The sequence below is a fragment of the Bufo bufo genome, chromosome 4 (genome assembly GCF_905171765.1).
Source record: "Bufo bufo chromosome 4, aBufBuf1.1, whole genome shotgun sequence".
In the NCBI taxonomy this organism is placed as follows: Eukaryota; Metazoa; Chordata; class Amphibia; order Anura; family Bufonidae; genus Bufo; species Bufo bufo.
The window spans coordinates 613,970,475-614,042,563 of NC_053392.1; the positions used below are offsets into that span (position 1 = coordinate 613,970,475).

Below are 72,089 nucleotides of genomic sequence, written 5' to 3' on the forward strand. Positions count from 1 at the left end.
GTTAGATGATATTGCAGCTGACACATTCTGGCAAAAAAATAAAATTTTGTATATTTCACAGGTAATTAAGGATAGAGAGATTAAGTCATTTATAGAGATATCACATAATATAGAAAATGTTTCATGGTTTAGATATTTTCAACTGCGTTCAGCATTATCCAGTTTGGACGATAAATCGGTGTTGGATATAGATAGTTCATCTTTTTTGAACGATTGGGTAGGGGGGACACCGTATAGAATGAAGATTTCAAATATATATAAGTTATTACTTAAGGCACGATTTAGTGATACACAATCACCAGGACAAAGAGCGTGGGAGATGGATTGTCCGAATATACAAGTAGAAGGGTGGGAGAATATTTTTGGGAATCTAGGTTCACTATCCCAGAACTTTAACCATGTTCTAGTACATTTTAATATTTGTCACAGATTATATGTTACCCCTTTATGGATGAATAAATGTGGATTAAGAGACACGTCTAATTGCCCTAAATGTGACACCTCAGGTGCGGATTATCTTCACATGATCTGGACCTGCCCAGAACTTATAAAATACTGGAATAGTATTAATAACTTTATCCGCTACAAATTAAAAATACGAATTCCTCTCGAACCACAAGTGTTTGTGCTTAATGATCTTTCCAAAATAAATAACCATAAGTATCAAAAGATTTTCCTAGGTAGGATACTGATGTTGGCCAGAGTTTTGGTCAGTCGGACTTGGTTTGCTCGATATACTCCAGAGATAAATACATGGATAAACCTAACTAACAAGGTAAAAAATTATGAGAAAATTATGTACAAACAGAGGGAAGCTGAGGAGAAGTGGACTAAGATATGGGGCGGTTGGAGGATTTGATCAGTTTGGATAATAATTTTTATTTATTTTTTTTGACGCACCACAGGTATGGGGAGGGGGGTGGGTATGGGGATAAGGGGAAAGGAAAAAGGAAAAACTATTTTTGTACTGTAATTTTTTGTTTTTTATATATTTCAAGTAATAAAGATAATTAAAAAAAAAAAAAAAAAATGAATAGAACACCTAACCCAAACCCAAACTTCAAGTGAAGTCTGGGTTCAGGTGTGGGTACCACATTCAGTTTTTTCTCACGTGCGTGCAAAACGCATTGCACTCACGTGAAAAAAACTGAACAACGGCACGCAATCGCAGTCAAAACTGACTGAAATTGTGTGCCTACTCGCACGGGTTTGCCGCAATGCACCCGGATCAAATCCGGAAGGCCCGTGTGAAAGTGGCCTAAGGCTAGGGCTACACGGCGACACCTGTTGCAGCCAGGATCGCTGAGCAGCAGTGATCCCATAGAAATGAATGGGATCGCCGCAGCAGTCGCAAGAAATCCAGCTGACCAGTGTAGCTCTAGCTTAAAGGGTCTAAAGAAGTCACTGTGCTGTTTGGTGTCATGGTGGGTACCATACTGAACATGGACCAAAGAAAGCTAAGCTATAAGACCATCTCCAAACAGCTTGATGTTACTGTTACTCTAGGGAGGTAGATAGGCCTTCTTCCTCCTCAAGTCCGCCACTGAAAATTCTGGGATTCTGTTTTTTCTGCAGAATCTAAATTTGGGTCACATCTAAGTCTCTTTGCAAGCGGAGGAGCCAGTGAACTTACCAAGGGCATGAAAGCGGAGACAAAAGCGTGGACCTCTTTTCTTATCATCAGTCCTATGTCCGTGAGGAGAGCAGGTTGTTTCTCCTTCAGTGGTTTTGAAATACATTACACACAAAGCATTTTCTTTAGAGGAATCCTGTAGCTTTTTACAGCAGATGGGACACTTTAATTTCCTTTTAATACATGCATGTGTCCTATTTGTCACATCCTTTTTAGCCTAAAATGAGAAGAATGGCCATAACACCTCCTGAACTACTGGAGTTTGGTCAAATGATCAAGCAGAGGGTTCCATCAGTGCGCCCAAAGAATGGGAGGAGAACGATGGAGCCCAGAATCCCCTTGGTGCTGTGGAGATCTAGTTCCCCAGAACTGCGTTGTGATCCCTGGTGGAAAACATGAACCATGCGATTGCCATATTCAGGTAAATGGGCTAAGGGCTCCCCTGTGAGAGGCATTAGGCTAAGCTACTAGGAGACCTGAAGGAGAGGCTGACAACCCTGGTCCAGAATCAGCCTACTCTAAAATAAGTCAGAGATCCTCTCTGCTCTCATCCCACGCAGGGACAGGAAGAACACTGGAAGGTGGTGGCGGGAGGGGATTTGTAACCTCTCTGTGCTCCTGTCCCTATTTAAGCTAGAAGGAAAATGAAAAAATTAAAATAAAAAAACAGCATAAATATTTAAAAAGTTATTTTTCAATTTTATATATAAAATTAAAGAGAAACATCTGAACTGTACGGCCTCTTTCACGCGAGCGATACATACGGTAATGTGTCAGGATCTGTTCAGGGAAAACACTGGTGGTTTTGCACGCAATTTTTCAATCAGCTTTGTCTGCAATTGCTTTCATTGTTTCCGTTATTTTCCAATCCAGATTGTATCAGTCTTTTTATGCGCATGAAGAAAAATTGAAGAAAACCAATCTCCGAGCAAACGTCAGTAAATACCGCATTGCACCCCGATGTCTTCAGTTTTTTCACACAAGCTCCATTCACTTCTATGGAGTCAGGGCTGCATGAAAAAACGGAACATGAACATATAGAACAAGCCGCGATGTTTCCTGGATGCAAAGATGATCAGTGAAAGTTTAGGCTCATGTACACAGACCCATTGAAAGGAGTGAGTCAGGATTTAGTCCGGATGCTGTGCGTTCACAACAACGGAAAAATAATTTGTGTGAAAGAGGATTTAAAGTAGAATTTTTTTTTCTGCACAAAGAAGTAATAGAAAAAAAAGTGGCATTAAAAAATACAACTTGTTCTGCAAATAAGCCCTCATAAGCCTGGGTAAACGGAAAAGTAAAAAACTTATAGGACTTGGAAGTCGGCGAGGAAAATATAGAAATGACAAAAAAAAATGTAAGTAAAAAAATTCTGTGTAAGGGGTTCATTCACACGTCCGTGGTGTACTGCGGATCCGCAATACACCCGGCCGGCACCTCGCATAGAACTGCCTACTCTTGTCCGCAATTGCATTATTATTATTATTACTTTGTGCCTATAAAAAAAATGTTTCTAGGAGCAGCTTCTGGAAGGAACTCCATCCGTCATTCCAGCCGTGATCTGTATAGAGAGGAGCGGCCAGGAGCAACTGCAATCCAGACAATACCCGAACTTATCCTAGCAAGTTATAGTATAGTGCCTGCAGGATCTGTGATGATGTCATGGTCATGTGATCAGTCACATGAGGGGAGGAGTAAAGCAGTGGAGGTTTCTCACTGTGCAGCACTTCCTGTCATGTGACCAGTGTGACGTCATCGCAGGTCCTGCAGCCCCAGGAGGTGAGATCTGCAGGTCAGTTATTGGTTTGATTAAACATTATTGTCATTACACATGTGGAGTACAGGGTAATGAAATACAGCTCTACAGCATCTAATCAGAAGTGCAAAGGGCATCAGTGCAATAAAAAAAGTTATATACAGATAAGGATAGTGTAGAAAGTAGGAATAGTTATGGACAGATTATGTACAAATAAGTTATCTATACAGGTGTCTATATTGCGATACAGAGAGTGAATATACAGATGTACTATGGACAGATATACAGATGTGCTGATGTATACATATATACAGATATACTGATGTATACATATATATAGATAAACTGTTCTATTGCTATACAGACAGCGAATACACAGATGTACTATGAACAAGTATACAGATGCGCTACGTGTATACACATTTAGAGATGTAAAGTAAACAGATCTGCAGAAGAGTAGCGCTGGACAGACTATAAGGCCTCTATCACACCAGCGTAACGGATTGGTTCCGGATGCGTTCAGGATGCGTTCAGTGAAACCATTTTGCAAGTTCAGTCAGTTTTGTCTGCAATTGCGATCAGTTGCTCGGTTTTTATCGCGTGGGTGCAATGCGTTTTGATGCATTTTTCACGTGATAAAAAACTGAAGGTTTACAAACAACATCTCTTAGCAACCATCAGTGAAAAACGCATCGCATCCGCACTTGCTTGCGGATGCGATGCGTTTTTCACTGAAGCCCCATTTACTTCTACGGGGCCAGCGTTGCGTGAAAAATGTAGAATATTGAACATGCTGCGATTTTCACGCAGCGCACAAGTGATGCGTGAAAATCAACGCTCATGTACACATTGAAATTAATGGGTCCGGATTTAGTGCGGGCTCAACTGTAAAGTTTGGGTTCGTACCAAACTTTAGGATTTTTGGAACCCGGACCCGAACATTTCAGTAAAAGTTCGGGTTCGGTGATTTCTCTGCGCTTTTTGAAAGGTTGCAGAGCAGCCAATCAACAAGCGTTTAACTCTGTGCCCTTAGAAGCCATCACAGCCATGCCTACTAATGGCATGGCTGTGATTGGCCAGAGCAGCATGTGACCCAGCCTCTATATAAGCTGGAGTCACGTAGCGCTGCACGTCAATCTGCGGTGCTTAGTGTAGGGAGAGGATAGGAGAGAATCTTTGCTCAAAACGTGAATCTAACTCAGCGATCTACATACATTGTGTTGTGTGGGGACAGGGCACCATTTTTTTTATCCTGCCCTGAGCCCAGTTACCGAAAACAAATAACTTTTATAAGTCAGTTAGGTGGGCGGCGGCGGCCATTTTATGAAAGCTCAGTGCACCAACACTGCATCTGAGCTTTTGGGACATAGAAACCAAGCTTTAAAATCAGCACAAATAATCTGTTTTAAAAAAAAAAACACACAATTTTTTGGGCAATTTACAACATCTGGTGCATTTGCAGTCTTGGTCAGTGTGCAATTTAATCTAGAAATACAGCCATAATTTTATGGGTTTTTAAAAACACACTTTTTTTTTTGCCAAAAAACACTATTTTCCAGATCTGCAAGTGTTAAATTCAAGTTTAATATATACAGCTTTCTTATTCTGTATATACAATATCTGAATTAGTCAGTGTTCAATTTAAGCTAGAAATACAACCATCATTTTCTGGGTTTTTAAAAACACACTTTTTTGCCAGATTCCACTATTTTTCAGGCCTTGCAGCATCAAGATGTTTGAAATTCCAGGGTTATATACTGCTGTCAAATTCAGTTATTAAACAAACACCCGTTTGGGCAAGAAAAAATTTAGTTGGCAGCCTTTGCTGCAGATGTCATTGTGAGATACACCCTTTATATATTTGGCTTATATTCAGTTAATTGAAATACCGCCATTTGGTGCACAAATCTTTAATTGAGGCCTAGTGTGGGTCAGGCCGTGTGAGATACACCCTGTATATACAGGGCTTATATTCTTCTATTAATAAAACACCCTTTTTGGGGCAAAATACAAAATTTTTCAGGCCTTGCAGCATTAGCACGTTTGAAATTCCAGGGTTATATACTGCTGTCATATTCAGTTATTAAACTAACACCCGTTTGGGCAAAAAAATGTTTATTTTGCAGCCTTTGCTGCATATGTCATTGTGAGATACAGCCTTTACATAGTGTGGTTCTATTCAGATATTTGAAATACCGCCATTTGGTGCACAAATCTTTAATTGAGGCCTAGTCTGGTTCAGGGCGTGTGAGATACACCCTTTAAATACAGGGGTTTGATTCAGGTATTTGAAATACAGCCATTTTGGGCAAACAAATTTAATTGAGGCCTAGTCTGGTTTAGGCCGTGTGAGATACACCCTTTAAATACAGGGGTTTAATTCAAGTATTTGAAATACAGCCATTTTGGGCAAACAAATTTATTTGAGGCCTAGTCTGGTTCTGGCCGTGTGAGATACACCCTGTACATACTGTTGTTCTATTCTACTATTAATTAAACACCCATTTAGGGCTCTACGAATGGCGAGGCCTGAACAAGTACAGGCGATAGTAGATTGGGTTGCTGACAGTGGATCCAGTTCCTTCACATTGTCTCCCACCCAGTCTCCTGCTGAAAGACCACAGTTGGCACCTGCAGCCGATGTCCATCAGTCTTTCACCTCACCCCCTTGCAAATCAGCCAAGCAGTCTGAGCCCCAAGTCATGCAGCAGTCTCTTCTGCTTTTTGATGATTCTGTTAGCAGGGTTTTCCAGAGCCATCCACCTAGCCCTGCCCCAGAAGTGGAAGAGATTAAATGCACTGATGCCCAACCACTTATCTTTCAAGATGAGTACATGGGAGGACCATCGCAGCATGTCTCGGATGATGACGAAACACAGGTGCCAACTGCTGGGGCTTTCGAAAGTGTGCAGACCGAGAAGGAAGGCAGGGGTGAAGACTGGGTGGAAGATGATGTGGAGGACGATGAGGTCCTTGACCCCACATGGAATCAAGGTCATTTCGAGTGACCTATGTAGTTCGGAGGAAGAGGCGGTGGTCGCACACAGCCACCAGCACAGCAGAAGAGGGAGCAGGGTGCAAAAGCGGAGCGGCCGTCCTCTAGACAGTACGCCTTCTACTGCCCACCGCAGCAAGGGACCGAGCACACCAAAGCCAGCTCCAAGGAGTTTTTCTGGTGTGGCAGTTCTTCCGACAATGTGCTGACGACAAGACACGAGTGGTTTTCACTATGTGTAATCAGAGCCTGAATCGAGGCATAAACGTTCTCAACCTGAGCACAACCTGCATGACCAGGCATTTAAGTGCTAAGCATGAGCTGCAGTGGAGTAGACACCTCAAAAACCAAGAAAGGTCTCTGGCTCCTCCTGCTTCCTCTTCTGCTGCAGCCTCGGCCTCTTCATCCACCTCTGGAGTGACAGTGCCACCTTCCACCCCGCAAACAGAGGATCTTCCAGCAACACCACCACCTGGGTCACCAAGCATCTCCACAATGTCCCACGGAAGCGTTCAGCTCTCCATCTTCCAAACGCTGGAGAGCAAGAGGAAGTACCCCCCTACCCACCCGCGATCCCTAGCCCTGAATGCCAGCATTTCAAAATTACTGGCCTTTGAAATGCTGTCATTCCGTCTGGTGGAGACGGATAGTTTTAAAGGCCTTATGGCGGTGGCTGTCCCACAGTACGTCGTGCCCAGCCGCCACTACTTTTCCAGGCGTGCCATCCCTTCACAACCAAGTGGGGGACAAAATCAGGTGTGCACTGCGCAACGCCATCTGTGGCAAGGTGAACCTCATTACGGATACGTGGACTAGTAAGCACGGTCAGGGACGTTATATCTACATAACAGCACACTGGGTAAATGCAGTGGCGGCTGGGCCTGAGGCGGATAGCAGTTTGGTGCATGTCCTTCCACCACCGAGGATTGCAGGGCACTATAGTTTGCCTCCTGTTGCTTCCTCCTCCTACTCTGCTTCCTCATCCTCTATCGGCTCCTCATCTGGTCAGCGTAACACCTTCACCACCAACTTCAGCACAGCCAGGGGTAAACGACAGCAGGCAGTTTTAAAACGTATCTGTTTGGGGGACAAACCCCACACCGCGCAGGAGCTATGGACGGGCCTTGAACAACAGACCGATGAGTGGTTTGTGCCAGTCAGCCTCAAGCCCGGCCTGGTGGTGTGCGATAATGGGCGAAATCTCGTAGCAGCTCTGGGACTAGCCGGTTTGACGCACATCCCTTGCCTGGCGCATGTGCTGAATTTAATGGTGCAGAGATTCCTTAAAAATTACCCCGATATATCAGAGCTGCTGCATAAAGTGCAGGCCGTCTGTGCGCGCTTTCGGCGTTCTCACCCTGCTGCTGCTCGCCTGTCAGCGCTGCAGCGTAACTTCGGCCTTCCCGCTCCCCGCCTCATATACGACGTGCCCACAAGGTGGAACTCCACCTTGCACATGCTGGCCAGACTGTGCGAGCAGCAGCAGGCGATAGTGGAGTTTTAGCTGTAGCACGCACGGGTGAGTCGCTCGTCGGAACAGCACCACTTCACCACCAATGACTGGGCATCCATGCGAGACCTGTGTTCCTTGTTGCGCTGTTTTGAGTACTCCACCAACATGGCCAGTGCTGAGAACGCTGTTCTCAGTGTTACTATCCCACTTCTATGCCTCCTTGAAAAAACCCTCCTGGCGATGATAGAAGAGGATGTGGCACAGGAGGAGGAGGAAGAGGGATCATTTCGTAGGGTTTCCGGCCAGTCATTCACAAGTGGCTCCGAGGGTGGGTTCCTGCACCCACAAACGCCAGGTACAGAATTGTCCAGCCAGGGCACAGTTCTGGAGGATGAGGAGGAGGAGATGGAGGAGGAGGAACCATGTTCACAGCAGGGTGGTACCCAGACCAGCTCATGGCCATCACTGGTGCGTGGCTGGGGGGATACAGAGGACACAGACGATACACCTCACACAGAGGACAGCTTTTCCTTGCCTCTGGGCAGCCTGGCACACATAAGCAATTACATGCTGCAGGGTCTCCGCAATGACCGCCGAGTTGTCCACATTCTAACTTGTGCTAATTACTGGGTGGCCACGCTGCTAGATCCCCGTTACAAGGACAACGTACCGTCCTTAATTCCCTCACTGGAGCGTGAACGTAAGATGCGCGAGTACAAGCGCACGCTGGTAGACGCGCTGCTGGTGGCATTCCCACCTGACAGCGGGGGCACAGTGAAAGCACAAAGCGAAGGCAGAGGAAGAGGTCGCCAACGCAGCTGGGGCACCGCCAGCACCTCAGAAGGCAGGGTCAGCATGGCCGACATGTGGAAAAGCTTTGTCAGCACGCCACAACAACCAGCACCACCGGCTGATATGGAACTTCTTAGCAGGAGGCAGCATTTCACCAACATGGTGGAGCAGTATGTGTGCACACGCCTACACGTACTGAATGACAGGTCTGCCCCCTTCAACTTCTGGGTCTCCAAATTGGGCACAGAGCCTGAGCTTGCCCTTTACGCCTTGGAGGTGCTGGCCTGCACTGCGGCCAGTGTATTGTCTGAATGTGTGTTTAGCACGGCAGGGGGCGTCATCACAGAGAAGCGCAGCCGCCTGTCCACAGCCAATGTGGACAAGCTCACGTTCATTAAAATGAAACCAGGCATGGATCCCTCAGGACTTGTCCGTACCTTGTGCAGAATAGACATGTATACCGCCACTAACCAGCCATTGTTATACTGCAGCGCAATTGCTCATTCTTGTATTTTGGATATTTCACACTCTTTTAGAGTGTACCCTAATTTAAAAAAATAAAATTAAAACCAAAAACCTGTGTTGGCTACCTCGTCCTGCTCCACCGGCGCTACGTCCACCGCCTCCTCAAACTCTTACTCCATATGGAACTCCACCTCATAAATCAATTTTTTATTTTTTATTTGTACGTTTTTTATTTTATGTCATTTCACTACTTTGTCATTTACATTTCCGGGTGAAATTCACAAATTTTTGGGTGTATAGTACCACTGCTATACCTAGTAGACCGGTAAAAAAAGAAAATTAAAAATTGTCATTTACATTTTTGGGTGAAATTCACCAATTTTTTGGTGTATAGTACCACTGCTATACCTAGTAGACAGGTTAAACAAAAAAAATTATTTGTAGGTTACATATTCTGGTGAAATTCACCAATTTTTGGGTGTATAGTACCACTGCTATACCTAGTAGACAGGTTAAACCAAAAAAAAAAATTGTCATTTACATTTTCAGGTGAAATTCACCAATTTTTGGTTGTGATGTACCCCTGCTATACCTAATAGACCGGTAAAAAAATAAATAAAATTGTCATTTACATTTTCGGGTGAAATTTACCGTTTTTGGGGTTCACCAACTACTACCGTAAATTCATTTTGAACTACTCGTCTGTTGTTAAACCTTTAACAGACATGACTGGGAAGGGTTCGGATGCGTCAACCTGGTCTGATGCGGCATTACAAGCTTTCTCAGTGGTGAAGGAATGTTTTGCTTCTGATCCTATACTGGTGCAACTGGATGTGTCACAGCCATTCATTGTGGAGGTTGACGCATCCGAGATAGGGGTAGGAGCAGTCTTGTCGCAGGGTCCTTCACCTAGTAAATGGCGTCCATGTGCTTTCTTCTCTAAGAAACTTTCGGCCGCAGAAAGAAATTATGACGTGGATAATAGAGTTGCTGGCCATCAAGTTGGCTTTTGAAGAGTGGCGTCATTGGTTGGAAGGAACAATTCATCCTATTACTGTGCTTACTGATCACAAAAATCTGGCTTACCGGGAGTCGTCTAAACCAGTGGTCCCCAACCTTTTTTGCACCAAGGACCGGTTTCATGCAAGATAAATTTCCCAGGGACCGGGTGGGGGGGAAGGGGGCGGGGGTTCTGGGGCGGGGCTTAGGGGGTGGGCGGGGCTGACTGATTCATGCGCATAACAAAACACAAGGTGCATATTAAAATATATAACACTATATAATGACTATATAAACTGACTATGGTCTCTGCTGCACTGGTCTCTGCTGCACTGGTCCGTATTTTTCACCCTATAAGATGCAGCTAGTTTTAGAGGAGAACAATAAGAAAAAAATATTTTTCATTACACCTCAGGTCAGACCAGCAATCAGACCTCAGATCAGACCCCCAATGGCTCAGATCAACCCCCAAACCTTTAGCCATCTATCAGCCCCCAATGTCAGCCATAACCCCCCCAATGTCAGCCATAACCCCCCCAATGTCAGCCATAACCCCCCCAATGTCAGCCATAACCCCCCCAATGTCAGCCATAACCCCCCAATGTCAGCCATAAACCCCCCCAATGTAAGCCATAAACCCCCCCCAATGTCAGCCATAAACCCCCCCAATGTCAGCCATAAGCCCCCCAATGTCAGCCATAAGCCCCCCAATGTCAGCCATAAGCCCCCCAATGTCACCCATAAGCCCATTAGCCCCTCATGTCAGCCATAAGCCCCCATTAGCCCCTCATGTCAGCCATAAGCCCCCCATTAGCCCCTCATGTCAGCCATAAGCCCCCTATTAGCCCCTCGGCCGATAGCCGAGCCGAGGACCAGGAAGTGGTGAGTACAGATCCTTCACCGCTTCCTGGTCCTTCTGTACTAATGAAGCGCTTCCATAATGGAAGCGCTTCATTAGTACAGAGTTAAAGACGGCCCTGATCCCCGCGGCCCGGCTAACAATCCTCCGCGGCCCGGCGGTTGGGGACCGCTGGTCTAAACGACTGAGCCCAAGGCAGGCCAGATAGTCGTTTTTTACCAGATTTAATTTCATCGTCACCTATTGCCCTGGGGTCAAGAATGCCAAGGCTGATGCTTTGTCACATAGCTGATTCGGAAGATCCAGCCAATATTGTCTGAAGGCTCCATTCAAACGTCCGTATGTTTTTTACGGATCCACGAATACATGGATCGGATCCGCAAAACACATACGGACATCTGAATAGAGCCTTATAGGGGGGTGATCAATGACAGGGGGGTGATCACCCCATATAGACTCCCTGATCACCCCCCTGTCATTGATCACCCCCCTGTAAGGCTCCATTCAAACGTCCGTATGTTTTTTACGGATCCACGGATACATGGATCGGATCCGCAAAACACATACGGACATCTGAATGGAGTCTTATAGGGGGGTGATCAATGACAGGGGGGTGATCACCCCATATAGACTCCCTGATCACCCCCCTGTCATTGATCACACCCCTGTAAGGCTCCATTCAAACGTCCGTATGTTTTTTACGGATCCACGGATACATGGATCGGATCCCCAAAACACATACGGACATCTGAATGGAGCCTTATAGGGGGGTGATCAATGACAGTGGGGTGATCAATGACAGGGGGGTGATCACCCCATATAGACTCCCTGATCACCCCCCCTGTCATTGATCACCCCCCTGTAAGGCTCTATTCAAACGTCCGTATGTTTTTTACGGATCCACGGATACATGGATCGGATCCGCAAAACACATACGGACATCTGAATGGAGCCTTATAGGGGGGTGATCAATGACAGGGGGGTGATGACCCCATATAGACTCCCTGATCACCCCCCTGTCATTGATCACCCCCCTGTCATTGATCACCCCCCTGTAAGGCTCCATTCAGACATTTTTTTGGCCCAAGTTAGCGGAAATTATTATTTTTTTCTTACAAAGTCTCATATTCCACTAACTAGTGTAAAAAAATAAAATCTCACATGAACTCACCATACCCCTCACGGAATCCAAATGCGTAAATTTTTTTAGACATTTATATTCCAGACTTCTTCTCACGCTTTAGGGCCCCTAAATTGCCAGGGCAGTATAAATACCCCACATGTAACCCCATTTCGGAAAGAAGACACCCCAAGGTATTCCGTGAGGGGCATATTGAGTCCATGAAAGATTGAAATTTTTGTCCCAAGTTAGCGGAAAGGGAGACTTTGTGAGAAAAAACAAAAAAAAATCAATTTCCGCTAACTTGTGCCAAAAAAATAAAAATTCTATGAACTCGCCATGCCCCTCATTGAATACCTTGGGGTGTCTTCTTTCCAAAATGGGGTCACATGTGGGGTATTTATACTGCCCTGGCATTTTAGGGGCCCTAAAGCGTGAGAAGAAGTCTGGGATCCAAATGTCTAAAAATGCCCTCATAAAAGGAATTTGGGCCCCTTTGCGCATCTAGGCTGCAAAAAAGTGTCACACATCTGGTATCGCCGTACTCAGGAGAAGTTGGGCAATGTGTTTTGGGGTGTCTTTTTACATATACCCATGCTGGGTGAGAGAAATATCTTGGCAAAAGACAACTTTTCCCATTTTTTTATACAAAGTTGGCATTTGACCGAGATATTTATCTCACCCAGCATGGGTATATGTAAAATGACACCCCAAAACACATTGCCCAACTTCTCCTGAGTACGGCAATACCAGATGTGTGACACTTTTTTGCAGCCTAGGTGGGCAAAGGGGCCCACATTCCAAAGAGCACCTTTCGGATTTCACCGGCCATTTTTTACAGATTTTGATTTCAAACTACTTTGCACGCATTTGGGCCCCTAAAATGCCAGGGCAGTATAACTACCCCACAAGTGACCCCATTTTGGAAAGAAGACACCCCAAGGTATTTCGTGATGGGCATAGTGAGTTCATGGAAGTTTTTATTTTTTGTCACAAGTTAGTGGAATATGAGACTTTGTAATAAAAAAAAATAAAAAATAAAAAATCATAATTTCCCGCTAACTTGTGACAAAAAATAAAAACTTCTATGAACTCACTATGCCCATCAGCGAATACCTTAGGGTGTCTACTTTCCGAAATGGGGTAATTTGTGGGGTGTTTGTACTGTCTGGCCATTATAGAACCTCAGAAAACATGACAGGTGCTCAGAAAGTCAGAGCTGCTTCAAAAAGCGGAAATTCACATTTTTGTACCATAGTTTGTAAACGCTATAACTTTTACCCAAACCATTTTTTTTTTACCCAAACATTTTTTTTTATTAAAGACATGTAGAACAATAAATTTAGAGAAAAAATTATATATGGATGTCGTTTTTTTTGCAAAATTTTACAACTGAAAGTAAAAAATGTCATTTTTTTGCAAAAAAATCGTTAAATTTTGATTAATAACAAAAAAAAGTAAAAATGTCAGCAGAAATGAAATACCACCATATGAAAGCTCAATTAGTGAGAAGAAAAGGAGGTAAAATTCATTTGGGTGGTAAGTTGCATGACCGAGCAATAAATGGTGAAAGTAATGTAGTGCAGAAGTGTAAAAAGTGGTCTGGTCATTAAGGGTGTTTAAGCACTGGGGGCTGAGGTGGTTAAAGGAGATATAAGCCAATCAATACTTAATTATGTAAAATACAAAAAAAAGTGAAGTCCATCATGTTTTTCTAATTCTGAATTATTTTTCAACAATTTGTGCTCCTGTATGGGATTGGCTTTGTGAGAGGTTTTATTTCTTTATATATATATATATGTACTGTAGTACACATTTTTGTCTAGATGGCCGCAAACCAGATGTGCAAATAAAAAAGATAAAGAGAGGAGGCAGCGCCTCATGTGTGGTATTGTTTCACAAATAGGTAAAATTAGGTAATAGATTGCGCTTACCGAAAGGTGTTGTGATAGAGTCACAACAGCTAAATTCGCCTTGCTGTTAATTTTTGGATCTCGACCAGCATCCGGGACGTTCACGTCACTGCAGCCCTGGTTCCCAATGCCCTTTCCTTTGGATTTTGTGCAGTGACGAAATGAGAAGGAGAAAAACCACTTGTTGGAACCACTTGTTTCTGCGCTGACAAGCACAATGTTTTAGGCAGGACTTGTCTTTTCACACAAGGTTTATTTTGGTCAACGCGTTTCAAGGGCTTGCAGCCCCCTTCATCAGGACAATATTCATATATTGTCCTGATGAAGGGGACTGCAAGCCCTTTATATGCGTTGACCAAAATAAACCTTGTGTGAAAAGACAAGTCCTCTGCCTACAACATCGTGCTTGTCAGCGCCGAAACAGGTGGTTCCAATACCTCTGGATTTTTCTCCTTCTCGCAAACCAGATGCGTGAGCCTCGTGTGCATTTCTACCTATGAACTCAGAGTTGAAGTTGCTGAAACCACTCCTATCGGGTTAAGGAGCCAATAGTCTCTTCTTAAGGAACACCCCTTTTGGGATGTCATGTCTGCTATTTAAGGGAATGTAACTTGAATAAAGCTCTCTTCTTGCTCTTGCTCAGGGGGATGAGAAGATGCTTTCATGAAACCAACTTGTGTGTCTGGTCTCATTATGAAAGCAGTATGGCGCGCTCATACTTATACTTCTAATTGATTTGGCACCACACAAAGAAAAAGAGAATCGCATGAATTGTGAAAACAGCTTAGACCAGAAAAGCTGCCTTCACCCCCCACATGCATCAATGAACCTTCAGCACCAATGTCTCTTTTGCTGGATCACATGTTTTCCTTCCTTGGATAACTTCTGGTAGGTACTGACCGCTACATAATAGGAACACCCCACAAAACCTGCTATTTTTTTGGAGAATAGTAGCTGCTCCTACAATTTTTGGAGGATTATAGGATTACTTTGTGAGAAAGAGAATAAAAGGTATGAGGAGTGGCCATTAAATAACAAGACTGACCTGGAAAAAAGACAGCACCGCTTGAGTTTAAATATGACATGTCCACCTTAGCCATGGACTCTCCTAAACTACAACTACCATTTGCTCTTTGAGGAGCACAAAAATAATTCAGGTTAGAGGATGAAGAACACGATGAACCACTAGGATTCTCATTCACATCAAAGAGAGCTGAAAATGTTCAAAAAAGTGAGGAGATTTTTTGAAGCAACCCTAGACTCAATGTCCGACCGATGGCAGAAATATTGAATATTGATTCAGAAATTTTGCACAATGATCTTTATATGAGGAAAGTCTTCCCTATGTTCACTCCTGACCAGAAATAATCATAAGCATATTTTTGCAGTCATTTTGGAGCAAATGTAAGTCAAATTCTCCACGAATTACTTCTGTCACAAAGCACATTTCTTTGTAAGTAGTAGGGGCAATTACAGGGAACGGCGATTGCAACGCTCCCCGTCATTGTACCCCTCAGATGTAAAATAAGTGTGCTCTTTCACGCTACAGTAGGATCTTGGGCCTCTGCACGGTTCTTTATACCTGGCGCTAACATCGACCTGTAAGGCTGAGTTGACACTTGAGTTATTTGGTCAGTTTTGGCCCCGTAACTGCCCAAATAAGAGAAGTGTGGAGTGATTGTCATCTGCATGTCATACGGACTCACAGTATTATTTCCCTACCACAGCAGACTCCCTATGGGTGTTACTGCAAGGCACAGTGTTCTACATCACTATACAGGCTCTCTACCGTCAGGAAATAGTAGTTTTTTTAACGCGATTCGCCGCAAATAAATTCGGATCGAATCGAATCTCTTTGGAAAATTAGGCAAACCGGCCGAATAGAATTTTTGAGAAATTCGCTCATCTCTTATTAAGTTGTATAATAAAAAAATCATACCTTATCCATTTGATCGCAATATGTCACCACGCACGAGATATCGCGTGGGATCTTCAATCAAGATGGCGGCAGGCTCTTCGCATTCAAACGGATGAGGTAAGTATGACTTTTTTTTACCCCACTTCAGGGAAAATTGATTTGTTACCACAAAGCATGAGGAATCGAATTTTCACTGAGATTCGCTCCACGCTACCCATTTATAAAGATATTTATACTCAAAATAAAGATTAGATCTGGCTGCTGTATGTGGTACACTTCCGATGCGTGTCCTGTGTAACACTGTATTTACTACATAGCACAGGCGGCTGAGTGATATGGTTATTACCAGTCTATGTAAAAAAGAGTTAGATAGCTAAGTACACTATTGGTAATGCCTTTATAATTCTTAATTTGTAAAACACTTTAAATGACACGTTTTTCCAAATGTAATGCACTCTCAATTCTCCTTGATTTCCACCATTTTCTTAGGTACAGGATTCCCGAATTTTTAAAGACGATGGTCATTTCCATCAATGACCCACCAAGGATGGAGAAGGACAGAAACCACATGGCTGCAAGGATATTAGACCTCACCCTGGAGATCATCTCCCTGATAACTGGAGAGGTGAGAGTCTCACATGATGTCACTCTTATCTCTAGTAATATACAAGGGGAAATGACTGGAAAGGTGAAGGATTCTTAGAATCTCTGTAGTGATCGGCGTCTCCCCATACACAGGATTACAAGGTAGTGAAGAAGTCGTCTGGTGAGTGTGTGACACCCCGTGTGTCAGAAGGATGGAGCAGGACCCAGAGCCCCATCACCGAGCCTCCACCTCATTCCCTGATACATGAGCAGAAGATCCTAGAACTTACCACCAGGATCACTGAGCTGCTGAGCGGAGAGGTGAGCGCTGCTGGGTATGCTGGGACATTATACAATAACGCCAAGGGAGGGGTCTGGTAATGACTGTATCCTTGTGTTGTCAGGTTCCTATAAGGTGTCAGGATGTCGCTGTCTATTTCTCCATGGAGGAGTGGGAGTATTTAGAAGAACACAAGGATCTGTACAAGGATGTCATGATGGAGAATCAGCAGTCCCTTACATCACCGGGTAAGAGGAGACCTTCCATGACTGTAGAGGAGAGAACAGTTTTAAAAGTTAGTGTTGAAGAAGCGATTGTAGATCCACTGTGCCACTGAACAGATTTGGCTTCGGGCTACTCTAAAGGAAGTTATCTAATTGGACCCCATGCTTTTCACCCTTTTATTAATATGGACTTTACTGTGGGAAACCACCAGGCCACCTCTTCTTGGAGTAGTTTCTATTCAGTGGCTGCTCATCCAGAAGTGTAATCAGGAAACAAGCTGAGGTCAGGGCAGGTAGTGTTTGTGCAATACAGTAAACAGTCCAAAAGTCAGGCAGCAAAGGGTGAAATCCTGTTAAAAGGAAGAGATCAATACATGGCAAATGAGCAGAGTAATGATGCACCTTCGCAGGAAACTGGCAACTAGTACCTAATACTCAGGCACCCTTCCACAGGGGAGGGTGCCTAAAACAACCCTGGCTAGTCATAAGCCAGACAGATTAGGACAAACACGAGCTGGACCCTAAAGAGACAGAGGAGGTACACAGTCTTGAAGCAAGTCTAGTGGTGGTTTTAGGGTGACACGTTGCACCAATATATGGTGGGGAAGATCTTGTAGGATATGGAACTGTGCTCTATTATAGGAAAGGAATTGTTGCTTTTGGCTTATTGTACAATCTGTTCTTTAATAGGATAGAAATATATCTAGCAAATTATATGTCAGACTCTAGAACCATCCGGGTTAGGAGAGGGGAGAGCCTTGTTAAAGGGATAGTCCGGATTCAGAGCTGAACCCTGACCTATCCCTATTTTCACCCAGGCAGCCCCCCTGACTTGAGCATCGGAGCAGTTCATGCTCCAATGCTCTCCTTTGCCCTGCACTGAATTGCGCAGGGCAAAGGCATTTTGTGAAGTTCCGGTGACGTACCGCACTCTCCTTTGGGCTGCCAAGCGGAGGCTTCCGCCTAGCAGTAAGCCCGGTGACATCACCGGCACTGATGGGCGGGCTTAAGTGCTGCCCTAGCCTGTAAAATGGCTTGGGCAGCGCTAAATCTTGCTCATCAGAGCCGCTGACATCACCGAACACACTGATGGGCGGAAGCCAACTCCCGGCAGTTTGTTTTTGTAAATAAAAGAGCCTTTGCCCTGCGCCATCCTGTGCATGAACTTCTCCGATGATCAAGTAAGGGGCGATGCCTGGGTGAGATTATGGGTATGTCGTTCATTTCAATGTGTATATGCAGGGGATGCCCCAATAGGTTGTTGAAGATGGATTGTGAAAAATAGATGAAAATAATTGATCAAAAATAGATTGTTTGAGACTGATTTATCAGATACAAAGATTTTTGCACTGGTTTCTATTCTCCATGTCCTCAAGATGATGCTGAAGTGTGAATATTTAAACATACGTTCTAAAAGTGCACATAATTGTTATCTCTGCATCCAAAAGGACACAAATTATGAAATTATCACCCATTTTATGCCACACAGTATGTGCTCTAAAATGTAAATAAAAATCAGTGCAAGAATTGCTGTCAATTAGTCCCACAAAAAAACAACCCAGTTTTTTTTACACAAAAGTTTCTAAAGCATATACAGTATAACATGTCACTTAAAGTAAGGAACAATGCAGCTCTAAATTCCACCCACAACACTGTCCCTACCTACTTGGATGATCTTTCCTAAACGGCAGCCCCCAACTGGTCGAAGGTCCATAACCTGGATAAGTGCATGGGACCTAAACGAGAGGGGAAACAAAAGTCAGACAGGCCAGAGAATAAATGTCAGAAACAAAGTGAGAAATAAACTAGGAGTCCAATACCAGACACCGTTAATACCAGGAAGTCACGTCAGGGGTCAAATCAGCAGGCAAAGGCGAAGTCAGGGTTAGTTGTCAGAAATCCAGAGGAACAAACAGTGAAGCAAAACATTCTTGTGTGGCAAAGAGGACCAATCACAGGCAACTTTGGCCAGAAGTTGTCTGTTTAAATACAGGAAGCACATGATAGGTTGACCAGTCACAGCAACCAAATAGTGGTGGCTAGAGGCTAGGATCACACCATAATACATAATAACTAGCAACTAGTCTCTTAGTACCACCATTCCTTGGGTGTTCACTTCACACTGAATCATGGATCTCACCCATGAAACTGGCTAGGGATGAACAATTTACCTTTAAAGGGTTTCTACCACCTCGTTTTGACATAATTAGCTGTCCGCTAGTGTCTGCTCTACCAAACAATGCTATTATAATAGCTTTTTGTGCAGCCATTTGCCTAAAAAACAAACTTTTATTGATATGCACCTAGAGGCTCAGTCTACTCACAGTCTGCCTTCACAGACATCTCGGTCATCGGCGCAGGCGCAGTGGAGATGTCTGTTCAGGGAGCGGTCAGACATTCACTGCGCCTGCGCCGAATACAGACGCGCACGGCGCGAGAATTCGTCCACTGGCTCAGATGGAGGATCGGATTCCAGAGGAGATGGGCGGGCTGGAGGGACGCGCTGGGCGGCATTTTCTGTGAGTAGACCGAGCCTCTAGGTGCTGAAAAGACACCCGCATAGCACCTAGAGGCTCATTAGCATATCAATAAAAGTTCGTTTTTTAGGCAAACGGCTGCACAAAAAGCTATTATAATAGCATTGTTTGGTAGAGCAGACACTAGCGGATCACTAGTGTCTGACAGCTAATTATGTCAAAACGAGGTGGTAGAAACCCTTTAAGCATGTTCTCAGGGGCCAGTTCTGATCTCAGATGCCAGATCAGAGGAGATAGCAGAAATGACAATCCCTGCAGGCAGAATAGGTTCTGGTTTGGATTCTGGGGAATAATGGTCTAGGCAATTTCTAGATAAGGCATCTGCCTTAATTTTCTTAGACACCAGCCTGAAAAATAATGCCCACAGAGCCTGTCTGGGATTCTAAAAAAGGCAAACTGTTGTGATCAGTAAGGACAGTTACTTGATGTTCAGTTACCTCCAGAAAGTGCCACTTCATGCCTCTCTTCAAAAGTCCCCTTGATGACAAAGAGCTCTCTTTCAGTCTGGAAAAATTTACTAGGAGAAAAAAAAAATACATGATCTGAGGTTAGTTAGTAAGTGTTAATGTACTTTGTGAAAGCATGGGTGTCACCCGCATCTCAGAGGCATCAACCCGCACCACAAATGGTCTGGTCAGATCAGGCTGGACCAGAAAAGGAGCTTCCATAAAACATTTTCTATCCCCTTCAAGCGACAGTCGTTTTGGACCAAATGGCGGAGCCCATTTTTCAAATCTGACATGTGCCAGTTTATCTGGTAATAACTTTGGAACGCTTTTACTTATCCAAGCCATTCTGAGATTTTTTTCTCGTGACTCATCATATTTCATGTTAGTGGTGAATTTGAGTTGATATGTTTTAACTTCATGCATAAATAAATCCAAAATTTGCATAAAATTTGGGAAAATCTGCTATTTTCAACATTAGAATTTCTCTGCTTTTAAGATGGATAGTGATACTTTATAAAATAGTTATTACTTTACATTCCCCATATGTCTACTTTATGTTGGCATCATTTTGAAAATGTCGTTTTATTGTTTTAGGACGTTAGCAGGCTTAGAAGTTTAGAAGCAAATTTTAAAATTTTTAAGAAGATTTCCAAAACCCACTTTGTTAAGGACCAGTTCAGTTATGGAGTCACTTTGTGGGGCTTACTTAGTAGAAACCACCCATAAATTACACCCTGATTATACAACCTTTATTAACCCTTTAGGTGTACCACAAGAATTAAAGCAAAATGGAGGGGAAGTTTTAAAATGTAATTTTTTTGTGCAGATTTTCTATTTAAATCCAATCCTGTAACACAGCAAAGGTTAACAGCCAAAGAAACCTCAATATTTTTCACCTTAATTCTGAAGTTTACAGAAACACCCCATATGTGGTCGTAAACTGCTTTATGGGCACATGGCGGGGTGCAGAGTGAAAGGAACACCATATATTAATGGAGGGCAGATTTAGCTGGAATGGTTTTCTGGTGCCATGTCACATTTGAAAAGACCATGAGGTACCCCTAGAAATAAAATCCCCAAAAGTGACCCCATTTTGAAAACTACCCCCCTCAAGGAATAAATCTGGTAGTGAAATAAATGCTTTGACCCAACAAGAGTTTCATAGAATTTAGAAACACATGGCTGTAAAGATGAAAAATTTACTTTTATTTCCAATATAAAGTTGCTTTAGTGTCAAATGTTTCATTTTCACAAGGGGTAACAGGAGAAAATGCACCCCACAATTTGTTATGCATTTTTTCCTGAATACGTAACACCCCATATGTGGTCATATACCGCTGTTTGGGAGTACAGCAGCATTCAGAAGGGAAGGAGCAGCATCAGGATTTTCATACATATAACTTGCTGAAATGAGTTTAGGGCCCATAACATTTCTATTACTTCACCAATGTAGCTGTTTGGGGGCTTGATTTTTGCGGGACAGGATGTAGTTTTTATTGGCATTCTTCATGTTTGTATACAGTACAGACCAAAAGTTTGGACACACCTTCTCATTCAAAGAGTTTTCTTTATTTTCATGACTATGAAAATTGTAGATTCACACTGAAGGCATCAAAACTATGAATTAACACACGTGGAATTATATACATAACAAACAACTGTGAAACAACTGAAAATATGTCATATTCTAGGTTCTTCAAAGTAGCCACCTTTTGCTTTGATTACTGCTTTGCACACTCTTGGCATTCTTTTGATGAGCTTCAAGAGATAATCCCCTGAAATGGTTTTCACTTCACAGGTGTGCCCTGTCAGGTTTAATAAGTGGGATTTCTTGCCTTATAAATGGGGTTGGGACCATCAGTTGCGTTGAGGAGAAGTCAGGTGGATACACAGCTGATAGTCCTAGTGAATAGACTGTTAGAATTGGTATTATGGCAAGAAAAAAGCAGCTAAGTAAAGAAAAACGAGTGGCCATCATTACTTTAAGAAATGAAGGTCAGTCAGTCAGCCGAAAAATTGGGAAAACTTTGAAAGTAAGGGCTATTTGACCATGAAGGAGAGTGATGGGGTGCTGCGCCAGATAACCTGGCCTCCACAGTCACCGGACCTGAACCCAATCGAGATGGTTTGGGGTGAGCTGGACCGCAGAGTGAAGGCAAAAGGGCCAACAAGTGCTAAGCATCTCTGGGAACTCCTTCAAGACTGTTGGAAGACCATTTCAGGGGACTATCTCTTGAAGCTCATCAAGAGAATGCCAAGTGTGTGCAAAGCAGTAATCAAAGCAAAAGGTGGCTACTTTGAAGAACCTAGAATATGACAGATTTTCAGTTGTTTCACACTTGTTTGTTATGTATATAATTCCACATGTATTAATTCATAGTTTTGATGCCTTCATAGTCATGAAAATAAAGAAAACTCTTTGAATGAGAAGGTGTGTCCAAACTTTTGGTCTGTACTGTATGTCTTTTTTATCACTTTTTATACAAATTTTTTTGGTAGGTGAAGTGGGCAAAAATGGCAATTCTGTCAGTGTTGTTTATTTTTAATTTTTATGGGGTTACTCTTGCAGTAAATATTATATGATTAATTTGTTCTGTGGGTTGATATGGTTATGGCGATACCAAATTTATATTTTTTAATGTTTTACTACTTTTTCAGAATAAAATCACTTTTGTGTTAAAACTAAATTATATCTTTCTTTGCCATATACTAAAGTTCATAACATTTTTTTTTTTTCCCCAATGTAGCTGTGAAGGGGCTTGTTTTAGTGGGTCGGGCTGTAGTTTTTACTGGTATATACGACTTTTTCATCACTTCGTCATTGTTTGTTACATAATTTTTTTTACAGTGTTCACCACACGGGATTAGTAACATGATACTTTTATAGATCAGGTCATTACGAACGCGGCAATACCAATCATGTGTTTTTTTATTTTTTCATATGAGAAAAGACAATTATTTTATTTTTATTGAAATATTTATTTTTTTTTACTTTTTTTTTTACACTTTTTTTGCTTTTCATTTTTTTTTACACTTTTTTCTTGGAGATCCAGTGGGTCTATTGCAATGCACTGGATTGTCACTGTTACATTTACACCAAGCCCGATCAGCCTTAGGTACATGGCAGCCCAGACGCCTTTGTAAGTTACTTGCAATTTGGACATACAGTTATGTCCAAATGCGTAAAGGGGTTAAAGGTTCACAATCTATTCAGTAAGTATTTTCAATATAACTGAAAAAGTTTGATGAATTTAAGGCAATAGGCTGCTAGGCTTTTGGCGAAGAGGGTGGGCCCAATGATTGAGGTCTGAGATGAAAATATAATTTGCATATCTCCATGAAAAACACAAGCTGCTCCCTATCACCTATGAAGTAATCAGACAATTTATCTTGGGGTTCTTAGGGTTGTGAGGAAACTGTCGCAATGGGTGGAGACATAGTAATTGCCTTGTGTTGGACCCTTTTCACAATGTCTTGGATCAGTTGAGTGAGACCATGCATTTGGTCTGCCAAGGACCTCATTTGATCCATCCAGAAAATAAATATCAGCACCAAAACGAAAAACAAACTTGGAGTATAATACCAGAAAAATCAATAGCAGGAAGTCATGCCAGGAGTCAGATCAACAGGCAAAGCTGGTCACGAGTGGATCAGTATTGAGAAATCCGGAGGTACAAACAGTGCAGCAAAACACGCTTGTGTGGCAAGGAAGACCAATTGCAGGCAACTGATTGATCCAGCTTCCCTGGTCCCTGGCCAACCCTAGAGACTGGTAACCAAATGATGCTGCCACCACAGTGAAGCCAGGATTGCCACAGGGGCGCAGGAAGCTAAGTACATGACATAACCTATACAGATTTGGGAAAACCATAATCGTACTAACCTGCAGAATAAAGATAACATATTCTTAAGCCATATGGTAAACAGTGCTAAATTTTTAATGCAAAATTATTGGTTGCAATGCTGTTGTTTTTTCACATTCCCATTTAGAAAGAGTTAAAGGGGTATTCCGGTTGGAGCAAGTTATCCCGTATCCACAGGATAGGGAATTACTATCAGATCGGTGGGCGTCCTACTGTTGGGATCACCACTGATCAGGGGAACGGGTGCACCATACCCCCTGCAGGCTGCTGCCCTGAAATGACCGAAGAGGCTCGTCGCACAAATGCGCGCGGCCACTCCATTCATTTCTATGGGAGTTCCAGAGATAGACAAGCATGGTACGTCACTTCAGTCCTTTCAGTGGAGCAGCAAGGGGCCTGCAGGGGGGTATACAGCCCCCGTTCTTGTGATCGGTGGAGGTCCCAACAGTAGGACCCTGTGGATAGGGGATAACTTGTTCCAACCTGAATATCTCTTTAATGAAAAATAATCAGTAAGTTGTATGTGCACTAAGATTGGCGAAAAAATGATTCTTCCTAAAATCCAAAAATGGGTAGGCAGTAAAATGGTTTAGGGGATTCAGAGGCTGAGAATTGAAAAAGATAGGTGTAAGTAAAAAAAGAAAGAGGAAAGTAGTTGTCATAATATGTACAGAAGATGTAGCAAAACTTGTTGAAAGGAAAATGGAGTTGTTGGCCAAGACGACCAATCAAATCACTTCTTTAACTTTGCAAAGGCTGCCTAAAAAATTATAGTTGGAATGGTAGTGGTTGCCACTAGCACCAGTTTTAATAATTTCTAATAATTTTTAATAATTTAATAATTTCTCCTATTTACTTTATTTTTACTGGCTCGACTGATTAAAGAAAAAATTGGATCTGGGAAAGTAAGAAAATTTTGTTTCATTTTCCAGGCCAAGACAGGATAAAATATTCCAATAAGCATCTCCATTTCTCTTCCTACTATCAAGCAGAAGATAACAATACCACACAAGCTAATTCAATAACTCCTAATGTACCCTCAGTTCTTCACAGCGGAGATCTATCCACCGATACTGCTGGACACAAGAAACCTTCATCACTGATTGGCAGAATAAGAACTAAACAGAAACGTGGGAAACATTTTAAAAGGAAATCTAATATTTTCTTGCTTGAGAGAAATCATGGAGTGAAAAAGTCATTTTCATGCTCAGAATGTGGAAAATCTTTTAGCAAGAAATTAATTCTGGATGGACATCAGAGAACTCACACAGGAGAGAAGCCATTTTTATGTTCAAAATGTGGGAAATGTTTTAGTCGGAAATCACTACTTGTGTACCATCTAAGAATCCACTTTGGGGAAAAGCCATTTTCATGTCCTGAATGTGGGAAGTGTTTTAGTCAGAAATCGGATCTTCATAGACATCAGCGAGCTCACACAGGGGAGAAACCATTTTTATGTTCAGAATGTGGGAAATGTTTCAGTCGGAAATCACATCTTGTGATCCATCTAAGAATCCACTTAGGGGAAAAGCCATTTTCATGTCCTGAATGTGGGAAGTGTTTTAGTCAGAATTCGTATCTTCATAGACATCAGAAAGCTCACACAGGGGAGAAGCCGTTTTCATGTCCTGAATGTGGGAAATGTTTTAGTCAGAAATCGGATCTTCATAGACATCAGAAAGCTCACACAGGAGAGAAGCCATATTCATGTTCAGAATGTGGGAAATCTTTTAGTCAGAAATCACATCTTGTTAGGCATCTGAGAATTCACACAGGGGAGAAGCCATATATGTGTCCTAAATGTGGTAAATATTTTCGTGTGAAATCAGTGCTTACGGAACATCTAAGAACTCACACCGAGGAGAAGCCATTTTCATGTCCTGAATGTGGTAAATGTTTTAGTCTGAAATCATCTTTTGTTAGACATCAAAGAGTTCACACCGGGGAGAAGCCGTTTTCATGTTCAGAATGTGGGAAATCTTTTAGTCATAAATCATATCTTGCTAAACATCAGAAAAGAGAAGTAACTACTGGTCAGAAGTACAAGACATAATATAACTCACATGATCTTACTACGTATGGCAGGATCTCAGTCTGTGAATCAGTTATAGATACAAGCCATGTCTTGTTTTAAAGTTGACAATAATGTGAAGAGAAATCTAGCACTGCAACTCCAACAGACCAGTATAGAAGTTGCTAATATGATTCAGACCCAACGGTCCTTACTTATAGCATAGTTTGATTGGGGTGGCACACTTGTCAACCCATTACACAGGTGTCCTAAGGTGAGCTGGTTTCATAGTCTTATAACAAGACTATTACTCTTGTCATAAGACTATGAAACCAATAGATGGTGCTGTTCATGAGTAGTGTTGATTGCAAATTTTCCATGCAAATGGTTTTTCAGCTGAAAAACAAGGCAGATTCTGCTCATTTGCATGTCTTTCCCATATGCCCATGTTTATGCAAATGAGTTTTTACATGACAAAACTGTATAGAAAGGTTATTGAATATTATGTTAGGACAATCAGAAAACTTTTTGTCTCCCTAATAATATTGATCTAGGTGCGCAGGTCCACACAAGCCATCCAACAGATCTGAAGTAATTTTGAGGCTTACTGGCTCTCAGTCAGATGAGAGCTGGTTTGGGATGTCTCATAGTGCACAAGGTTGCCATTGTAAGGTATGCTGACTAAGCGTGTCATCTGTCCCATGGATAGATTGATGGCTTGCATATACCTGGCTTTTGGAATATAGCCTTTGTGTGGTTGTCTATTGTATGTCGTAGATAATAGGAGTCCAAGACGCATTCAGCCATCTGTCACCGCCAGCTCTCTGAGAAGGTCTGGCAGATGTTCTTCTGTACCTCTTGCATGATGTTCTTTGTTTTGGTTTCACTTTGTGATCTTCTTTCCTTCTCCCAGCTGTCACCTATTTACACTAATTGCCTCCCTTTATATTCCCTCCCATACTGCCTCACTTTGCGGTTTATACTACTTCCTGGATTGAAGTGTTCACTGCTGGAGCCTTCTGTTACTGCTTGTTCAGATAAGTCCTTTCATGTATTGTGTTTCCTTTCTGGCTTGATTCTAGGTGACCCTGACTCCCTCCGTATTAAGTGCAGAGAGCTGGTGGTCGTGTCCCCTCACTATTATAGGGTTTTTCAGGTGTCACACAGTCTAGGTACGAGGGCATGCAATCGTCTACCTCTGAGACCCTTGTATGTGCTTAGCAGTCAGGTTGAGCTCTTAGGGTTTTATGCTCCTTAGTTTGGGATCAAGCCGGATTTTTATTCATAACTTCCAGCTATCTGCAACATCATCCGTGACATTATAAACCGCCATAACCGTCTTAAGCATGGATCCGGTTTCAGCCTTGATTGACCGCATGCAAGGTCTTTCACTGGAGTTAGCAGATCTCCGTAAAACTGTGTCTCAGTTTCAGGTGACCGGTTCTGCTTGCGTTCATGGAGCCTTGTTCCGAGCCTAAGATCTCGCTTCCGGATACGTTCTCCGGGGGTAGTGAGAATTTTGTTTGCTTTAGAGAGGCTTGCAAACTCCATTTTCGCCTACTTCCCCATTCCTCTGGTGATGAGGAGCAGAGGGTGGGGATCATTATCTCGCTGCTCAGGGATAACGCTCAGTCTTGGGCCTTTTCGCTGCCGTTGGGGGCACGGCCCCTCCGATCGGTGGATTCATTTTTTGTAGCCCTGGGGCAGATATATGATGACCCGGATCGTATTGCTCTGGCTGAATCTAAACTGCGTCTTTTATGCCAGGGTAAACAGTCCGCAGAGATATATTGTTCTGATTTTCGGAGATGGGCAGCTGATACTGGTTGGAACGATGCTGCACTCCAAAGTCAATTTTGCCATGGTCTTTCAGAGGGATTGAAAGATGCATTTGCTTTTCATGAGAGACCTGCCTCGTTGGAGTCTGCCATGTCTCTAGCTGTTCGTATTGACAGGCATCTTAGAGAGAGAGGAGAGACCACTTCTTTCTGTCATATTCAGTCCAAGGACAGTGGGGCGGTCTCATTCAGTGCGCAGGGGCCTCAGTCTCTCTCAATCCCCTCTGAGCAGGAGGCCATGCAGCTGGGTTTGCTTGCCTCTGATAGTAGAGGATTCAGCTCTCAGAGGAGGGTTTGTTTCTGTTGTGGGGGGTATAAATCATTTGGCTAATGTTTGCCCCTCTAGGAGATTCAGGGAGTTTTCTGAGGGTAATAAAGAAACAAAGAGAAAAAAACTCTCTAAAAACTTTCCATTTGCTACTATTGGCAAGGTTAATGCGGAAATTGAAGGTTTGCCGTTTGCTTGTAATTCCCGTTTTGTCCTACCTGCCAGGGTGGCGCTAGATAGCAAGAACATTGTTTGTGAGATTTTTGTAGATAGTGGAGCAGCTGTCAATCTCATTGATAATCAATTTGCTATAACACATGATTTCCAGGTATGCACTTTGGAAAAGGATATACCTGTTTTTGCTATTGATTCCGCTCCACTTTCTCAAAAATCGTTAAAGGGCATAGTTCACAATATCCGTTTGACTGTGGGTGATGCTCATGTTGAGGATATGTCATGTTTCGTCCTAGGCGGATTACCTACTCCTCTAGTGTTGGGGCTACCCTGGCTCACTAAACATAACCCCACCATTGATTGGCAAGCAAGGCAAATAAATGGTTGGAGTGACTTTTGCAGAGAGAATTGCCTCACGGCATCTCTTTCAGAGGTTTCTACCAAGACTGTACCATCTTTTCTCTCTGAATTTTCGGATGTGTTTTCCGAGAGTGGTGTCCAGGAGCTGCCCCCTCACCGGGAGTACGATTGCCCTATTAATCTCATCCCAGGCGCCAAGCTGCCAAAATCACATTTATACAATCTCTTTCAACCTGAAAGAGTCGCTATGCGTACTTATATCTCTGAGAGCCTGAGAAAGGGACACATCCGACCTTCGAAGTCACCTGTTGCCGCTGGTTTTTTTTTGTTAAGAAAAAAGATGCCTCTTTTAGACCTTGTCTGGATTTCAGGGAGCTGAACTGTATCACAATTCATGACCCATATCCGCTTCCTCTGATCCCGGACCTGTTTAACCAGATTGTTGGGGCTAAAGTTTTTTCTAAGTTGGATTTAAGAGGGGTATACAACCTAGTCAGGGTCAGGGAAGGGGACGAATGGAAGACGGCCTTCAATACCCCTGAGGGTCATTTCGAGAATTTGGTTATGCCCTTTGGTTTGATGAATGCTCCGGCCGTCTTCCGACATTTTGTGAACAGCATTTTTTATCATTTAATGGGGAAATTTGTACTGGTGTATCTAGATGACATTTTGATTTTTTCTCCTGATTTTAAAACTTATAGGGACCACCTACGTCAGGTCTTGCTCATTCTGCGGGAGAATAAATTGTACGTTAAACTGGAAAAATGTGTGTTTGCGGTTCCGGAGATTCAATTTCTTGGTTTTCTTCTCTCCGCTTCTGGTTTTCGCATGGACCCTGAGAAGATCCGCGCTGTGCTTGATTGGGAGCTTCCTGAGAATCAGAAGGCGCTGATGCGATTTTTTCATTTTGCCAATTATTACAGAAAGTTCATTTTGAATTATTCATCTGTTGTTAAGCCACTCACTGATATGACTAAAAAGGGGATAGATTTTTCCTCCTGGTCGGTACATGCGCTTAAGGACTTTTCTAGTATCAAAGAGAGTTTTGCTTCCGCTCCCATTTTGGTACAACCTGATGTCTCTCTACCTTTTATTGTTGAAGTGGACGCTTCTGAGGTGGGTGTGGGTGCGGTCTTATCTCAGGGTCCCTCTCCTGCCAAATGGCGACCGTGTGCCTTTTTCTCAAGGAAACTCTCCTCCGCAGAGAGAAATTACGATGTGGGAGATAGGGAGTTGTTGTCCATCAAATTAGCTTTTGACGAATGGTGCCATTGGCTAGAGGGAGCCAGACACCCTATTACCGTGTTTACCGACCATAAGAATCTGGCCTACTTGGAATCAGCCAAGCGTCTGAACCCGAGACAGGCCAGATGGTCTTTATTCTTTTCTAGGTTTAATTTTGTTGTCACGTTCCGCCCTGAGGTTAAAAATGTGAAGGCTGATGCCCTGTCACGTTGTTTTCCGGGAGGGGGGAACTTTGAAGACCCGGGTCCCATTTTGGCTGAAGGGGTGGTCGTCTCTGCTCTTTATCCTGATTTGGAGGCAGAGGTTCAGGCAGCCCAGGCAGTGGCTCCTGATCTTTGTCCTCCTGGGAGGTTGTTTGTGCCTCTCGCTTTACGACACAAGGTTTTTAAGGAGCACCACGATACTGTCCTTGCTGGGCACCCGGGGAGTAGAGCCACAGTGGATCTCATTGCTCAGAGATTCTGGTGGCCGGCTCTTCGTAAGACTGTTGAGGGTTTTGTGGCAGCCTGCGAGACCTGCGCTCGTGCCAAGGTCCCTCATTCACGGCCATCGGGTTCTCTCCTCCCGTTACCCATTCCTTCCCGTCCTTGGACGCATCTGTCCATGAACTTCATTATGGACCTGTCTCGTTCCTCGGGGAAGACTGTGATTCTGGTAGTAGTGGACCATTTTAGCAAAATGGCGCATTTCATTCCCTTTCCTGGGTTATCCAATGGTAAGACGCTGGCGCAAGCATTTGTTGATCACATTGTTAGGGGCACGCAATTTGTTTCCAGATTCTGGAAGGCCTTCTGTTCTCGCTTGGGGGTTCGGTTGTCGTTCTCTTCTGCTTTTCACCCGCAGTCGAATGGCCAGACCGAACGCGTCAATCAGAATCTGCGCTGTTTTATGGCAGAGAATCAGGAGGATTGGTGTTCTTTTTTGTCCCTTGCTGAGTTTGCTTTAAATAACCAGTCGCCAGGAGTCCTCTGATAAGTCACCATTTTTTGGTGCATATGGGTTTCATCTGCAGTTTGGGACATTCTCTGGAGAGGGGTCTTCTGGTTTACCTGATGAGGAGAGATTTTCCTCTTCTTTGTCATTTATTTGGCAAAAGATTCAGGGTAATCTGAAGAGGATGAGTGAGAGATATAAGTGTGTGGCGGATAAGAGACATGTGCATGGTCCGGACCTGAATGTGGGTGATCTGGTGTGGTTGTCTACAAATAATATCAAACTGAAGGTTCCCTCCTGGAAGTTGGGTCCTAAGCTTATTGGGCCTTACAAGATCTTGTCCGTCATCAATCCCGTTGCCTTCCGTCTTGATCTTCCTCAGACTTGGAAGATCCATAATGTTTTTCACAGGTCCCTATTAAAACCTTATGTCCAACCCACTGTACCCTCCTCTTTGCCTCCTCCTCCGATTGTTGTTGATGGTAATCTTGAATTTCAGGTCTCTAGGATTGTGGATTCTTGCATTATCCGCGGTTCTCTCCAGTACCTCGTTCATTGGGAGGGTTATGCTCCTGAGGAGAGGATGTGGGTCCTAGTGGCGGACATTAAGGCCACTCGTCTCATCAGGGCTTTCCATAGGTCCCATCCTGAGAAGGTCGGCTCTGAGTGTCCGGAGTCCACCCGTAGAGGGAGGGGTACTGTCACCGCCAGCTCTCTGAGAAGGTCTGGCAGACGTTCTTCTGTACCTCTTGCATGATGTTCTTTGTTTTGGTTTCACTTTGTCATCTCCTTTCCTTCTCCTAGCTGTCACCTATTTACACTAATTGCCTCCCTTTATATTCCCTCCCTTACTGCCTCACTTTGCGGTTTAAACTACTTCCTGGATTGAAGTGTCCACTGCTGGAGCCTTCTGTTACTGCTTGTTCAGATAAGTCCTTTCATGTATTGTGTTTCCTTTCTGGCTTGATTCTAGGTGACCCTGACTTCCTCCGTATTAAGTGCAGGGAGCCGGTGGTCGTGTCCCCTCACTATTATAGGGTTTTTCAGGTGTCACACACTCTAGGTACGAGGGCATGCAATCGTCTACCTCTGAGACCCTTGTATGTGCTTAGCAGTCAGGGTGAGCTCTTAGGGTTTTATAGGGGTCACCTTTATGCTCCTTAGTTTGGGATCAAGCCAGTCGGATGTTTATCCATAACTTCCAGCTATCTGCAACATCATCCGTGACTCCATCCTTTTAATGCTGTTTCCAAACCATTTTGATGGGGTTTCCATCAATTTATAACCTGTTTTTGTGAACCAGACACTCTTTCTTCTTCAGAGCAGGGGGTGCCTGGTTTGATGCTCGGGCACCTGCAGTATTCGTCCAAGCACTCGGATGTGCTGAGCAATGCTCAATTTCTCTTCACATTTACATAGTTGTTAAGGTTCTAAAAAGACAAAAATCCATCAGGTCCAACCTATAATCCTGCGATATTGATCCACAGAGCAAATCCCTGGATCCATGTCCATCTTCCTTTTAAAAAGGGGTTGGGACAAAAGGGAAAGGGCGTGTAGAAAATAATTTCTACACATTGTAAAAGGCCTCAATGTTTTTTTGAATTAGAAAGTCATTGTCACGGATGTTCCCGCGACAGGTAGCAGGAGATCTGTGAGACTGGCAACAGGTTGTTTGATCTGACATGTTTTCCTTTTGGATCAAATGAAGTCTGTGTTGTTTCTGCTGCTTGCCACACCTTCTTTCCCCAGGTGTGGCTATTTTGGTCATTTACCTTCTCTATGTATTGTTGTTTCTCCCATTATGCTATACGGTTCATATCTTCTGTTGGACTTGTGGTTAGCTTGTGTTTGGTTCTCGGCTGAGTTCTTGGTGCTACCAAAGCTTCATTGAAGATAAGTGTTTGATTTTCCTTTTGTATTCTGTTTATATATATATATATATATATATATATATATATATATATATATATATATATATATGTGTGTTGCCTTTCCCTGTTGTTTGTCATTAGGCCTGAGGGAGACTCCTGTTCATCCTTCCCTTTGGAGGAACAGGTAGACTCATACAGCCAATGCATTCCAATACAGAAGTATTGGAATGCATTGTAAAGGATTAGACTCCCAAAAGTTCAAGTCCCAAAGTGGGCCAAAAAAAAAAAGTGAAAAAAAAAAAGTTGAAAAAATAAAGTTTTCCCCCCCAAAAAATAAAAGTTTCAAGTAAAAATAAACAAAAAGTAATTTCCCCAAATAAAGTTAAAAAAGAATTGGGAAAAAATAGGGAAAAAAAAGTATGCATATTAGGTATCGCCATGTCCGTATCGACCGGCTCTATAAACATATCACATGAGCTAACCCCTCAGATGAACACCGTAAAAATAAAAAAATAAAAACTGTGCTAAATAAACAATTTTTTTGTCACCTTACATCACAAAAAGTACAACAGCAAGCGATCAAAAAGGCGTTTGCCCACCAAAATAGTACCAATCTAACCGTCACCTCACACCGCAAAAAATTAGCCCCTACCTGAGACAATCGCCCCAAAAAAAAAAAAATATGGCTCAGAATATGGAGACACTAAAACATAATTTTTTTTGTTTCAAAAATGATATTATTGTGTAAAACTTACATAAATAAAAAAAAGTATACATATTAGGTATCGCCGCATCCGTGACAACCTGGTCTATAAAAATACCACATGATCTAACCTGTCAGATGAATGTTGTAAATAACAAAAAATAAAAACGGTGCCAAAACAGCTATTTCTTGTTACCTTGCCTCACAAAAAATGTAATATAGAGCAACCAAAAATCATATGTACCCTAAACTAGTACCAACAATACTGCCACCCTATCCCGTAGTTTCTAAAATGGGGTCACTTTTTTGGAGTTTCTACTCTAGGGGTGCTTCAAATGGGACATGGTGTAAAAAAAACAGTCCAGCAAAATCTGCCTTCCAAAAACCGTATGGCATTCCTTTCCTTCTGCGCCGTGCCGTGTGCCCGTACAGCAGTTTACGACCACATATGGGATGTTTCTGTAAACTACAGAATCAGGGCCATAAATATATTTTTTTTTTTGCTGTTAACCCTTGCTTTGTTACTGGAAAAAATGGATTATAATGGAAAATTTGCCAAAAAAATGAAATTCTGAAATTTCATCTCCATTTGCCAATAACTCTTGTGGAACACCTAAAGGGTTAACGACATTTGTAAAATCAGTTTTGAATACCTTGAGGGGTGTAGTTTCTTAGATGGGGTCATTTTTATGCAGTTTCTACTCTAGGGTGCATCAGGGGGGCTTCGAATGGGACATGGTGTAAAAAAAAACAGTCCAGCAAAATCTGCCGTCCAAAAACCGTATGGCATTCCTTTCCTTCTGCGCCCTGCCGTGTGCCTGTACAGCGGTTTACGACCACATATGAGGTGTTTCTCTAAACTAAAGAATCCGGGCAATAAATATTGAGTTTTGTTTGGCTGTTAACACTTCCTTTGTTACTGGGAAAAATGGATTAAAATGGAAAATTTGGCAAAAAATTTAAATTCTGAAATTTCATCTCCATTTGCCAATAACTCTTGTGGAACACCTAAAGGGTTAACGGCGTTTGTAAAATCAGTTTTTAATACCTTGAGGGGTGTAGTTTATAGAATGGGGTCATTTTTGGGTGGTTTCTATTATGTAAGCCTCGCAAAGTGACTTCAGACCTGAACTGGTCCCTAAAAATTGGGTTTTTGAAAATTTCTGAAAAATTTCAAGATTTGCTTCTAAACTTCTAAGCCTTGTAACATCCCCAAAAAATAAAATATCATTCCCAAAATGATCCAAACATGAAGTAGACATATGGGGAATGTAAAGTAATAACTATTTGTGGAGGTATTACTATGTATTATAGAAGTAGAGAAATAGAAATTTGGAAATTTTCAATATATACCGTATTTATCGGCGTATAACACGCACTTTTTCCCCCTGAAAATAGGGGGCAAATGATGTATGCGTGTTATACGCCGATATAATGTTAAGAAGCCAAGTTGAACTAACGCTGCCCTCTCCCATGTTCCCATGTTCCCCTGTATCCCCATAGCACTTACTTAAGCTTCAATAGCAGGCAGAGCGGACGGCAGCAGTAACGTCACTCACTGACGTCGAGCGCCTGCTCCGCCCACTTTATGAATGAAGCAGGCGGAGCAGACGCGCGACGTCAGTGAGTGACGTTACTGGTGCCGTCCGCTCTGCCTGCTATGGAAGCGTGTTCGTAAGTGCTGTGGGGATACAGGGGAATATGGGAACATGGGAGAGCGCAGCGTTAGTTCAACTTAATAACAGGATAAGGATTCACGTTTATAAATCCTTCGGTGAGCAGAGGGCCGGTGTATTGGGGGACACTGTTATGAGGGGATCTGTGGATGACATATAGCAGTGTCATCCACAGATCCCCCCCATAACAGTGCCATCCACAGATCCCCCATAACAGTGCCATCCACAGATCCCCATAACAGTGCCATCCACAGATCCCCCATAACAGCACCATCCACAGATCCCCCATAACAGCGCCATCCACAGATCCCCCATAACAGTGCCATCCACAGATCAACAGTTGCTTTTACTGTCTTTTTACATTATTTACCTTATAAGTGGTAATAATATTAATAAAAAAAAGTTCTGAGCTACCCTTATTTTGCTTCAAAGTTCTTTATTTGAAATTTAATTTTTTTTCCTGAAATTTCCCTCTTAAAATGAAGGTGCGTGTTATACGCCGATAAATACGGTATATATATTTTTTTTATTTGTTATTTTTTTTATAAATAAAAATTAATTTTTTTTACTTCATTTTACCAGTGTCATGAAGTACAATATGTGACGGAAAAATAATCTCAGAATGGCCTGGATAAGTCAAAGCGTTTTAAAGTTATCACCACTTAAAGTGACACTGGTCAGATTTGCAAAAAATGGCCTGGTCCTTAAGGTGAAATAAGGCTGTGTCCCAAAGGGGTTAAATTATCTTGGTTACCAAGGATGCAAAATGTCTAAACACCCCTGCAGGGCTCCAGATGGCGACCAAAATGGTCGCCAATGCGACTTAGAATTTACAAATGGCGACAAGACTTTTTAGTCTTGTCGCCATTTGCGACTAGACCCACCGCCGCAGCTCTGCAGTTGAATACAGCGGCGGGGCACAGGAGCTGATAGTTCTCTGCCCCGCCGCCGATGTTCTATTCAGCAGCACAGTGGTGAAGGAGTCTCTTCCTCCCCCCTGTGCTGCTGCCGCCACCGCCAATAAGAAGAGAGATGGGAGGAGGAGGGGAGGGGCTGTGGCCACTGCGCCACCAATGAAGATAACTGACCTGTTAATACAAATACAGGAGGCGGGTGCTGGAGACAAATAGCCGGTACCCAACCTCTATGACAGGGAGCTGCACCTGAGGGGTTAACTGCAGAGGATCGCAGCTCCCTGTCATAGAGGTCGGGTGCAGCTTATTTGATTCTGGCACCCGCCTCCTGTATTTGTATTAACAGGTCAGTTATCTTCATTGGTGGCGCAGTGTGCCCCCCCAGTATAATAAACATTGGTGGCTCAGTGTGCCCCCCCCCAACACCCTAGTAGAATAAACATTGGTGGCTCAGTGTGCCCCCCCAACACCCCAGTATAATAAACAGTGCGCCCCTTCCCCCCAACATAATAAATATTGGTGGCACAGTGGGAAGTGCCAATGAGGGTTAAAAAAATAAATAAATATTAACTCACCTCCTCCAATTGATCGCGTAGCTGCCGGTCTCCTGTTCTTTCTTCAGGACCTGTGGTGACGTCACTGAGCTCCATCACATGGTCCTTTACCATGGTGATGGATCATGTGATGTCACCACAGGTCCTTTGACAGGTCCTGAAGAAAGAACAAGAGACCGGGAGCTACGCGATCAATTGGAGGAGGTGAGTTAATTTTTATTTATTTTTTTAAACCCTCATTGGCACTGCCCACTGCGACACCAATGTTTATTATACTGGGGTGTTGGGGGGGGCGCACTGCACCACCAATGTTTATTATAATGGGGTGTTGGGGGGGGGGGGCGCACTGCGCCACCAATGTTTATTATACTGGGGTGTTGGGGGGGCGCACTGTGCCACCAATGTTTATTATAGTGGGGTGTTGGGGGGGCGCACTGCGCCACCAATGTTTGTTATACTGGGGTGTATATGATGTTTATTATATTGACCTTCTACTAAGCATTCTGTATTAAAGAATGCTATTATTTTCCCTTATAACCATGTTATAAGGGAAAATAATACGGTGAATAGACTTTAATCCTAGCAACCATGCATGGAAATCGCACGGTTCAACCGGAAGGACGGATCCTGCATTCTGGTATTTTGAATGCGGATCCGGCACTAATACATTCCTATGGGGAAAAATGCTGGATCCGGCATTCAGGCAAATCTTTTTTCGCCGGAGATAAAACCGTAGCATGCTGCGGTTTTATCTTTTGCCTGATCAGTCAAAATGACTGAACAGAAGACATCCTGATGCAAACTGAACGGATTACTCTCCATTCAGAATGCATGGGCATATGCCTGATCAGGTCTTTTCCGGTATAGAGCCCCTGTGACGGAACTCTATGCCGGAAATGAAAAATGCTAGTGTGAAAGTACCCTAAAATATTAAGTTTAAATCCCCCCTTTCCCAATTTTACATATAAAATATATAAACAATAAATAAATAAACATATTACATAGCGCTATGTCCAAAAAGTCCAAACTATTAAATTATTAAAAAATATCTCCTATGCGGAGAGCATTCGCCATTTTTTAGTCACCTTGTCACCCCAAAAAATAGGATAGGACTGTTCTATTATGGGCCGAATGTTTCATAAAATGCGAAATGCACGCGCCTTTTTTCGGTGTTTTTTTATTATTATTTGCGCGGTATTGAGTATAGCAATACTTTTTTATGGTGACGAAAGTGAATAAAAATTTTGGTATCAAAACAACCCTACGCCAATCTGATCGGCGTAGCGTTGTCACGATACCAAAAAATTTAATTTGGCTCCTAAATTTTTACGTTCAGGAGCCAATGGCTACTAGGTATTTTTTTTAGTCTGGAGCACTGCCCTGGCAGCAAAAGTTTTGAAGGGAACACATAGACAATATTGACCACATTAGGTCTGGATTAAAGGAAATGCAACCAGTGGAGATGCTGTATGTGGTCTTGATGTGAACTAAACATTCACTTTTAGCCCTACCAATGTGTTGATTGCTGCTAAAGGTTAGTCATAGTGGCCATAACAGGTGACAATCACATCAGCTGGAGTCACAACAATTGGTACTTGAAGTTATTTATTAGTTGCTACTTGAAATGTAGATATTATCCACAGAGTTGAAGATGAGGTTAACCTTAGTTATAGAATATTTTTTTTTTAGCAGATAGATGTAAAGTGTTGTGTCTGTCTGACAAAATGGAAATAACCCTACCTACTTGGACAATCCGCCCTAAACGGTGGCCCCCATCTGGTTGACAGTCCTTGCACAGGACCTACACTAGAGGGGAACAGAAGTCAGACAGGACAGGCTGGAACCAGAGAATAAATGTCAGAACCAAAATAAGAAACAATCTTGGAGTATAATACCAGGAAGTCACATCAGCAGGCAAAGGTAAACTCAGAAGTGGGTCAGAGATGCAAACAATGGAGAAAAACATGCTTGTGTGGCAAGGAGGACCAAAACTGTGGCCAGCAGTTGCCTTTTTAAAGCCAACATGAGGCACAAAATGCTGATACCAAGCCCAATTGGTCCAGCTTCCCTGCTCTTTGATAGACTTACCAGCCTCAAGTCATAGAGGCTGTTACCCAAACTATGCCAGCGACGCAGCTACAGCAAGGTCAAGATTGCAGAAGGGGCGCAGGCAGATAAGTACATGACATAACTAGGGTTGAGCGAACCCGAACTGTAAAGTTCGGGTTCCTACCGAACTTTACGGTGTTCGGCACCCGAACCCAAACATTTCAGTAAAAGTTTGGGTTCGGTGTTCGGGTAATATTAATATACCATCGGATCGGAGTTTTCTCCAATCCGATGGTATATTTTAACTTGAAGCGTCCCCATCACCATGGGAACGCCTCTATGTTAGAATATACAATCGGATTTGAGTTAGATCGTGAAAACTCAGATCCGACAGTATATTCTAACACAGAGGCGTTCCCATAATGATGGGGACGCTTCAAATTAGAATATACTGAAAACTGTGGACATAACGGCCACCTGCTGCCTGGCAGCACTTGATATCTTACAGGGGGCTAATTGTGCACCTGAGGGGTTAATTGTGCAGATCACAGCCCCCTGTAAGAGATCAGGTGCTGCCAGGCAGCAGGGGGGGCCAGACCCCCCTCCCTCCTCAGTTTTAAAATCATTGGTGGCCAGTGCAGCCCCCCCTCCCTCCCAGTATTAAAATCATTGGTGGCCAGTGCGCCCCCCCCTCCCTATTAAAATCATTGGTGGCTAGTGCGGCCTCCCCTCTCCCCCTTCCTAATTAAAATCATTGGTTAACAACCCCCCTCCCCCCATCATTGGCGCATTGCTTATAGCACAGACCTGTCACTTAACAGTAGGAGGAGCGCCCGGCCGGCCACAGACAGCGCACGTAAGTATAATGCTTCTAAAAGTGCTAAGTAACCATGGCAGCCAGGACTGCAGTAGCCTCCTGGCTGCCATGGTAACCGGTCGGAGCCCCAGCGATTAAACTGGGACTCCAATCGGAACTGCTGCTCCGCTGCCACCAATGATGGGGGGGGGGGGGTTGTTAACCTGTGGCCACTGCCACCAATGATTTTAATTAGGGGTGGGGGAGAGAGGGGAGTCCGCATTGGACACCAATGATTTTAATAGGGGGGGGTGGGGGGTCCGCACTGGCCACCAATGATTTTAATACTGGGGAGGGAGGGGGGTCTGGCCCCTGCTGCCTGGCAGCACCCGATCTCTCACAGGGGGCTGAGATCCACACAATTAACCCCTCAGGTGCGGTTAATTGTGCGGATCACAGCCCCCTGTAAGAGATCGGGTGCTGCCAGGCAGCAGGGGGCAGTTATGTACACAGTTCTTAGTATACTCTAACTTGAAGTGTCCCCATCACCATGGGAACGCCTCTGTGTTAGAATATACTGTCGGATCTGAGTTTTCACCATCGTGAAAACTCAGATCTGATAAAGTTAATACTATTATTTTCCGTTATAACCATGTTATAACGGAAAATAATAAAGTGCGGGTCCCTATTGACTTTAATGGGGTTCGGGTTCGGGTCCAAGTTCGGATCAAGTTCGGGTCCCGAACCCGAACTATTTTTAAAGTTTGGCCGAACTCCCAGAACCCAAACATCTAGGTGTTCGCTCAACTCTAGACATAACCTATACATATTTGGGAAAACCATAATCACACTTACCTGCAGAATGAAGGTAACATATGTTTATGCCATATTGTAAACAGTGCAAAATTTCAAATGCAAACATCAATGGTGGCCCAAAATAGGCCGGCATTAAAGGGGCTTAGGGGATACAGAGGCTGTGAATTGAAAAGGATAGGTGTAAGTAAGAAAAGAAAGAAGAAAGTAGTCATCATAATATATAAAGCACAAATAAAGCATGACAGCAAAGACAAAAGAGATGTATCAAAACTTGTAGAAAAAAAATTTAATCAACCAATCAAATCACGTCTTTAATTTTCCAAAAGCTGTCTCAAAAAGATAGTGGGAATGAGATTTTTTGCCACTAGCACCAGTTATGATAATTTCTCCTATTTACTTAAAGGGGTTCTGCAGTTTGTTTAAACTGATGATCTATCCTCTGGATAGATCATCAGCATCTGATCGACGGGGAACCAACACCGGGGACCCCTGCCAATAAGCTGTTTGAGAAGGCAGCGGCGCTCCAAGAGTGCCGCGGCCTTCCCACTGTTTACTGCAGGCCCAATGACGTCACAACTAGTATCAATGGCCTGGGCAGGGCTAAGCTCTGTTCACTTGAATGGAGCTTAGCCACACCCAGGCCAGTTGATACTAGTCATGACGTCACTGGGCCTGTGGTAAACAGTGAGAAGACCGTGGCGCTCCTAGAGCGCCACTGCCTTCTTAAACAGCTGATCGTCAGGGGTCCCGGGTGTCAGACCCCCGCCGATAGGATGCTGATGATCTATCCAGAAGATAGGTCATCAGTTTAAACAAACTGCAGAACCCCTTCAATGTTTCTTGGCTTGCTATTGTCACAATACAGCTTTACTGATTAATAAAAAATAAAAAATAAATTGTTTTGGAAAAGTAAGAAACTTTTGCTTCATTTTTCAGGTAAAGACGGGATGAGAGTCTACCATAGGCATCTCCATTTTTCTTCCAATCATAAAGCAGAAGATAACAATACTACACAAGCTAATTCTATAACTCCTAATGCACCCTCAGTCCTTCACAGCGGAGATCTATCCTCTGATACTGATGGTCACAAGAAGCCTTCATTTAGTCAATCACAGACTGGTAAAACAAGAACTAAACATAAACGTGGAAAACATTTTAAAAGGAAATCTAATCTTTCCTTGTGTGAAAAAATTAACGGAGATAAAATGTCATTTTCATCGTCAGAATGTGGAATATCTTTTACCAGGAAATTCATTCTGGATGGACATCACAGAACTCACACAGGAGAGAGACCATTTTCATGTTCAGAATGTGATAAGTGTTTTAGTCGAAAATCACATCTTGTGAGTCATTTAAGAGTCCACACAGGGGAAAAGCCATTCTTGTGTTTAGGATGTGGGAAATGCTTTAGTCGGAATACGAATCTTCATAGACATCAGAAATCTCACACAGGGGAGAAGCCATTTTCATGTCCTGAATGTGGTAAGTGTTTTAGTCAGAAATCCGATTTTCATAGACATCAGAAAGGTCACACAGGGGAGAAGCCATATTCATGTTCAGAATGTGGGAAATGTTTTAGTCTGAAATCATGTCTTGATGGACATCAGAGAACTCACACTGGAGAGAAGCCATTTTCATGTTCAGAATGTGGAAAATCTTTTAGACATAAATCAAATCTTGCTAAACATCAGAAAACTCACATGGAAAAGGGAAGCCACTATAGGTCACAAATACAAGACATAATATAACTCACACGTTCTTACTACAGATGGCAGGATCTCAGTCTGTGAATCAGTTATAGATACAAGCCAGGTCTTGTTTTAAAGGTGAAGAGAAATCCAGCACTGCATGGGGATCCAGGGAAAATCTCTTTTATTTCATGTGATAAAACATCCAACAGACCGGTATATAAGTCGCTAATATGTTTCAGACCAATCAGTCCTTACTCATAGGATAGTTTGCTATTTGCTTCAAGGAAAGCGGCAGTTGGAGAGTTTGACTGGAGCGGCACACCTGTCAACCCATTACACAGGTGTCCTCAGGTGAGCTGAGGGACGATGGAAACCTCCCATTGATAACTATGCTATGAGTAAAGACTGTTGGGTCTTAAACTTGTAAACAACTGCACCAGTATATTGGGAGTGCTACTGCATAGAATAAAGATATTTTATCTGGATCCCTGTGCAGTGCTGGATTTCTCTTCATGTTTGATAATTTGCTCCAAAACGTTCCAAGCATTTAAGGAGAATCCATGAGAAAAGGGGTGAGCTGAACTGTGTTATTTTTTTAAAGCTGACCTCCAGGCTTTAAAACAAGATCATGGTCCAAGGCCTTTAGAAACAGGTACCAGTGAAAGCTGCATAAACCTGCATCTCTTACTCACGAGACAATTTCTAAGGGCTATATCTCCTGATGTGAAGCAGGTAATGATCCTGTAGCGGCCCCAAAATGCTTGATGGCCTCTCACCTTGATAAGTGCACAGGACCTAAACTAAAAGGGAAACAGAAGTCAGACAGGACAGGTTGGAACCAGAGAATGAATGTCAGAACCAAAATGAGAAACAAACTCGGAGTATAATACCAAACAGGTCAATACCAGGAAGTCACATCAGGAGTCAAATAGTCGAATTCAGGAATGGGTCAACGGTCAGAAATGCCGAGGTACAAACAGTGGCACAAAACACACTTGTGTGGCAAGGAAGACCAATCACATCAGTTGCCTGTTTAAATACTCTGTCAACAAGAAGCACATCATGCCAACACCAAGCCCAATTGGTCCAGCTTTCCATAGCCACCATAGTGATGCCAAGATTGCCACGGTAGCGCGGGCAGATAAGTACATGGCATACATATCCTTATTTGGGAAAACCATAATCATACTGACCTGCAAAATGCAGGTAACATTTTTTTATTCCATATGGTAAATAGTGCAAATTTCCAAATGCAGATGGTGGAATTGCTGTTGTTTTTTCACATTCCCACACAGAAAAAGTTAATAAAATAAATCCATAAGTTGTATGTGCCCTAAAACTGCCAAAAAAGTTGGAAGGCAACAGTGGAAAAAATGATTCATCCTAAATGCCTAAAATATGGCAGTAATGGGGTTTGGGGATACAGAGGCTGAGAAATTAAAGGATAGGTGTAAGTAAGAAAAGAAAGAAAGTAGTTTTCATAATATATAAAGCACAAATAAAGCATGACAGCGAAGACAAAAGAGAACATGTATCAAAACTTGTATGAAAAAATAGAGTTGTTGCCCACGACAAGCAATCAAATCCCTTTTTTAATTTTCCAAAAGCTGCCTGAAAAAGTATAGTTGAAATGGGATTGGTTGCCATTAGCACTGGTTTTGATAATTTCTCCTATTTACTTCATGTTTCCTAGCTTGTCATATTGTCTCAATAAAGCTTGATTAATATAAATAAAATTTGTTTTAGGAAAGTAGGAAAATGTTGTTTCATTTTCTAGGTGAAGACCGCATGAGAGACTCCTATAAGCATCTCCATTTACCACCCTATAATGAAGTAGAAGATAACAATCCCACACAAGATGAGTCAATAATTCCTAATGTACCCTCAATCCTTCACAGCGGAGATCTATCCAATGATACTGCTGGTCACAAGAAACCTTCATCTAAGCAATCATTAATTGGCAAAACAAGAAAAAAACTGATCTTTCCTTATATGAGAGAAATCACAGAGGTAAAAGGTCATTTTCATGGTCAGAATGTGGAAAATCTTTTACCAGGAAATTCATTCTGGATGGACATGAGAGAACTCAGACAGGGGAGAGACCATTTTTATGTTCAGAATGTGGGAAATTCTTCAGTCGGAAATCACATCTTGTGACCCATCTAAGAATCCACTTAGGAGAAAAGTAATTTTTGTGTTTAGAATGTGGAAAATGTTTTAGTCAGAATTCAGATCTTCATAGATATCTGCGACCTCACACAGGGGAGAAGTCATTTACTGTATGTGTCTTAAATGTAGTAAATATTTTAGTGTGAAATCAGGGCTTATAGAACATCTGAGAACTCACACAGGGGAGAAGCCATATTCATGCCCAGAATGTGGGAAATGTTTTAGTCAGAAATCAAGTCTTGCTACACATGAGACAACTCACACTGAAGAGAGGACACTACCGGTCAGAAGTACAGGACATAATGCAACTCACACATTCTTACTACATATGGCAGGATCTCAGCCTGTAAAGCAACTATCGATGCAAGCCAGGTCTTGTTTTAAAGCTGACAATCATGTCGACGTAGCGGCATGACGTAGGTTTTGACTAATGGGTTTATCTCTAATCGTCTGGGCCTACCCCATATTTATCAGGCAAATTCAAAATAGTGAAACAAAAGAAAAATAAACTCAAACTAACAAATGTCAGCTAGGATCTCTTCTGTTTAGCATAGAATTCTATTGCTTATTTTTAATAAACTCTCTAATTCAGGTGAGTGAATGTGATGACAGTGCCATTGTTTTCAGTTTTAAGATGTGGACATCTCTGAAGATCATGTCACAATGATATTGTCAAATTGTAAGCTGACGCGTATCGCTCATCCATGTGAGAGAGCCAGGGCTGCCATATTTTTAGGAATTCACTCCTTTTATTATTCTCCCAACCCGCCAATTCTTCCATTTGACACAGGAAGTTCATTTTCTCACACCACATATTTAGGCTACATGCACACGACCGTATGTGTTTTGTGGTCCGCAAATTGCGGATCCGCAAAAAAAACGGATGACGTTCCGTATGGCATCTGTTTTTTTTGCGGATCCGTTTTTTTTTGCGGATCCATTGTAATAATGCCTATCCTTGTCCGCAAACTAGAAAAAATAGGACATGCACTATTTTTTTTGCAGAGGAACGGAACAGACATACTGATGCGGACAGCACACGGTGTGCTGTTCGCGTTTTTTACGGAGCCATTGAAATGAATGGGTCCGCATCCTATCCGCAAAAAAAACGGATCGGACACGGAAATAAAATACGGTCGTGTGCATGAGGCCTTAGGGTGGGGGGGTCCGTCTCCCTCCATTTAATTGGAATAAGAAGTTTTGCTGCTGTGGTCATATGTGTAGCAAGAGAAGATTTATTTGGCCTAAAATCCTTCTCGGGAAGCCACAGTAGTACCAGAGGGCCCAAGAGTTTAATTTGGGAGTGACAAACCTTGTTAATGGCAGACTCGACCTCATACCAGAAATGTTCCAATGCTGGGCAAAACCACCAAATATGAGAGATGTTGCCCACTCCATCGGAACATCTCCAGCATTTATTAGATGGGATTAAGTTAATTCTATAAAGGAAGTCTGGGGTACGGTACAACCTAGTGAGTATACTTGAACCTTGACGCACCTAGAAAAACCATGTGAATGGGATAAGACAAACGCCTTATTTGGTTCATTTAGTGTAATGTTTAGTTCTTTCTCCCACTCCCTCAAATATGCCGGGGTCTGCTGATCTCTGCAGGTCAGTAGTTGCCTGTAAATTAAAGATAAGCACTTTGCGGGAGTGTTAGGAAGTAGAACATAATTCTCCAACCAGGTCGGATCCGGTAAAATGCAGGAATTTAGACTTTTTGAACTTGGCGCATGTGCTCTCAAAATCCCACTTCTGTATCACAAATTTTTCAGACAGGGGGCCCCCAGTGAGGGTAGTATAATAATCTGAGGTCGTTGGCAATCGAGCAAGATCGCCTAATCTACAATCTTGGACAGCCGGCCAGACATTCGACCTAGTAATGAGGTGAGTCGATGTCACAGGTGAAGTTGCAGATAGCTGGAACTTATAAATAAACGACCGACTGGCTTGATCCCAAACTAAGGAGCATATAGGTGAGCCCTATAAAACCCTAAGAGCTCTCCCTGACTGCTAAGCACATGCAATGGTCTCAATGGTAGACGATTGCATGCCCACATACCTAAGACTGTGTGACACCTGAAAACCCTATAATAGTGAGGGGACACGATCACCGGCTCCCTGCACTTAATACGGACGGAGTCAGGGTCACCTAAAATCAAGCTAGCAAGGAAACACAATAAAGGAAAAGACTTATCTGAGCAAACAGCAGCAGCAGCCTCCAGCAGTGAACACTTAATCCAGGAAGTAGTATAAACCGCACAGTGAGGCAGTATAAGGGAATATAAAGGAAGACAATTTAACTAAATAAGTGACACCTGGCAGAAGGAAAGGAGATGACAAAGTGAAACCAAAACAAAGAACGTCATACAAGAGGTAGAGAAGAACGTCTGTCAGACCTTCTCACAAAACTGGCGGTTACAGCCGAGAGCACATGTGGAAGTAAAGGAAGAGGCATTAGGGGGGATAGACGCTTGCAACTCATATTGAGTGCTGGAGAAGCATTACAGTGCTTAATAGTGCAACTTGTGAGATCACTGACTACTTCTTGTCATTAGGTGCTATGTTGTAACTCCAGAGAAGGTGTTCTCTGTTCCTCCCTAGCAGAGCTCTTTCCAAAGCTATATGAATGGGTGTGTCGGATGTGGTCCGGACAGGTCAACCCACCTCTCTAAGTGTATGGCTTGAATATATACTGATAAATCCGGCAGGGAAATACATCCTTGTTTCTTCCTCTTTGTGAGAAGGGAGAAGGATAATCTCGCCCTTCTACGAGCCCAGAGAAACTTTCCCATGATCACCTTTATTTTATTAAGGAACGTACCCAGAACGGATATAGGGAGAGAGCGAAGAGTGAACATAATTTGCGGGAGTACATATGTGGTTAGAACATTCTTTTCTCCCAGCCAAGACAGATTAGGTATTGTGGCCCTGGAAAGGAAGGATTGTATCTTATTTACTAAGGGTGCGTAATTAAGTCAGAAGAGGAGCTTCGGGTTTGCTGGGACTAAGATTCCTAAATATTTAATAGCATTAGGGGGGCCATTTGAATGGGGTTGACTCAATAATGTGTCTCTTTTGAGTATGTTTAAGCGATACTCCAAGGGCTTCGGACTTCTCCATGTTTATCTTAAAATTGGAAACTGTTCCAAATGATTTGAAAATCTCTAGCACATGGGGCATCGGTTCTCTGGGGTTAGTTATAATTAGCAGAAGGTCATCGGCAAACGCTGCCATTTTATGTGAGACTCCTCCCACCTGCACCCCCCTGATGTTGGGATTGTCTAAATTTTAAGAGAAGAGTTTCCAGGGTTAGTATAAAAAGGGTAGGAGAAAGGGGGCAACCCTGCCTAGTTCCATTTCTAATCTGAAAGGCGTCCGATAGAGTTCCGTTTACTAGTACTCGAGTAGAAGAAGCTGAGTAGAGAGAAAAAATGGCATCAATGAGTTGATTAGGGAAGCCAAAAGCTTCTAAACTGGATCTCATATACAGCCAGCTAACTCTATCGAATGCCTTTTCAGCATCCGTTCCTAGTAGTACTATTGGTGTCTTCTCTTCTTTGGCTAAGTATACTGCATGTAATACTGCAATTTAGAAATGCGTTGACTCAACAGCTTTGTCCACCATTTCAAATCTGTGTTGAGAAGCGAAATGGGGCGATAGCTGCCACACTCCTCTGGGTCCTTCCCTTCTTTATGTATAATGGTAATGTGTGCTGACTGAGCTTGTGGGGTGAGGGTGGAGCCTAGCACATTTTAGTAAAGTGTGGGATCAAGACATCTCTGACCTTTTTATAATAAGTGATAGGGAACCCATCAGGGCCAGGACTTTTCCCAGACGGTATGGTATTTAGCATTTTTCTACCTCCATCTCCGTGAAGGGTTATAAAAGGTTATTCTTCCCTTCTTCAGAAATAGTTGGAATCTTGATAGAATGAAGGAAGGAGTTAATATGGTTTTGTAATAGAAGTGGGTTATTCCCAAATTCATTAGTGTGCTCATCTAGGTTGTAAAATGACTTATAACATCTGCAAAATTCCTCTGCTATGGCAGGGGTCATGGTCAATCTATTGCCTTCCTTGGACTTAATTGCACTAATAAAAGTTTTATTTCTCTGAGCCTTCAGAAGGGAGGACATTAATTTAGAACCTTTGTCCCCATGTGAATAGTATTTGAAACGCAGTGACTGTAGGGTCCCTTCCGATTTGACATTTAGCGTGTCTTTCAGTTGGGAGCGTAAAAGGTTAAGTGTATTCTGTGTGTCTTCTGTCAAAGTAGTCTAATGTGGAAGTTCTGTCAAAGTAGTCTAATGTGGAAGTTCTGTCAAAGTAGTCTAATGTGGAAGTTCTGTCAAAGTAGTTCTAATGTGGAAATCTGTAGAAGTAAGGAATCTATATTTTTTTGTTCTTTGTCTTTTTACCTTGGTACCCAAGTTAATCATTTCCCCCCTGAATACTGTTTTGTGGGCTTCCCATAATATTGTCCTGGAGAAGTTGGGGGTATCATTAGTTCTAAAGTACTCCAAAATCCTCTCATTTATGTGTTCCTTATTAAGTGCGTCTTCAATTAGTGTGGTATTTAATCTCCAAGCCCATGCTTTAGGTGGTATATTTTGTAGTGTCATCTGCAGACTTACTGGGGCATGGTCTGATACAGTTATAGAACCTATTGTAGTGCTTATGACTGATGTGAGAGCATTATTTGAGAGGAATAAATAGTCCAGCCGTTGGTAGGACCTATGGACCCGAGAATGGTATGTATAGTCCCTGTCCTCTGGGTTAAAAATTCTCCATACATCAGATACTCCTAAACCTGTTTAAGCTATCTGGAGTTTGCGGATTTGTTTTAAAGGTATGGAAACAGACCTAGACGTGGAATCCTTTGAATAATCTAAGGCCAGATTGAAGTCTCCACCTGCGATAAGTGTTCCCTCAGTGAATGATTTCAAGATATCTATATCTGGATCAGCCATGTAACCTGCTTAGCGTTAGGAGCGTATAAATTGGCAAGTGTAACAGCAGTGTTTAGAATCTTACCCTTAATAAACACATATCTGCCATCTGGACCTACTAGTTTTGCTGAGACCACTAAAGGAATATTTTTACCTATCCCTAATGACACACCCCTGGCTGCTGACGAGTATGTAGCATGGTGCCAGTCAGGGAAATGTTTTTTTAATAAGTTGGGTACATGAAGAGGTCTGAACGGAGTTTCTTGAAGAAAGGCTATATCTGCCTTCTCCTTTCTAAGAATATGGTATATCTGACTACGTTTCTGCGGTATGTTCATCCCATTCACATTGAGTGTCACTACTGTGACTTTAGCCATTTGAGAATTGCTTGGAATTAGAGGCTAACAATAATTTAGAGATCCTAGCCGACCTAAGAAATAGAAGTAAACCATATACAAGTATCAACAGAAGATAGAGGCATAAACACAATCCTGTGTAGGAATGAAGCAACATAAAGGGAAATATGTTGGGGGTGGTAACTTAGTGGTGTGAGCCAAGTTCAAATCCGAAGCACCACAACCCTGGCTTAGTGAAACTGCAACCTGCCTAAGGCTACCTATTAAAGGCCTGCATTGAGGGCTCTGGGGGCCATCCCAGGAGGGATAAATCAGCTTTACACGGATCAGGTGTCTACAATATCCATTCGTCTCCCGTGGCTACGTACCAGAGTCCCCAAAGCTCTACACAATAAAAATAACAAGGCAAAATATAGAGCCAAATATATGAGAAAATCTACTAACTGGGCAAACTTCTAACTCTTCCCATAGGCAATTAGCGCAACTTTAAGCAGAACTTTAGTTACATCTAGCAGCCATTTACTATATTATTGAGTCCCTCCAATCGGGCCTGAAAAGAAAGAGGTTAATGCATACTCTAAAGAGTCTCACAAGAGGAATTTCAGTCTGCAGGGTCTGTTTTCTTCTTCTTTGGAGACTTGAACTTTGTCACCCGATGCCATGGAGAAGGGATGGTCAGCTGGGGCAGATCTTCTGAGCTTGCGACCGGGAGCCAAGGCGCGATATCCATCGGTGCAATTTCTAGCGCTTCCCATATCTTGGGCAGATCATCAGGATGCCTCACTAGGATCTGTCTCCCGTTAATAGTAGTGCTCAAACCAAAAGGGAACAACCATCTAATAGGATGCTTCCTGGGTCTCAGCTCCGACGTGATTGGGTGTAGGGCTCTGCACTTTGCCAGAGTGCTTGCGGCCAGATCTTGAAATAACAAAATCTTATGGTTGTCCAGAAGGATTTCTTAATGATCTCTTGCTGCTTTTAGGACCTCCGCAGTGTCCAAATAATTTAGCAATGCGCAGACTGTGTCCCTGGGAGGGTCACCCGCCGGAGGTTTCGGTCTTAGTGCCCTGTGGGCTCTTTCTATCGTGATAGTGGATGCACGGTCCGGGCCTAGTAGCGTGGCGAATATGCGTCGGACTGCTTCCGTCAGCTCCTCAGCTGAGACAGATTCAGGTATACCCCTCAGCCTCACATTTTTCCTTCTTCCCTGGTTCTCTTGATCTTCAAGATACAGGTAAGCGTTGTTAATTTGTGAGCGAAGCATTTGCACTTGAGATTGCATCCCTCTGCTATGCTGAACTATCGCAGCTTGTGATTCCTCCAAAGCCTCCACTCTGTGCGCCATGTGCTTTACCTCAGACTTTATATCAGACAGCTCCTTCATTACTGGGGTTAAAGCCTGTGCCCACGTGTGCTTCAGGAAGGATCTGGTGATAGGCATCAGGTCATCCTCTCCGTGCACTTCTGAGTGGGTGCACGAGCTCCGGCCATCTGAGTCGTCTTCCTCGTGTGCCGCTTCACTGAAGTCTGCAGCCGCCATTTTACTGCGCTCAGCCGCCAAGTTAATCTTCTTGTGGAAGTATTTATTCATATCCCCTTGGAATGTCTTGACCCGTGGGGTGCTCTCCGGATCTTTGCCTCTCTCTTTGCTCAGTTTGCCCATGATTTGGCAGGTGTAATTCCTATTTTAGCTAGTAAGCCGGGCAGTGTGGTGAGGAGCTCAAAGCTCAAGCGTCATGCACCATGATCCGTTGGCTCCGCCCCCTTGCTTGCATGTCTGAGGCCGAGAGGATACGATCTCATTGAGTGTTAACTATTCATTATCTCATTGGTGAAGGGCTTGTGATCCAGCCTGATCATTATGTGCAGTTATTGCTAACATACTAACTTGTTGTCCAACAGATTGGTACCGCACAATTCCGTTCACTGTCCTCCCTCGGTGTTGGTTGAACCATGCTGTGAATGTGACTGCTCTTGCCAGTTTGCTTGGGTATTTGGGCAGGTGGACCCTATACGGAGGAAACCTGCTTTGGTATCTGCCATGAAGATCCTGCATTAGACTGGACTGGACCTAGAGAATCAAGATCAAGAAAAAAGCTCTAAAGCTCTAAAGCGATAACTGATCTCTCTTTTTCTAACTAACTTTCTATATCTAACAACACTCAATTGGTCAGATTAATCCGCGATCTGTTTACTGTGTGACCCCTGGTCCTCCCCTTGAGGAACTGGGTTCTATTTAAGGACAGTACACACAACGGATACTGTTGAGATTTTTAAATACTGTTAACCTTCTTATATTGTCTCTTCTAGTATTTAACTTGCTTAGAACCATTTATACTTACCTTATGCTTTTCTGTTTATGCCTTTATCAGGTCTATATTTTGATATTGTATTTAAGTCTGGGTGTAAACGGAAATGAGCAGCTGGAAACGGGTATATTTGGGCAATATGCCACCCAAATCATACAGCAGAAGGTCAGGTGGAACCGCGTCACCAAAAGGGAATGGGGGCGGACAGCCCTCAAACCAAACTGGAGAAATACCTTAAATCCCCCCTGTTAAGACTAAAGGGATGCAGAAGGCTCTAGCATGGACAGAGGGCAGAGAGGACACCGGGGTAGGGGAACCCAGTGAAGGTCCCAATAGCCGCATGGAAACAATAGATAGAAAACTAGAAGACATACTGGAGGCTATAAAATCTACCAATCAAGCCTTAGGCTCCTTAACTGTTATGGTAGCCGCTCTGCAGTCTGATATATCCCAAATAAAAGATGATATGTCCAAAATACGGTCACGAGTTAAAGATACCGAATCTGATATTGCTGAGACAAAAACAGAATTGAGTAAAATGGAAAAGAAGGTAGTGGAGATGGATACGGAGCACAAAATGCTAAGGGATAAACTCATAGATCTGGAAGACAGATCTAGAAGCGGGAACCTTTAATTCATAGATTTTCCAGAAGGGGTAGAAGATAAAGATCCTGGAGGCTTTATCCAGAAATGGCTAACAGACTCGCTAGGCATAGAACATCTCTCTCCGCTTTTTACAGTGGAATGCACCCATAGGATCCCCGGTAAAACAAAAAATACAGCTGGTGGTCCCCCTAGGGCTTTCAGATCTAGTGATGAGACGCAAGAGAGAAATAAGAGAAATATTACATAATGATAACAGAATTGAAATCTATCCAGATTTCTCAAAAGCTACACAAGAGAAACGAAAAGAGTACAGGGATATAAAAAAAAACGGCTAGGACGAGCTAATATGAAATATGCCATGTTATACCCAGCTAAACTGAGGATCATATACAAAGACTCAGCATTGTTTTTCTCTAATCTAGCCGAGGCGCTGGGGTGGCTAGACTCCAGGGGCATTGGAGTTGGCTGACGTACTTGAGATATAGTTCTCACTTTAATTGATCATGCACGGGGGTGGGGGGTGGCCTTGGTGTTACGTAAGAGGTTTATGAGGAGTGTTTTTTCCGGTGAACCAAGAAGGAGGATGGGGGGTGGGGGTGGGGGTGTGTGTCATCGTCGGTGGACTTAACAGGATAGCTATAAAAATCGATGACAAATCGGGTTACTCTAATACTTATTTTACATGTCACATAGAGTTATTACATGGAATGTGTCGGGTATGGCGGACAAGATAAAAAAAAGAGTAATCTATGACTTAGTGGCGAAACACCTCCCCGCTACAGTATGGTTGCTAGAAACACACCTTACTCTCGAAAAAATTGTTTTCGATAAGAAAAAATTGGCTCAGTATGAATACCATTCTTGCCATTCATCCTTTTCACAAAGGGTCAGTGTTTACATTCATAGAAACGTTGAGTATGAACCCCTAGACCAGCTTATAGATCAGGAAGGTAGGTTTATTTTCTTATACTGCCGCTGGAATCAAGTGATATGTATCCTAGCTAGAGTTGAGCAGACACCTGGATGTTCGGGTTCGACGGGTTTGGCCGAACTTTACAAAAAAGTTCGAGTTCGGGACCCGAACTTGACCCCGAACCCCATTGAAGTCAATGGGGACCCTAACTTTTGAGCACTAAAATGGCTGTAAAAATATCATGGAAAGGGCTAGAGGGCTGCAAATGGCATGGCATGGCATGTGCTCTGCAAACAAATGTGGATAGGGAAATTACTTTAAATAACATAAAATACGTAAAAATAAAAAATAATAATCTTGATCTAGGAGGACGAGGTCCATATGGAGTAGGAGGTTGAGGAGGTGGTAGATGTGGCAGTGTAGGTGGAAGCGGCGGTGGAGGAGGAGGAGGTAGCCTACACTGCTTTTTGGTTTTAAATTTATTTTTATTTTTTTAAATTAGGGTACACCCCAAAACATTTGGAAAAATAACCTGTGATAACCCCCTCCAGTCGTGCTAAACACACATTCAGACAATACACTGGCTGCAGGCAGGCCAGCACCTCCAAGGGGTAAAGGGCAAGCTCAGGCCATGTGCCCAATTTGGAGACCCAGAAGTTGCAGGGGCTGACCCCGGTCAGTCAGTTCGTGTAGGCGTGTGCACACTTACTGCCCCACCATGTCGCACGTTCCCGTGATGTTCACGATCCAATTTGATATCTGCTCTATCAACTTTCGATGTTCTTTTATGCGCCTACCATTGTGATCACGGGTGGCAGGGAATCAGGGTTCCACACCGGAGAGGGAGCGTGAGAAAGAGAGACCACATCCAAGGGAGGATTAATTTTTCAAATTTAAAATTATAGAGCGGAATTATGTAACAAATTAATAAAGCGTAAAAGTGGGACAACTTTTTAAAGTTTAAGCATTGAATGAAAGGATGTGGCGCGCATTAATTAATGAAGAATTTATTACATTTTATTTCCTGTCAACTATGCAGAGCAGGGGTTTCTATCCGGCAAAATTAAAAAAATGTCACCTGATAATGTAATTGACGATTTTTTTTTATTTATGTTCCTGTCACCTATGTAGAGGTGCCCCAGTGACATCCACCATCCATTTGGATATCTTCTCTATCAACTTTCGATGTTCTTTTCTGAGCCTACCATGTTGATCACGGTTATCGGCGAATTAGGGTTCCACGCCAGAGAGGGAGCGTGAGAAAAAGTGACCAAATTTAAGGAAGATAAATTTATTTAAAAAAATTTGGATCGAGCGGAAATATGGGAAAAGTTATTGAGGCGCAAATGTGGGACAAATTACAGAAGCCCAAATGTGGGCCAAAAGAGTAAAGCGGAAATATGGGAAAAGTTATTGAGGCGCAAATGTGGGACAAATTACAGAAGCCCAAATGTGGGCCAAAAGAGTAAAGCGGAAATATGGGAAAAGTTATTGAGGCGCAAATGTGGGACAAATTACAGAAGCCCAAATGTGGGCCAAAAGAGTAAAGCGGAAATATGGGAAAAGTTATTGAGGCGCAAATGTGGGACAAATTACAGAAGCCCAAATGTGGGCCAAAAGAGTAAAGCGGAAATATGGGAAAAGTTATTGAGGCGCAAATGTTGGGGAAATTACAGAAGCCCAAATGTTGGCCAAAAGAGTAAAGCGGAAATGTGGGACAAATTATTGAAGCACAAATGTGGTACAATTTGTTAAAGTTTAAGCATTGAATCAAAGGAGGTCTCGCGCATCTATTAAAGAAGAATTTCAGAAATTTTATTCCCTGTCACCTATGCAGAGCAGGGGTTTATTCACGTCTGAAATTGTATAATGTCAACCCAAGAATGTAAGAGAAAAATTACAGAAATGTATTAACCTGTCTACTTGGTAGAGCAGGGGTCTATGACAGAAAAAAAATGTTTATTGTCACCCGAAAATGTAAAAGAAAAATTATTGAAATTTATTAAGCTGCCAACTAGGTAGAGGTAGAGGAGGGGTATATTACACCCAAAAATTTGTGAATTTCACCCAAAAATGTAACAGACAAATTTATTTTTTTTTACCTGTCTACTAGGTATAGCAGTGGTAATTCACACCCAAAAATTGGTGAATTTCACCAGAAAATGTAACTGACAAATTTTACAGAAATGTATTAAGCTGTCTACTTGGTAGAGCAAGTAAAAAAATTGTTTATTGTCACCCAAAAATGTAAAAGAAAAATTATTGAAATTTATTAAGCTGTCTATTAGTTATAGCAGTGGTACATCACACCCAAAAATTTGGGAATTTCACCAGAAAATTTAACTGACAAAGTAGTGAAATGACATAAAATAAAATATGCACAAATAAAAAATTTAACTTATGAGGTAGAGTTCCATATGGAGTAGGAGTTTGAGGAGGCGGTGGACGTAGCGGTGTAGGTGGAAGCAGCGGTGGAGGAGGACGAGGTAGCCAACACTGGTTTTTGGTTTTAATTTAATTTTTTAAAATTAGGGTACACTCCAAAAGAGTGTGAAATATCCAAAATACAAGAATGAGCAATTACACTGCAGTATAACAATGGCTGGTTAAGGCCGGTATACATGTCTATTCTGCACAAGGTACAGACAAGTCCTGTGGGATCCATGCCCGTTTCATTTTAATGAACATGAGCTTGTCCACATTGGCTGTAGACAGGCGGCTGTGCTTGTCTGTGAAGATGCCCCTGCCGTGCTAAACACACGTTCAGATAATACACTGGCTGCAAGGCAGGCCAGCACCTCCAAGGCGTAAAGGGCAAGCTCAGGCCATGTGCCCAATTTGGAGACCCAGAAGTTGAAGGGGGAAGACCCGTCATTCAGTATGTGTAGGCGTGTGCACACATACTGCTGCACCATGTTGGGGAAATGCTGCCTCCTGCTTAGACATTCCATATCAGCTGGTGGTGCTGGTTGTTGTGGCGTGCTGACAAAGCTTTTCCACATTTCGGCCATGCTAACCCTGCCTTCTGAGGTGCTGGTGGTGCCCCAACTGCATTGGCGACCTCTTCCTCTGTCTTCGCCTTGTGCTTCCACTGTGCCCCCGCTGTCAGGTGGGAATGCCACCAGCAGCGCGTCTACCAGCGTGCGCTTGTACTCGCGCATCTTACGATCACGCTCCAGTGAGGGAATTAAGGACGGTACGTTGTCCTTGTAACAGGGATCCAGCAGCGTGGCCACCCAGTAATCAGCACAAGTTAGAATGTGGGCAACTCGGCGGTCGTTGCGGAAACACTGCAGCATGTAATCGCTCAAGTGTGCCTGGCTGCCCAGAGGCAACGAAAGCTCTCCGGGACAAAAGGCTTGGCAAATTGATTGTTCAGGAATTTGTCTCGAAGATTGGGATAATATATTGGGGAATTTAAGTTTAGTTTCTCATAATTTCAATCCCGTTTTGGTTCAATTTAATATTTTACACCAAATTTATATCACACCTTTATGGTTGAATAAATGTGGTCTAAGGGATATTGCATATGTTCTCGACATCTACAGAGTTGAAACAATACTGGGGGGCAATTTGTAATTTTATTACCCGGTAATTGAAAGTTGAGATTCCATCTACAGCGGAATGCTGGGTACTGGGTGACCTCTCCAAGGTGGGATATCCAAAATATAAAAGGACTCCAAATATAATACTCCAAATATTACTACATGGCTAAACCTTGTTAAAAAGATTAAGCGATATGAAAATATTCTGCTGTATATAAACATAGAAACATTGAGGAAAAATGTATTGAAATTTGGGGAGAATTGAAGTTTTTGTTGGAGATACAACTTACAGCTTAGTCTATTGCTGGATTGACTGCAGTTCATAGATGTCACTGTTACTAATGCATTTCTATCTTGTGTTATATTTCCTGTACATTGTGGTGGACTCAAAGATTTCTTTTTCCTGTCTGTGACATTCACCATGTGAGGTGACCTTCTATTATTGCACGCATGTTCCAATAAAGACTCCACAACATCTGATCTGAATTGACTCTGCTGCACCCAGCAATCCTACTCTGTAACAGTTTTAAGGTTTTCCTGTCTCTATTCCCTCATTATCCCCCCCTTTTTGTTCATTGATCGGGGGGACGGGAGACGCATCGCAAGGGGGAGGGTTGTTTGGGTATGAATAGGGGAAAAAACATATAATTATGTTGCTGTTTTTACTAAAGTATATGGTTAGAATTTCTAATGACATTTTTTGGGGAAAAAAAGTTATTCCAGTGACCATTGTGGTCACTGACTTATCTTTAACAGAAGGTACCAACTATGTGTACATGCACAAATCACCAGAACTGGAAAGACCAAAAATCTGGTTTCAAATAACAGATTACTTTAGTACACTAACTAGAAATGATCATTTACAGCAACAATGAATGAGTAAAAGTGTGCCATTGTGTTTGGCACAACTAATTTAGTGCTGTGATCTAGATGCTGGTAAACTTCTGGGTCATGGAGTTAATGAACAGTCTTATTAGGTGCAGGAAGTTGATTAGATGAGCAAGCACTCAATTTTACACACTGTTTATAGAAGAAAAAGGCTATAATCATCATAAGTATACTTTCTGATGAGGAGGGGTTGATAACATACACAGAAGTCCATGTTACCCTCCTCCTGGGCCCATGTCCATTTGCACAGGGAAAGAGACTCTATGTCTCTTTTTCTTCAGTATGTTGGCAGGTGCCCCACTAGACCTTTCTCTTTCTCCACGCTAGTCAACATCACAGATAATTGAAGAGCTGGGAGGGCTGCTTTATCCTGGAATATCTCAGGTTGTGTAGCATCTAAAGATGTAATCCAGGTCTTGTTTTAAAGCCAACAATCTAAGCTTTAACCAATTCCCGACCACCCATTGACTATAAACGTCCTGGGAGGTCGGGTTTATCTCTGAATGGACATTCTGGAATGTTCTTTCAGAGATGTCAGCTGCACGCTAATTGTGCAGCTGCCGAATGGGGGGTCTGCCATCAGTGACAGCAGGGCACCCCAGAAAGAAGGCAGGGACTATTCCTGGGTGCGCCTGCCTTCTAGATCGCTGTATACACAGCGCTCAACGAGCACTGTGTATACAGCTGAGGAGGCGATGTGCCACTTCCTGTCCCGGCCCGTTGATCATGTGATCGCCGGGGCCGGGTGAGTGCAGGAGCTGTCAGGTCTTCCATAGACCATGATCAGCCCTGCACTGAGGCTGTACACTGCATTATACTGCTGTACAGTCTCTCTGGGGGGTGTATTTCCACTGTAACTGGGGCTACTATGTTAGCCCCAGTTACAGAAGAAATCAATAGTTAAAAAAAAAAATGAAGTTAAATGTCCCCCACAGGTCTTGTATGAACTTATGGGGGACACAAAGTGTAAAATGAAAAATAAAAAAAATAGTGTTTTGAAAAAGAAATAAAAAAAGTATCACATAAAAAATAAAAATTTCCCCCCAAATCCGTTAATTAAAAAATGTTGAATCATAGGAGAAAAATAATAAAATAGACATATTTGGTATCACCGCATCCACAACGACCAGCTCTATAATAATATCATATGATCTACTGCATCAAGTGAACGCCGTAAAAAAAATAAAATAAACATTGCACCAAAACAGATTTTTTGAGCTCACCTCCCAAAAAACATAATGTTAAAAATGTTAATCAATCAAAAAGTCATATGTACCCAAAATAGTAGCAATATAAACGTCACCTCATCTCGCAAAAAATTTGCCCCCACACAAGACAATAGCCAGAAAAATATGCTCTCTGAAAATTGCAAAAACATGATTTTATTACTAAAAATGCTCTTCTTGTGTAAAATGTAAAAAAATAAATAAAAAAGACATATTTGGTATTGCCGTGTCCATAACAATTGGCTCTACAAAAATATCACATGGTCTACCCCATCAAGTGAATGGTGTAAAAAATAAAAAAAAGTCACCTTACCTCACAAAAAAATATATATCAATCAATAAAAAAGTCATATGTACCCCAAAATGGTAGCAATAAAAACGTCACCTTGTCCCGCAAAAAACAAGCCCTCACACAAGACTATAGCCCAATAAATGAAAATATATGGCTTTTAGAAAATGGCAACACAAAAACATGATTTTTTTTGCTAAAAATGTTTTTATTGTGTAAAACGTAAAAATAAAAAACTAGACATATTTGGTATAGTTGCGTCCGCAATGACCAGATCTATAAAAATATCACATGATCCACCCCATCAAGTGAAAGACGTACAAAAAAAATAGAAAAATGACACCAAACAGCTTTTTTTGTGACTTTACCTCCCAAAAATGAGATAAAAAGCAACCAGAAAGCCAAATGTACCACAAAATGGTGCCAATAAAAACTACAGCCTGTCTCGCACAAAATAAGCCCTCTCGCAGCTCATTCAACAAAAATAAAAATGTTATTGCTCTTAAAAACCATGACAGAAAATTTCATGTTACAAAATCCAGATGCCACTCCTTCCCTCCTGAGCCCTGGCGTATCCCAAAATAACAGTTTACGACCACAATTGGGGTGTTACTATATTCAGGAGAAAGTGGGTAGCAAATTGGGGGGGATATTCTCCTGTTATCTTTTGTGAAAAAGAAAGTTTGGGCCTAAATCACCATTTTCTTGTAAAAAATTGTAACGTAATTTTTCACACCCAAGTATTAAAAATACTGTGAAACAGCTGTTGAGAAAAGTGCTCGCTACACCCCTTAAAAATTCCTTGGGCGGTGTAGTAAACAAAATGTGGTCACTTTTTGGGGGTTTTCATTGTGGGGGTACCTCAGGGTCTCTTCAAATGCAAAATGGTGTCCAAAGACCATTCCAGTAAAGTCTGCCCTCCAAAAACCATATGGCACTCCTTGCCTTCTGTGTCCTGTCGTGTACCCAAACAGCGGTATACGACCACATATGGGGTGTTTTTGCAAACTGCAGAATTAAAGTAATAAATATTGAGGTTTGTTTTGTTGTTAACCATTTATGTGTTCCAGGAAAAAAATTATTAAACTGGACAATCTGCAAAAAAGTGACATTTTGAAATTTCACCTCTATTTTGCTTTAATTCCTGTGGAATACCTAAAGGGTTAACAACATTTCTAAAACCAGTTTTGAATAGTTTGAGGGGTGTCATTTCTAAAATGGGGTCATTTATGGTTTCTATTATGTAAGCCCCACAAAGTGACTTCAGAACTGAACTGGTCCTTAAAAAAGTGGACCTTACATCACTAAAAGTAAAAACACCAAGCGATCAAAAAGGTGTATGCCCCCCAAAATAGTACCAGTATAACCGTCACCTCATCCTGCAAAAAAGGAGCCCCTACCTAAGACAATCGCATAAAAATTAAAAAATCTAGGGCTCTTAGAATATGGAGACACTAAAACATGATTTTTTTAAATTCAAAAATGCTGTTATTGTGTAAAACTTAAATAAATAAAAAAAGTATACATATTGGGTATCGCCACATCCGTAAGAACCTGTTATATAAAAATATCACATGACCTAACCCCTCAGATCAACACTGTAAAAAAAAAAAAAAAAATGTGTCAAAAAAGCCATTTTTTGTCACCTTACATTACAAAAAGTATAATACTAAGCGATCAAAATGTCATACACACCCTAAAATAGTACCAAACAGTCATCTCATACCGAAATTTTTTTTGATGGTTTTCAGAATATGAAGACTCAAAAAAAAATCATTTTTTTCAAAAATGCTTTATTATGTAAAACTGAAACAAACAACCCAAAAAAATTTGGTATTGTCGCATCCGTAACAACCTGCTCTATAAAAATAGCACATAATTTAACCTGTCAGATGAACATTGTAAAAAACAGAAAATAAAAACGGTGCCAAAACGGTGCTATTTTTTGTTACCTTGCCTCACAAAAAGTGTAATATAGAGCAATCAAAAATCATATGTACTCAAAAATAGTACCAACAAAACTGCCACCTTAACTTGTAATTTCCAAAATAAGGTAATTTTTTGGAGTTACTACTCTAGGGATACATCAGGGGTCTTCAAATGTGACATGGCAGCTCAAAATTATACCAGTGAAATCTGCCTTCCAAAAACCATATGGCGTTCCTTTCCTTCTGCGCCCTGCTGTCTGCCCGTACAGCAGTTTACGACCACATATGGAGTGTTTCTGTAAACTACAGAATCAGGGCAATAAATATTGATTTTTGTTTGTCTGTTAACCCTTGCTTTGCAAGTGGAAAATTTGGATTAAAATGGAAAATCTGCCCAAAAAGTGAAATTCTGAAATTTCATCTCCATTTTCCATTAATTCTCGAGGAACACCTAAAAGGGTTAACAAAGTTTGTAAAATCAGTTTTGAATACCTTAAGGGGGGTAGTTTCCAAAATGGGGTCATTTGGAGTGGTTTCTATTATGTAAGCCTCACAAAGTGACTTCATACCTGAACTGGTCCTTAAAAAGTGGGTTTTGGAAATTTTAAATTATTTTTTTTAAAGATTTGCTTCTAAACTTCTAAGCTTTCTAACGTCCCCAAAAAATAAAATGGCATTCACAAAATTATCTAAACATGAAGAAGACATATGGAGAATGTAAAGTAATAATTTTTTGAGTTATTACTATCTATTATAAAAGTAGAGAAATTGAAATTTGCCAATTTTTAAAAATTTTTTGGGTACATTTAGTATTTTTTTATACATAACAATGACATTTTTTATGTTTACTCTGAGTTTATTAATATCAAAAATGACAATAAATGAATAAGAACATTTAGAATGCATACAATCTACAATAGGACCGCCTAGGATCCAATGTCTTAATTGCCAATGAGAATAGCTATTATTAGTCTAACACATATAAAGAATGTATACATTCGCCAAATAAGGTATACAAAAATATAAATTCTCTTGTTAACAGTGTAACTATGCTAGTCAATAAACATAGAAAGCATTATAAACTGTTTAGTCTATTATCAATCTCAACATATTCCTTATGACTGTAAAACTTGCCTCGTTAAATACCATCACCGACAAGTAAGACAATAGTATGGGGAAGGAGAACAGAAGGATATAAAGGAAGGGAAGAGGGGGGTGGAAAGAGAAGACGCCAATAAAAGATGTTAATACAAAGGGGTCCTGACCCGAAGACACTTTGAGAGATCCTGAGAACTCGTAAAGTTCATACCAAATCATTAAACCCTGGAGACTCCAAGAACTGGAGTAAGGGGTTACAACTATGTGCAAAGAACTCAGACCTTTCTTGCTGATCTGCTGTCAACTCTTCCACGCACAATGTAAATCTTAACTCTCTTGTCCATTCAAGCAATGTGGGTGGAGAACTGGATTTCCAATGTCTGGGGATAACCATCCGCACAGCTGACAGGCAATATCTCAGAATCCATTTCTTGACTTGGCAAGAGAGCCAGGTATTAGGGACAGTAGAGTAAGTTGGGGGGTGTTAGGAATCGTCCTACCTGAGTATTTGGCATAAATCTGCAAGATTATTTCCCAGAACGAGTGGATTTTCGGACAGCTCCACCAAATATCTAACAGAGATCCCCTATCATTCTCGCACCTCCAGCACTTTTCTGAAACCGTAGGGAACATCTGACGTAATATAGTAGGACAATAGTACCACCTGGAAAGAATTTTGTAGTTCTTTTCTTTGACCTGTGACGCCAATGAGATTCCATGGGAGAACGTACACATCTTCTCCACCTCCTCATCTGTGAACCAGACCTGCAAATCAGATCCCCATTTATCGAAAAATGGGGCCCTCTCTCCACTATGTAGATCAAGGAGCACCCGGTATAGTGTGGACAAGGTACCTTTAATTATGCCTTGTTGCAGGTACACCCTATCAAAATCCGTCAGCGGGTTTACTGTTCCTCTGGAAAATGTGGCTCCAAAAAAGGAGTTTAATTGAGCGTATCCCAGCCAGGATGTCATGCTAAAAGCTGTGTTCTGGCGTAAAGCCTCAAATGAGGATAGTGTCCCTCCCTGATTCTCAGTAATTCATTGCGTGTGGTTTTAATGAGAAAGGAGGACGGGGTCATACCCGGAGTAAACGCTGGATTCCCATGAAGTGGGGTCATGGGTCCTGGTCTAAAGGTAATTTGGGATTTAGTAATCCATTCCTCCCAGACCGCGAGGACATGTCTCACAAGGTATAGGCAATCTTCCTGAGAGGGTCTATCGGACATAGTTAGCCAGGGTATGGCTTGAAGGGAGAGAGGCGACAAAGACTGTTCCAGCTAACACGTGTATAGACGTCATGGCAGCTCTTTAATCCAAGCGCTGCAAAACGCTTGGATTAAAGCTTCTGCCCCTGGACTGCTGCTGTCATGGACAGCATACAGTCCAGTAATGCAGGCAAGGGACCAGAGTGGTCCCTTTCCGACGATTGCTCCGATTGGTTAGTCTATGCAGACTAACCAATCGGAGCGTGGCACTTTGTAAAAATGCCGGTTTCATGCTGTGATCTCCACGCTGGAGATCACAGCCTGAAATCAGCAATGACCCCCACTGTGCCCCCATGCCCCTGATATATTCACTGCTCCTCATATTCCCCCAGATGCGGCCATTGTGCCTCCGATTGCCCCTATTGTCCCCCTGCAGCCTGTTCCTATGTGCCAGCATTGATGGCAGCGGCTCAGAAACAGAGACACTGCCATCAGCAGAGAGTGTTAGCTGCAACGCAAAATTGGAGCTGGCACCGATCGGCCGTTTAAGCCCATAGATGCCGCGGTCAGCAGCCACCCGTAGCATCCATGGGGTTGAGAGGGACGGAGCTCCCTCTCTCCTGCATTGCGCCGCGGCTGCAATGGCAGCCGGACACCTTACAAAGGTGTCCGGGCTGCCATGTATCTAAGGTTGATCAGACTCTTAGTGTAAATGTAGCACTGACTATACAGTGCATTGCAATAGATGACTATTGCAATGCACTATATAGTGATCAGGCCCACTGGATCTTGAAGATCCAGATGGGTCTTGATAAATAAATTAAAAAATGTAAAACCAAGTGAAAAAATTTAAATAAATATAAAAAAATTTAATAAAAATTGTCTTTTGTCATGTCAGTTCATTTATGTCATAAAAAAATGAAATAAATAAAAAAATTACACATATTAGGTATCGCCGCGTCCGTAATGACTGGCTCTATAAATATATTTCATGATCCACCCTGTCTGATAAACACCATAAAAAATAAAATTCAAGCTGTGTAATAAAAAAAGCCATTTTTGTCACCTTACATAACAAAAAGTGTTAACACCAAGCGATCAAAAAGGCGTATGTCCCACAAAATGGTACCAGAAAACCGTCACCTCATCCCTCAAAAAAATGAGATCCTAACTAAGACAATCGGTCAAAATTTTTTAAAAACCATCACTCTCAGACAATGGAGACACTAAAATATGATTTTTTTTTTACTTCAAACTGCTATTATTGTGTTAAACTGAAATAAATGTAAAAAAAGTATACATATTAGATATTGCCGCATCCGTAACAACCTGCTCTATAAAAATATCACATGACCTAACCCCTAAGATGAACACCGTAAAAAAAAAAAAAACTGTGGCAAAAAAGCCATTTTTTGTCACCTAACATCATATAAAGTGCAACACCAAGCGATCAAAAAGGCATATGCCCCCCAAAATAGAATCAATCAAATTGTCACCTCATACCGCAAAAAATGAGACTAACTAAGACAATCGGTCAAATAATAAAAAAGCTATGGTGGCTCTCAGACTATGGATACACTAAAACATCATTTTTTTTAAAAAAAAAATGCTATTATTGTGTAAAACTTAAATAAATAGGAAAAAAAGTATACATATACTATAAAAAGGTCAAATGAACTAACCCCTCAGGTGAATGCTGTAAAAATAAATAAATTAAAACTGTGCTAAAACAACCAATTCTTTGGTCACCTTGCCACATAAATAATAATGTGTAATAATGAATGATCAAAAAATCATATGTATCCAAAAATGGTACCAATAAAAACAACAACTCTTTCTGCAATAAATGAGCCCCTGCACAAGACGATCGGCAGAAAAATGAAAAGAATATGGCGTTCAGAAAATGGAGATACAAAAACTATTTTATTTTCAAAAATGCTTTATTATGTAAAACTGAAACAAACAAACATAGAAAGTAGACATATTTGATATCATTGCGTCTGTAACAACCTGCTCTATAAAAATAGCACAGGATCTACCCTGTCAGATGAATCTTGTAAAAAATTAAAAATAAAAATGGTGCCAAAACAGACATTTTTTTGTTACCTTGCCACACAAAAAACGTAATATAGAGCAATTAAAAATCATATGTACCCCAAAATAGTACCAATAAAACTGGAACCTTAACCCCTAGTTTCCAAAATGGGGTCCCTTTTTGGGAGTTTCTACTGTAGGGGTGCATCAGGGGAGCTTCAAATGGGACATAGCATCTAAATATCAGTCCAGCAAAATCTGCCTTCCAAAAACCATACGTCGCTTCTTTTCTTCTGTGCCCTGCCATGTGCCCATACAGCAGTTTACGGCCACATGTGGGGTGTTTTTGTAAACCGCAGAATCGGGGTAATAAATATTGAGTTTTGTTTGGCTGTTAACCCTCGATGTATTAAAGAAAAAAAATGGATTAAAATGGAAAATCTGCCAAAAAAGAAAGAAATTTAGAAATTTAATCTCCATTTCCCTTTAATTCTTGTGGAACACCTAAAGGGTTAACAAAGTTAGTAAAATCCGTTTTGAGTAAATTGAGGGGTGTCGTTTCTGAAATGGGGTCATTTATGTGGTGTTTCCACTATGTAAGCCACACAAAGAACTGGTCCTTAAAAAGTGGGTTTTGGAAATTTTCTTAAAAATTTTAAGAATTGCTTCTAAAATTCTAAGCCTTCTAACGTCCTAAAAAAATAAAATGACATTTACAAAATGATGCCAACATAAAGTAGACATATGGGGAATGTTAAGTAATAAATATTTTATTAGTTATCGCTTTCTGTTTTAAAAGCAGAAAAATTTAAAATTTAGAAAATTGCAAATTTTTCAAAATTTGGGGTAATTTTTTTTTTTTCATAAATAAAGGTGAAATATATTGACTCGAATTTATGACTATCATGAAGTACAATGTGTCATGAGAAAACAATCTTAGAATGGTTTGGATAAGTAAAAGCGTTTCAAAGTTATTACCACATAAAGTGACACGTCAGATTAGCAAAATTAGACGTAGACATGGGGGCATCAACGACCCTTGGTCATGAAAGGGTTAAACCTTTATGTCTCCAATCTAAAAGTCTAGTGAGTACCGCCGCTTCATGATATAAGCGAATATCCGGTAATCCAAACCCACCCAGGGATTATGGTTAATCAGGATCCTTTTATTCAATCTAGCTTTACTGGTATGCCAAATGAACCTGTTGAGGGCCTTTTGGATCTCTAAGAAATACTATTTAGGAAAGTGAATAGGTATGGTTTGGAAGAGGTATAAAAACCTCGGCAAGATGTCCATTCGGACAGTATTCATTCGACCGAACCATGAAAGGTATTTAAGTTTGTACGTCTGTAGTTCGTCAAGAGTTCTCTTCTGCAGAGGTAAGTAGTTTAAGGGGAATAGCAGGTGCGATTGAGCTGGGACCTAGATGCCTAAATACGATAGGCTATGGGCTGTCCATTTGAAAGGGAAATTATGTTTGAGAGATGCTGTCATCTTTTGAGAAAGAGAAATATTTAACATTTCAGTCTTATCGATGTTCACCTTAAAATTACTATTACTATTAAATCTGTCAAATTCCTTAAGCAAGAACGGGATGGAGATGTGGGGGGAGGTCACATATAGCAGGTGGTCATCTGCGTACAGTGCAAGTTTATTTTATGTCACATGTTCGGGGTCTCTACTCCCTTGATGTTTGGGTTGTTTCTTATTGCCTCTGCAAGATGTTCCATTGACAGGACATATAGAAGTGGAAACAAGGGACAGCCCTGCCGCGTTCCATTGTGTATGTCGAAGGAAGGGACCAAAATACCATTCGTTCGGACTCGTGCTCAGGGGTGAGTATACATTGCTGCCACCATCTCTATGCCTATTTGCTTTAAGGATGCCAGCATAAATTACTAGTGCACCCTATCGAATGCCTTTTCGGCATCTACCGACATCAGGCACATGGGGGTCTTTTGCTTCTGAACCTGTAAAATGAGGGTAATGGTGCGGATAGTTTTGTCTCTTGCTTCCCTCCCCGAGATGAATCCTACTTGGTCCCTGTTGATAATATCAGGCAGTATATTACTGAGTCTGTTTGCTAGGATCTTTGAGAAGACAATCACAATTTATTAAAGATATAGGCCTATAGTTACAGTGCCATCTTTATTTGGTTTAGGTATAACCACTATGTGGGCTTCTAGAGATTGCTTAGTAAAGGGACACATAGGGGATATACAATTATATACCTACGTGAGGAAGGGGAGCAGTAATTCTTGACATCTTTTAAAGAAGATGGCTGTAAAACCATCCGGGCAAAAATGAAATAAAGAAGACAGTCTAGCTCACCATCCTTCTCATGAATAGCCCCAAAGTGCATGGAAGGCTTTGGAGGAATGGACCAAACACGTTAAATCCAGCACTGCACGGGAGCCTTATAAAATCTCTTTATTCCATGCGATAAAACATCCAACATACCTATACAGAAGTCGTTTACACGTTTCAGACCCAACAGTCTTTACTCATAGCATAGTTCTTAATGGGAGGTTTCCGTCCTCTCTCAGCTCACCTTAAAACACCTGTGTTATGGTTTGACAGGTGTGCCGCCCCAGTCAAACTCCACAGCTGCAACTGTCTTTGGAGAAGGTAGCCAATTATGCTATGAGTAAGGACCATTGGGTCTAAAACATGTTAACTACTTCTATTCTGATCTGTCAGATGTTTTCTTGCATGGAATAAAGAGATTTTACTGTCAGCCTTAAAACACAGACCTTACAAGACATGGCTTGCATCTATAATTGCTTCACAGACTGAGATCCTGCCATCTGTAGTAAGAATGTATGAGTTCCATTATGTCCTGTACTTCTAACCAATAGTGGCTTCTCTTCAGTGTGAGTTCTCCCATGTGTAGTAAGACTTGATTTGTGACTAAAACACTTTCCACATTCAGGGCATGAATATGGCTTCTCCCCTGTGTGAGTTCTCAGATGTTCTACAACAGCTGATTTGTAACTAAAACACTTTCCACATTCAGGACATGAATATGGCTTCTCCCCTGTGTGAGTTCTCAGATGTTCTACAAGAGCTGATTTCACAGTAAAATATTTACTACATTCTGGGCACATAAATGGTTTCACCCCTGTGTGAGTTCTCTGATGTTCCACAAGATGTGATTTCTGACTAAAACATTTCCCACATTCAGGACATGAATATGGCTTCTCCCCTGTGTGAGCTCGCTGATGTCTATGAAGATCTGAACTCTGACTAAAACACTTCCCACATTCAGGACAAAAATATGGCTTCTCCCCTGTGTGAGATTTCTTATGTCTATTAAGATCTGAATTCTGACTAAAGCATTTCCCACATTCTAAACACAAAAATGACTTTTCCCCTAAGTGGATTCTTAGATGGTACACAAGATCTGATTTGTGACTAAAACATTTCCCACATTCTGAACATAAAAATGGTCTCTCCCCTGTGTGAGTTCTCTGATGTCCATCCAAAAAGAATTTCCTGGTAAAAGATTTTCCACATTCTGAGCATGAAAATGACCTTTTATCTCTGTGATTTTTCTCATGTAAGGAAAGATTAGATTTCCTTTTAAAATGTTTCCCACGGTTCTGATTAGTTCTTGTTTTGCCAATTAGTGATTGTCTAGATGAAGGTTTCTTGTGACCAGCGGTATCGAAAGAGAGATCTTCGCTGTGAAGGAATGAGGGTACATTAGGAGTTATACAATCATCTTCTGTGGTATTGTTATCTTCTGCTTCATGATAGGAAGGTAAATGGAGATGCTTATGGTATACTGTCATCCTGTCTTCACCTGGAAAATAAAACAAAATGTTCTTACTTTCCCAAAACAAACTTTATTTATATTAATCAGTCAAGCTTTCTTGAGACAATAGCAATCTAGGAAACAAAGTAAATAGGAAAAATTTATGAAACCGATGCTAGTGGCAACCAATCCCATTCCAACTATATTTTTCAGACAGGCTTTGGAAAATTAAAGAAGTGATTTGGTTGATTGTCTTGGGCAACAACTCCATACTCTTTGCAACAAGTTTATTTTCTTACTTACACCTATCCTTTTCAATTCTCAGCTTCTATATCTTCTAAACCCCTTTACTGCCGACCTATTCTGGGCATTTAGGATGAATAATTTTTTCAGTGTTGCATTCCAATTTTTTTTGGCAGTCTTAGGGCGCATACCACTTATAAATTTATTTTCATGAACACTTTCTGGGTGGGAATGTGAAAAAACAACAACAATTCAACCTCTGATTAAGGCATTTGAAAATTTGCACTGTTTACCGTATGACACAAAAATGTGTTACCTTCATTCTGCAGGTTAGTATGATTATGGTTTTCCCAAATTTGTACAGTTATGTTATGTACTTATCTGCCTGCGCCTCCACAGAAATCTCCGCCTCACTATGGCGTCATCGCCGGCATCGTTTGGTTACCAACCCATATGGCTCTGGGGCTAGTTGGCCTATCAGGGAGCAGGGAAGCTGGATCAATAGGGCTCTGATATTTATCATCTGCTTCTGACTTGTCCTGTTTGACTTCTGTTTCCCCTCTAGTTTAGATCCTGTGCACTTATCCAGTTTAGGGACCGTCGACCAGTTGGGAGACGCCGACCAGTTGGGGGACGCCGTTTAGGGCATACTGTCCAAGGAGGTAGGGGAAGTGGTGCAGGTGAAGTTTAGGGATGCACTATTTCCTACCTTATGTGACAGATTCACATGTCATACCAAATTCTCTCTGTGGCGTTTTCCTTTATGGCATGGATCCAATGTGGGCCTTGGTAGACCAAATGCATGGTCTCAAACAACTGCTACAGCACGTTGCAAAAAGGGTCAAACATCACGAAACTACTAGGTCTTCACCCATTATAATAGTTCCCTCACAGCTCCTAGAACATCAAGTTAAATTGTCTGTTCTCACTCCTTGGGCCCCGACTTCTTTGCTTAAAGCCCTGCAGCAATTTTTGTGCTTCGCTAGCTATTGCCATAAGTGTCACGACCATGGTATGGCCGTGGCTCCTGAACCGCATGCAGTTGCCTGTGGTGTGGAGTTGTTGTCAATCACAGTTGAGGGCTGAAGTATTTTTCCTCACCTGTGGTTGCTGCTGGCAACATTAGGTTTGTGGCAGTAGAGCAGCTGGAACTGGTTGCTAGGCTGCTCGCTGTCATTGCATGCGGTTGCACCTGGCAACCTGTTTATTAGGTGTGCCTTGTGTTTTTCTGGTGTGGACAGGGTTTGTTATGTGTACACTTTCTCCTTTAAGTGGCTGTCTTCCCTTCCCTGGTGTTAGAAGGGTTAATTCCCTTCTGTGTGTGTGAACACTGGGTGTGTCTGTGTGGGTGTGGCTACTTGGGCTATAAAGCCTCAGTGGAGACCTGAAGCTGAGGGGTACTCCAACCTTGTTTGTAAGCTGGAGGCACCCTCCTGGTCCCTTATACCATCTGCCAGTGAGGGCCACCCTTGTGGTCATAAATCTTGTTTAAATGTTGTTATGTGATGTTAAACTTATGTTAGACATTATTGTTCTTTTATATTATATGTCTAGTGGTGTCTCTTTAGTTATTGCAGCGTATGGTCCTGGGTTCCTGTCTGATGTGTAGTGTGTGCTGTGTCCGTCTATGTTGTTTTGGACTGCAGCACTTGTGCACGGGTCCCAGGCTGTGTGTCTGTGGCAGGTAGGTGTGATACTAGTTTCAACTACCTGCCATTGCCATATGTCTGTATATGTTTCCCTTCTCCTTTATAGCTTGGCCAGCGAGACTCCTGTTGCTCCGTATCCAGGAGGAACAGGTCATCTTACCCTGCTCCTAGTCCAGGGCCACCCTGAGGGCTAGTAGGAATTACAGGTTCCAGTGTATGAGCCCTCCCACCATCAGGGTCGGCTCATACGGCTAGGAGACAGGGTCAGAATTAGGGATGTGATAGGAGGTGACCGGCTCCCTGATTCCTGTCCTGGCCTAACAGCTATACTTCAGAGAGACATCGCACGGCTGAGGGTTTCCCCCATCCTCAGCCGTGACAATAAGTTCATCAAACTTTTTATGTTATATTGAAACCTCTTACTGATATGACTAAGAAGGGGGTGGATCTTCTTCATTGGCAGCCAAAGATAATATTAGCTCTTGAATCTCTAAAAAGATGTTTCATGGAAGCTCCTGTTTTGGTCCTGCCTGATCTGACTAGGCCAATTGTGGTGAAGGTCAATGCCTCTGAGGTGGGGCTGAGAGCCATGCCTTCTTGTCTCACACCATGTGGGGGTTTTTTATTGCAAATTTTCCCTGACAGAGTGGGCTCCTTGACACCAAGTGGACCTTTGAAGACTGGAATCACTTTCTGGAGGAAACTATACATCAAGTAACGGTCCTTAACCAACCACAGGAATTTGACATTTTTAGAATCAGCTAAATGTTTTAATCCCAGACAGGCTACATGGGCATAGTTTTTCACCTATTAATTTAGTGATCACTTTCAGGACAGGGTCTAAGAATATTAAGGCAAATGCCTTCATATTTCAGTTATCACCACCTGATCTGGCCTCTGAGATCAGGTCTAACCAAGATCTGGCCCCTGAGGACAGGCCTGAAAATAAACTGTTTGCCCACAGTCCACAGGAGATTGGTGTCAAGGACTTCATAAAGGGTTTCTGTGTACCCCAAAATGTGTGTTCAATATATTTTATATCAATCATCTAGTTTTGTGTCCACAAGCTACAGTCCTGATCAAAAGTTTAAGACCACTTGAAAAATGGCAAAAAATCATATTTAGCATGGCTGAATCTTAACAAGGTTCCAAGTAGAGCTTCAACATGCAACAAGAAG

General features: G+C 42.1%; 2 protein-coding genes and 1 long non-coding RNA gene across 3 annotated transcripts in view; 2 read left to right on the forward strand and 1 right to left on the reverse strand.

The window, feature by feature from the left end:
• The first annotated feature begins 3,387 nt into the window (after nucleotides 1-3,387).
• LOC120999770 lies at nucleotides 3,388-16,694 on the forward strand. Its single transcript, XR_005778633.1, has 3 exons — nucleotides 3,388-3,425; nucleotides 16,393-16,528; nucleotides 16,642-16,694. It is a non-coding gene; the product is annotated as an uncharacterized LOC120999770 (long non-coding RNA).
• A 74-nt stretch (nucleotides 16,695-16,768) lies between these two features.
• Nucleotides 16,769-41,839, forward strand: LOC120999378 (gastrula zinc finger protein XlCGF7.1-like). Its single transcript, XM_040430247.1, has 4 exons — nucleotides 16,769-16,809; nucleotides 16,893-17,016; nucleotides 40,986-41,592; nucleotides 41,818-41,839. Exons 2-4 carry the CDS (start codon nucleotides 16,932-16,934, stop codon nucleotides 41,837-41,839), a joined length of 714 nt encoding a protein of 237 aa, XP_040286181.1. The 5' UTR covers nucleotides 16,769-16,809; nucleotides 16,893-16,931.
• Nucleotides 41,840-68,008: 26,169 nt separating this feature from the next.
• LOC120999669 (zinc finger protein 436-like) overlaps nucleotides 68,009-72,089 on the reverse strand; it is a 1,002,518-nt gene continuing 998,437 nt past the window's right edge. Inside the window, exon 7 of the mRNA XM_040430681.1 lies at nucleotides 68,009-69,067. Coding sequence (XP_040286615.1) covers nucleotides 68,037-69,067 — 1,031 coding nt within the window. The 3' untranslated portion in view covers nucleotides 68,009-68,036. The remainder of the gene's footprint in view (nucleotides 69,068-72,089) is intronic.

Bases quoted from the DNA above. Each gene is read 5' to 3' on its own strand.
- LOC120999378 (XM_040430247.1), top strand. From the start codon at position 16,932: ATGGAGGAGTGGGAGTATTTAGAAGAACACAAGGATCTGTACAAGGAT. The intron at 17,017-40,985 runs GTAAGAGGAGAC...TTCATTTTTCAG, and splicing joins GCAGTCCCTTACATCACCGG to GTAAAGACGGGATGAGAGTC. The intron at 41,593-41,817 runs GCCATATTCATG...TTCTTACTACAG, and splicing joins AAAGGTCACACAGGGGAGAA to ATGGCAGGATCTCAGTCTGT.